Below are 72,089 nucleotides of genomic sequence, written 5' to 3' on the forward strand. Positions count from 1 at the left end.
TAAGTTATAAGGATCTGTGTGTTTCTCATTTGCTTTTTTTTAATTACCTTGAAATCAGATGGACAGGTGTTGAAACATTGGAAACTACACGGAGAAGGTTGTGTCCAGTGCGAAAGGAAATTGATGAAGAACCTAATACCCAAAGACTACAGGATTCGTAGCAGTTTGGTGGATCTCTTTATTTTCGGGTATGTGAATATTTGATTTCTTTGCTTCAATGAATACGAAATTTCTATATATGTTATTTTTGGCGTCGTTGTTTGTGCAACCAGGTTGATTTTTAAGTCATTTTTTAGGCCACCTAATTATATCCAAAAACACTAACGGATGAGGTACATGCGAACAATAGTGAAGATGATGGTCAATAACCTTTGCTGCTGCATGAAGGATGTATGAAGTCTCGATATACTCATACTGGAACACATGTAAGCTTAAGATTCAGCTATTATACAATGCCCGGACCCGTTTTCCTTCCGACCACTACAGATGAATCGGTACGTAATATTGTATTTAGCTTTGTCTATGTTGTTAGAAAATAAGCTGTTAAAATTTTGTCTGACGCAAACCTAATAAAAGGGGATCTGTTTTATACTATGAAATTTGAATTCGTTGGAATTACCAAGCGGAAATGAAATAAACGCAAAGGAGAGTAAGAATGAAGAGGTTAGCGTTTGGTTAAATGAATGTTTGGTATAGAGTTCTCAAGTTACAGGGACTAAAGTTTGAGTATTTTTGTGGTATGTACGTGTTAAGGTCAATCCTAAGTTAAAATTCGTGTGTGATCCATTAATGTGACTCAGAGGTCGATTATTCCAGTCTGTCAAATTTTCGTCACAATCACTGCCGTGTTGGAAATGATTTTCCGATTCGCGCGTTTGCGATCGTAACAAAAAATTTCTCAAACTACAATAATCGATCGCTGAGATACTAGATTGAATCACCATTGAATTGTAATTGGATTAACTTGTACTCTTAAAAACCACAAAATATCCATGCTTTAATCCTAGTAACTCATTAATTCTGTGCCAACCTTCATTTAACCAAACACTGATATCTTCTTTCATGCTCCATTTTCCTTTTATTTTATCTCCGGTTGGTAGTTCCAACGATATCAGATTTCATGGTTGTCTATGATCTGCGTTACAAAGCACGAACTAGCAACTGATTTTGTTTTACTAGTAGTTGCTTAATATTAATTAACGTAGAATGTCATTTTGGAAATTATTCTAACACATTCTCAACTACATGCATGAGGGGTGATCCATAATCGTAAATGAAGTAGGCCACCGCATACTTTAATATCATCATCCTATCTCCTCAGCCCTATCATGTTCGTGGTGGTGAGTACCTTTCGGGCGTTCAAGTGCAAATCTTCATCGTAATAACTCATTTATCTCCCCTTGGATTAACATGTTTGACTTTGTACATTATAAGGTATTAGGATCTGTGTGTTTCTCATTTGGTGTTTTTTTTTTAATCAATTTGAAATCAGATTCAAATGTATGAAACATTGGAAACACCACGGAGTAGGTTGTGTCCACTGGGAAAGGAAATTGATGAAGAACCTAAAACCCAAAGGCTAAAGGGTAAGTAGCAGTTTCGTGCATCCTTTTTTTTAGGTTTACTGAATTAATTGATTTTTTTTATTCATCTATTGTGTATAGTTATCGTGCTGAGTTTTCTTAATATTAGGTCATAATAGTCAACAATGTTACAGATGCTAGATGACTACATTTTGGAAATATTCAAGCTCTCAATCCCAGGAAGCAAAACCCTGCCTATCAAAGTAAAGTCATGTTGTAGTCAAATAGCTGATAACATAGAAAGATTCGCTATTGTTCAACTTAAAGGAAATGTCCGCAGTGTTTCAAACATTTATTGTTCTTAATGTTAAATTCTGTCAGTATGTAAGACTCTAACAACTTCAAAATGTTATTGAACCTAATGATCGAAACTATGATATGAGCGAATAAAAATGTGTTTGTGTTTATGAATTTTCTGCTTCATATATCTATATATATTTCAAACTGCTTTCATACACAGTGTGTCATTTCCCCTTAAATAAAATTTTTAATGAATATAGGAAATCCATAATAACAAAGTAGATTCACAACCTCAACGTTACAAAAGAGATTTAAAACCATCTATGAACAATTCAACCTTGGAGACTACAACCCATTCAATCTAATAATTTGGTTGGTAAATCAAATGCACTAAGAAAGGAAAAAAATCAATTAACACAGCTCTATTTTTTCAACTGTATTGCATAACCACAATGGTAGGAAGTCCTTACCCCAAATGCAACCACAATAAACTGCAACTAAAATACAGCAATGTAAGCAAAACACATGCATATTATTCAACATTATTGTCATCATAATGGACTAAGTAGGGAAAAAAATCAATTTACACAACTCTAATTGATCAACTGAATTGCATAATCACAATGGTAGCAGCTCGTTACCCAAAAGTCAACCACAATTTACTGCAACGAGAATACAGCAATGTAAGCAAATCACATACATATTATTGAACATAATTATCACCCTAATGGACATATTCATAGTTAACGTAAATAACTACAACTTAAAACTCCTCAATACCAAGCAGTGACAAATACATTGCGGTCAGTAAATCAGGATAGATCATGCTTTTAGAACCAATTATACTTGTATTGCACTAAATTCAAAAGACTAATTCCTTCAAATGGTCAAAGTGTCCTATGCATTGACGCGAACAATGCCATGTACGATCCTTGTTTGTTGCCACAAGGCAGTGACGATGGTAACGGATCTCGGACATCGATCTGCACATGTCGTGTGTCACATTTATCATCAATGACATCATTAACGCATTCATAGTTCGTGAATGAATGTCTTTTGTCCTGCTGTGACTCCTTCACCTGCTGATAACATCATAATTCCCAATCAGAAACTATAATCATGCATAAAACCATAATGGTCATTCATCGCAAAGTGGTTAAGAGGAGTTTTACGCATCACACCTGTGTTAACGAGTAGAGATTTTTATTGAAAACACCATTCGTGGACGCGATGTCAATGGATTCGCGGCTTTCATGGAGGCTCCGCTGTTTTATAAATTTTTTTTAGACAAGAAGAACGAGATCTTCATTAATTTACCCAGTTCATGACATGGAAATTAGATGTTTATATTCAAAGAAATTACCTCAACAAAAGTGTTGTCTTTACCCTTCCGGTTCCTTATACCCGTCGCCGTAAACTTCCTTGTTCCACCCTTTTTAAAAGGCTGCGCAAACAGGGGAGCATTCACATAGTTTAATGGTTTTTAAAGGGACACACACCGAACAAGATTTTCACAGCAGGAGCCTATTTAGAATAAACAAATCGTACATTGGTATTAGGTCCTGAGTGGTGTTCAGACTTAATTGAGAACGACCTCGAAGAATTAGCAAACCTTTCTGGACTAAAACCTGAGTCCTTGGCTGATGCATTGCCGTATGATCGATCGCGAGGGTTACCTTCCACACTATGCTGCATCAGATCTGGACAGTGCTTGTAGTAATGACCGTACTTGTGGCAATTAGAGCATGCTCTCTTCTTCCTCCAAGAAGACCTCTTGGAAGGGGCTCCTTTGCTTTTGACAACAAAGGGATCGTTGATGCCTTCTAAGTTAACATTAGGAGTTGACTTGCCTTGTTTGCGTGACTGCAGGCGGATAACTAAATTGACAAGTTCAGACTGGACTTCATCAAAGTCTGCAAGATCCTTGCAAGCAATATCACACAGCTTGTTGCAATTCGATGCCAATGCTCAAACTCGAAACTTTAAGACCCTTTCGATGTCATCATTCACAGGCATTTCTGTGCTAATAAATTCGTTCTTTGCATTCTTTGTCCACCTTTTGTATATCAACGAATCTGGAAACTCAAGTATGTTTTCGAACTTCATGGCACATAAGATATGACTACAGGGAATACCACATGATTCAAACAGCTTGCACGAGCACGAGAACAGATTCTTACCTCTATCGACTTCCACCCGTCGATCTTTGGCCGGGTCTCCGAGAGCAGTCACACTGAACTCTACCTTGTCCAAGGTTGTGCTTAGTATCGTTATATTCAAAGCCCCTACCCTCTGAATCTCATTACGAATTTCCTTGAAAATGTTTCGCATGAAATAACATGATGCAGATCTTTCATATACCTCCAATGAGGTAATCATCACTGGCTCTGAGCACTGAGACTTAAAGTCAGCTATTAATTCGTTGTTTCTATACTCCTTTAAGGCCCTATCCAGGTTATGCATGAAGTCAATGAGGGTGTTCTTGCGATTAACATAAAATCTGATGAGAGAATTTATACCTTTACACTGTGATGTCGTCCTTATGTAACCGAAAAAATTATCCCGGAGGAAACAATGGGACCACATCTCACGAGTTTCGTACGTCTTTTCCATCCAGGTACTACCAACAAGGTTGTGCTTATCCAAAATGGCTGCCCATCTCCGATCAAAGTCTCTCTGGTCGTTGTTGTCGTATATAAGACCCTTAAAATCGCGCAGGAAATTAGAATTCTTTATATTTTCACATGCATTTCTCTGCAGATGCCATCCACATAACCGATGGGTCGCATCAGGCAGAACATTCTTGATTGCATCTCGCATGGCAAGGTCTCCGTCAGTTATTACTGCTTTTGGACTTTTCCCACCCATCGCTTCAACAAAGGTTTCCAACAACCACTTATACGTCTCTGTGGTTTCGTCGGATAGTAGGCTGGAGCCGAAGATAACAGTCTGCCCGTGATGATTGCATCCAGAGAAAATGACCAAAGGATTGTTGTATTTATTCTTCTTGTAGGTTGAATCAAAGGCAACAATATCTCCAAAGCAGCGATAGTCGATAATTGACTGCCCATCTGCCCAAAAAATATGCTCCAGCCTTTCGTCACTAGTGAACGTATACTTTCCAAAGAACAGCGGATCGTTGTTTGACTTGCCAATCAAATAGTTCATTGCCGCATTGGCATCCCCGTTTTTAACTTTTGCCCGACGATAGCGATCGATGTGGTTGTACAAATCTTTTCGTGTGAAGCCAGCATGACGATATCCACCCTTTTGGAATGCAATATACCCCATAATATGGCAGCTCTTGACACCAAAATTATGAAGATTTTTCACTTGGACTCTATCAGTGACAGTTAGATGACGATTGGCCAGTACCAGATGCGCAAATTGGGGTGGCGTCAGATCGTGGTTGTGAGATTCCACAAAACATGATACCTTCCATCTACCGCAGCCGTAGTCAAGGTTTACCCTAAGCCGAGCTGGACACTTGGTTTGCGTTAGTGACCTTGCCTCCCTTGATCTATCATCCATATCAAGAGACCTCATATTTCTCCAGCCCTCTTTGTTGCAAACAAGTTGCCTGCTAATGATTCTACCTTGATTATCCCTAACCACGTCGTCCTTCCTCATTACAAATCCATGCCAACAAGAATAAGCGTTATAAAATTGGCAAGCCTCATCCTCCGTCCTAAACTCCAGGTTCCAAATATCCTCCACCATTAAATCCGCTATTCTTTTTACACCACAAACTTCTTCACTCTTGTTAGTGGAATCCAGCGAATCCACATCGTTGTCATCAGCATCATCTTCTACATTCGGTTGATAATCGAAATCATCACCCAAATCATTATCAGAATCATTCTTAACATCATCCTCCTTTATGGACATAATTTAACCCCTGCCATAATTTTACCCCAAAATGTCAATAAACAGAGCCAATGGCAGCAACTACGGGAAGCTAAACTAAGCTGCATGTAAAATTAAATGAACCAAAACCAATTAAACTAACCCAACTGTTTTCGACCCCAGTATTAGGTTTTAATTTGAATTCCCCAAAGCTAGCCACAGCATAAAACTGGATAATGTAACTTAATTTCCAAATTCAAGGATAGCAACCCAACATCCTAAACAGAGAACCGTTTAAAAGGCATAGACTATCATCCAAATTAAACTAATCTGGATTAAGAAAATAACTTAATCGGACATACCTTGATGACAACCAGAGGTTGAGCTTCAACAAATAAAAAATGCACTGTCGGAGTCGGAGGGAGGTGACCTTTACCTAATCCGACGCACCTAATTCGAAGGCAGCCGAAAAATGAATGTTGGTAAACCAGCTTCCAGCAGCCACAGCTTCGGATCTAGCAGAAGTTCTGCTACAAATTTCTCTACCGGAGCCACATCAGTTTAGCGTTCGCCCTCTCCTCAGTTGACGTCGACGCCAATCCGACGAAAGCAGAGTACCAGTTCCGAAACCTGTTACTCGAAGGAGATCATTCTTGCTAAATGGACGCTGGGTATAGAACGAAGGCGAAAAAATCAAACAGGGTTGGGTAGTGGGTTCTAGGATAACAAATTTCAGGGTTGGGTAGTGGGTATAGAACAAAGGCGAAAAAACCAGTGGGCAGTGGGTTCCATGCGTTTTCTAGGAAGTGAAACATGAATTAAAGGCTTGTGAGACATGCATGTTGAATTTCAGAAAGTGATGGAGGGTATTTTATAAAATGAAAAATAAGTTAGAGATTATAAATTATAATTATAAATGTTCCCCAATACACTATATAATATATATACAATAATTAATGTAGTATTTGTTATAGTATATGTTCATTAAAGGCTTTTGCTATTATCAATGAATGCATTAATGAAAGGTTGAAAATTTTCTTAATCAATGGCTGAGATGATGACACATGTGCAAGGGTAACTTACCCACAAAATTGCCATGGGTTTGGAAGAAATCACCAAATTTTAGTACTAATTTCTGAGGCAACAAACATGATATTGAGTTTCAGCCTCAGTCTCCGTTTCAGTACCTTAAAACAAATGCTACTATTAGTCTCTGACCTTATTTTTGTCACAGAATAATTAATAACTTACTGAGATGAACTAACAACTATCTCGCTAAATTCTTGACGGCTATTTGAAGTAACAATTGAAACTCTTTTTTAATCTCAATTTGCTTTCTATGAAATATTTAGGGTAAAATATTATTTTAGTCCCCAACGTTTGGGGTGAATCCTATTTTAGTATTTAACGTTTTAATCCTCTTATTCTTATATCAAAACGTTTAAAATGGCATCAATGTTATTTTACTGTCAAATTTCTCACTAACACTTAATGAAATTGATGTACTATTAATAATGTTTTTGTTAAAGTTATGTTTGCTCAACTCTCTTTTTTCACCTTCACCCTCTCAACAAGTCCAAACTTCATTCTCCTACTCTGTTTCACACTATTAATTCTCTAAGAGGAATTTGAAGAGGAGGAAGAAGGGAGTAGAAAAATGGAGTTTAGATTTGTTGAGAAGGTAAAGGTGGGAGAGGTGAGTTGAATAAACATATAGTTTTAACAAAAATATTTTTAATAGTACATCAATTTTGTTAAGTGTTAGTGAGGGATGTGAACGGAGAGATAACATTGATATCATTTTAAATGTTTTGGAATAAAAATGAAATAATTAAAATGTTAAGGATCAAAATAGAATTCACCCCAAATGTTGGAGACCAAATCAATACTTTATCCAAAAATTTAAAATCCTAATTATAATTTCTCTTGAGGTAAAATGTTTCAATTACCACATTAGATAATTATTAGAAAATCTAACGCGACAGCTGTCAATCTATCTCAACATACCATTAACGATGTTATAACGAAAACAGAATTAGAGACTAATCTGAGTAATGAATGTCAAATTGAAGAATCAAATTAAATAAATTAAAACTTTAAGTATCAAATTAAAGTACAAATATAGCTTCAAAAATCAATTTAATTATTAACTTTATCCTTAATTAATCAACTATATTTTAAATTAAAAAAATTAAACACAAAATAAGATGTGCAGTTCTTTTAATAAGGTCTTGCATTTCTATTTTATAAACCTTTTCTTGTAATCTGTAGTGTAAGATGGGATTCAGGGTTTCTGGAGGTGACATTCAGCGAAAAATTAGTTTTTGGACAGGTAAAGTTGTCGCGAATATAATTTGAAAATATGAGTTAAGGGTTTAGGCCCATGTACGAAAGAAAGTTAATGGTTTGGGCCTATGATTGGAGTCACTATTAGGTCGGTTGGTCATATTTTAAAGCCCATTAAAACCTGCTGAATTCATTGCAGACCTCGGCCTCTAAACATTTCAACAATCTCTGACCGAAAACAAAAAGAAAACTTCAAGAATCATTGCTAGAGAATGAAAATTGTCACTAATTTTGATCAAAACTTAGAAATTTCGAGATTACTGTTTTTTTTTTTTTAGCCGAATCACTCCACGTCTACAGTCTAATTTAATTATTCGAGGCTCTCAAAATAGACGACCCATAAAGAAAAAAGTTTGATAATAAAAAAGTTTCAATTATAATTAGCCAAAATTTTTCATAATTTATTTTATTTACATCATTTAATGACAGTTTTATTATTTATTTTACTCTCTTATCATTCTATTTATTATATTCTTATCAACTTCATTTATTAATCATATTAATTATAATATCATATCCCTCGTTATTAGATATTCTTGTAATCAATATTTAATATTTCTTTTTATAATTTAATTTTTATATTTAATAATAATAATAATAATAATAATAATAATAATAATAATAATAATAATAATAATATTGATGATGATGATGGACGGTAATGATAATATATATTAACTGAGTTAATTGCACTTGATTCTTTGTTTTTCTTAAGGCATTTAATATCAATCAATAGAGATACAAAAAAATAATTAATTCTTTATTTTCGTTAAGGCATTTTAATTGCACTTGATTCTTTGTAATATATACCTTCTATTAATTCAATTATGATCATTCAAAAATCATGACTCTAATACCATTGCAAGCATAATAGTGTATAAGTCAAGGAATTTTACAAGAAATTGCGTTTTTCATTGCAAATAGTATGGCATTTGAATTCGACCTTAATATGGTACTTATTGTAGAAGGTGCTGATGAAGAATTTGAACAACAGACGGACTCACCCGACGAGATTGTTGTCAGTCAACCAATTTTCGAGAATATGAAAAACACACCAGCTTTGATGAGGTATGATAATAAACTGATTTTTTTTTTGTGCTTTTATGTGCATTTATAATTATATTGTACTAACTAAATTCATACGCATAACATTCTTACGTTCATATACATAACATCCATGATTACATACAACTAACATCTAAAAATTAAATTCATGTTTATTAGATATTACATCCATATACATATCATTTTTTAGTTATTGCATAAGTAACTATAAAGTTAACACATATGTTTTTAAATTTATCATAATTGAATTAAAAAAAATATCAAATTCTTAAATTAATTTATTCAATTGATAAATTTACTCATAACATCTATAGATTCATACATATAACATCCATTATTTTATGTTAATAACATCAATAATTTGTACTCATAATATTCATAATTTCATACCTATATGATGTCTATAATTAATAAATTTTTATAATTAATATTATCAAATTTTAAACTATATGTCTTATTATATTTTTTAAATTATCTCATATGTGCAATAATAGGTCATGATTTTAATTATTTTAGTATTTTTATTTAATATTCATATGTATGTTTATTTATTGATTTTAATATAACGAGTTAATAATTATTTTTAAAAATTTATTTTTTAATTTTTATTTATATTTTATATTTTATTTTTTAATAGTCTATATGTAAAATATAAGTTGTATAGTAGAAGTTGTTAAAAATTTTTAATTTAATTTTCATAATTTTTGCAGAGAATTATTGCATTTTAATGGATAATAATGTAATTGAGAGATGTTAGGGATTTGCTTTGGAAAAAACTGAAATTGATTTTGGAAAGAACATTAATGACTCTAAATATGTAGCAAAATAATAGATGATAAGAAAATGTATATCACTTACTTATCAAGAGAATAAGAATTTTTATGTGACATTTCTATATTATAATTATTTTTTGACTACTTACCATCACCCACCAATAAAATGGAGGCTCAAGATAGAATATGTTAGGTCAAAATTATTATATGAATTGAGGAATGCTCAATAGTTAGCAGAATTTATTATTAAGAAAGTCTAATAATGGTTATTATTTTTATTAAAATTTGGTCAATATTTAATTAATAAAAAATAAATAATTTTATATTATTGGATAAAATTTTATATCATTAAAAATAATAATGATAACTAATTGATGGCTATAAATCACAAAATTTATTGACTCCTAGCACTTTTTTAAATTATTTGTAATTATTAATTTAATTTTTTAATTTAATAATTTAATAATATATTGTTAACTAAAATTTTTAAACATTAATAACTAACTGTCAGTCAAAAACAATAAATTATATTAATTCTCTAGCATTTTTTTATAATTTGTGTCCAAATATTTTTCTCATTGAATAACCCTCCAAGCCTCCAAGTGATAAAATTTCGTTTCCAAACCTAATATAAAAAGGTTATTTGCACCACTTCAATTTTTAATTGGAATTTAAAGATTTTTTTTATTATTTTTAGCTTGTTGTAGTATTTTACATTGTTAAAAAGTCTTATTTTAAAATAATTATATAATAATAAAATTATTAAAAATTGATATTCTGTATTTCTATTTAACAATACATGAATCGTTGTTTTATGATTTTGAATATGTGATTGTTGAATTTTTTTTAAAAAGAAATAGAAAAAAATAAATTAATATTAATTTGATCTGACTTATTATTTGAGATCCATTCTAAACCGGATGAAAATATATATATATATATATATATATATGATAAATTTCATTTTTAAGATTTATTTTGTGTTGAATTTAGAGGATCTTGTCAACTTTTTTTTCATTTATTTACTAAAATAGCATGGCTTTGTAAATTTTCCTTTAATTGTGCTTAAGAGTGAAAACATGTTTTTTAAGTCTTAAAATAGCTAAATTTAATTCACCTTGATTCCATTAGATGCCTTGATATGTTTATTAAGTAATTTCAGGTTTAGGAGGTAAAGATTGGATCGAGGGAATGAAAAAAAAAACATGAAGAAATGGAGAACTCATGAAGAAATGAAGGAATCGCAAAGCTGTCAATCCTAACATCGTCGCACTTAATCGATCATAACTTGAGCTACAGAGGTCCAAATGAGACGGTTTTAGTTGTGTTGGAAAGCTAACATCCGAAGCTTCAAAATGATATAAAATTTGTCATAGTTGCCTAGCGTATAGGGACGCGTACGCGTGATGTACGCATATGTGTGGGAAGCTGCACGTGACTCACTAAAGGCAACTCGTGGCCAGCGATTTCTGAAGCATTTTGGATCCAATCCAACTCATTTCTGATGCTATTTAACCCAAGAATTGAAGAGAGATAGAGCAATTAGTGACCAATTAGTTTAGTTTAGTTTAGTTTTGGAGGGAAAGTTAGTTTCTAGAGAGAGAAGCTCTCACTTCTCTCTAGAATTAGGATTAGGTTAGATCTAGATTAGAACTTCTTAGATCTAGGTTAATTTCATGCTTTGATTTACTTTTCCTTTGCAATTTCTTCTTCTTCTACCTTTCCTCTCTCTAGTTTAGCATTCAATTATTGTAATTCTTTACTTTTATGTTGATGCATTTTTGTTCTTCCATTTTCCTTTTAATGCAATTCATGTTTTGATTTCCTTTATTGTTGATTTGCTTTATTGTTGTTAATTCCTTACAATTGAGTAGTGTAGATTTACTTTCCCTTGCAATTTACTATGCTTTCCTTTTGTGCCTTCTAAGTGCTTGACAAAATGCTTGGTTGGATTTTAGAATAGATTTTTTCCCTCTTGGCCTAGGTAGAGTAATTAGTGACTCTTGAGTTATCAAACTCCTTTGTTGATTGATAATTAGAAATTGCTAATTGACTTGAATGCCACTAAAGCTAGTCTTTCATTATGATTTGGCTAGGATTTGTGAAATCAAGTTAATTCATCCACTTGACTTTCTTTCATAGTTAGAGGTTAACTAAGTGGGAGCAATGGACAATTCTCATCCCAATTGATAAGGATAGCTAGGATAGGACTTCTAGTTCTCATACCTTGCCAAGAGTTTTTGTTAGTGTTAGTTTATTTCTTTGCAATTTATATTTCTTGTCTCTTAACTCAAAAACCCCAAAACATACTTCATAGCCAATAACAAAAACACTTTATTGCAATTCCTAGGGAGAACGACTCGAAGTTTGAATACTTCGATTATTAATTTTAGGGGTTTGTTACTTGTGAAAAACAAATTTTTGTATAAAAAATTATTATTGGTTTAAAAATTATACTTGCAATGAAAATTCATTTATAAAATTCTATACCATCAATTTTTCATTCATTAATATACACCATTCCTCTTCAAAAAATATGGAATGATTTGAAGATCTTATCATTGAAATTGAAAGTTTTTGGTTGGAAGAAAAGCTGTGTTCGGTGGTACTCATTATCAAAATCTAGTGGCTCAAAGCAGTTCTCCCGTCCAAATAACCAGCTTTTTTCCAGCCAGATATTTTTTCAGACCTAGCCACTCAACGTTATTCAATTAAACAAACCCCGGATAAACAAGGTTGGACCCACTATTACACAACTCCACAAGTTCGGGTTTTTTTATTTCAATAAATATATAAAATATATTTTACCAAAATATATATAATATTAATCATATCTCATGAAAGTCCTTTAAAAATGCGTTTCTACATGCTCTTTATTTTATATGAAAACGATTAGGATTAGAAATGAGTCGAGTTGAGTCGAATTAGACCAAACTCAAGTTTGATTCACAAAAATTGAGTTTGATTCACGACTTGACTCATTAATAATTGAGTCTATTTTTTAAGTTCAAATTCAGTTCACTAAAAGCTCACGAGCTGGCTCGAGCTTACGAGCTGGTTCAAATAATAGAAACATAATCTATAATTCTATCTTAATAAATTATAACTCATATATTTTAAAAAATATTTAAAAAGATTAATTTTATATATTTTTTATCTTTAAATAAATTATAAATTCTTTATTTATGTCCTATATTAAAATTATATATAAAAATAAATATAAAATTTTAAATAATTATATATATATATAATCGAGTCAGCTCACGAGCTAATGAGTTGAGTTTATCCAAGTCCAAACTCTGTTCATTTATTTTATGAGCTCAATTCCAAGCTCAAGTTCAACTCACCAACTCACGAGTTCAGCTTATCGAACTAATAACGAATCGAGTTCGAATTACTAACGAATCGAGTTCGAATTAGTTTATAAGCTAATTTGACTCACTTTTAGCCCTAAAAACGACTACAAAATAGAATTTTGGATCATTTTTCAAAGAACGCCTTGAAATGAGCCAACTCATTTCCCATGCATGAGTCATGAATTGTCTCATTTTCATAAATATTTGAAATGAATCAGAATTTCAATTTTCAGGTTTCCATCTAAATGACAGAAATACATTTTTAAAAAACTTTTACTAGATACATATTTTAGGAATTAATATATTTTATATATTTGTATAAATAAAAAACCCCACAAGTTCACTTTAGGAAGTTAAATTACAATTAAGATAGTAAAATACTTTACAAAAAATATAAAATTATAATATAATTTAAATTGTGAAATTATTTCATTTAATAAAAAATTTTAAAATTAATATTATATAACATCAAATTTATAGCCATTTAAATATTGCATATGAACGAATAATTAAGTTATAGTGGATGAAATAATCTGAAGTTTTTTAACGAATTTATTAAATAACGAATTTGTTAAATTGAATCTCTATAAAAATTAAATGGTATAAATAATTATTTTATATCATTTTTACTAAGTTTATCATATAAATATGTAATTTATTGTTATTATAAAAAATATATTAAAACTAATTTTCAGCTGAAATATAACATTTTTTTTGTAAAAGGTAATTACTTCAAATAACTGATTATGAAATTCATTTTACTTTTTGCAATTTTTCTTTTCAAAATTTAACCTTATCACGTAGTGGTACTCTCCAAGATGCTTATTACTAATTTATTATTGGAGTATTATTTGGCAACTTAAATTCTTTATTTTTCTTTATGTAATATATGCATTGTACGAGATGTCTCTGGTACGGGTTGAGAGATGGATCGAGAACTTGCGGGTTGAGGCAGATGCCGGATCACTTGACTGGAGCAATGGGGAAAGTACCTGCAAAGACACTCCGACGCTCAAGTCAGAATGGATCTAAGAGGTATAAGGTGTGAGGAATGAATGAATACCTGGAGGAACTTGGGTCCTCTATTTATAGGTGATGGGAATCGTCTTATCTTATCTTGTTCGGTTAAGATAAGGGAGGCGTTTGAATTCGAAAGTCGGTTAGGAGCTTTAGAGGGCCGGTTTTGGGCCTTTCGGAGGAGGGAGATGGGTCGGTTCCGAGGAACCGGGTTCGGGTTTAGCCTCGGGTACGGGATCCGTGGGCCGGATACGTAACAGTTGCCCCCGCAGCAGGAGAGCGAGCAAGGTCGGTCTGTCGCTGGGAGGCGCGGTGTTTGACCGCGAAATGGGTCTTCAGTTTTTCTTGGATGTTCGTTTGGTTCTTTCGCGGTGAGGTCGGTGCCTCGGTTTCGTCTCGTGGAAGATTCGTCTGACCGTTTTGGTCTGATGTGACTCTTCCGTGTCTGCTGCGTCCGTTGCGTTCTTCGAGGCGTGATTTATTAATTGCTTTTTTCCGAGAGGGCATTTATTGCGAGGGGGCGCTTTCCTCTTTTGCCCTTACGTTTGTTTTGCTTTCCAAGGGTATTTGCGTTATTTCACTTTTTCAAAACCGTTTTGGTTTTCTTCCTTCAATTCCCTCGTTTGCTTCATTTCTCTATTGCTTTCTTCTTCTGAAAGAACATCTTCTGCTTTCCTTTCGCACTCTGTGGCTTTGGTTGGTCTTCTGCTGCAGCATTTCCTCTTTAGATTTATTTCCTTCGCGTCATCAGGTTGGTGTTCTTCTGTTTTCCTTTTGTTTCCTTTGCTTTTTCTCTCTCTGCATTTGTCTTGCCTTTGCTTTGTGTAGATTTAGGATTGTTTTATGGTATACGATGGTATTGCGTAGTGGTAGATAGTTTAGTTGGGGTGGTGGATTCCGTAAGGGGGTGAGCGCCACCGTACAATTCGTGGTGTACGGTGGTGTCTATTTTTGGTTTCATCCGCCGTTTTCTGCCGCGGTGTTTGGCTGACGGTGGTGCTCGTCACTATTTTAGGTATGGCTCGTCGAAGGACTGAGGGTGTGAGGGCTCCGGTGGCCCCGGCAGGGGGTGTTCCCGGTCTTTTCTCTTGGGTTACTAGTGATGTGTGGGGGACGCCGTCGCGGATGACGGAGGCGGACCTCCAACGGCTCCGTGATCAAGGAGCTGTTTGCGGCGGTGGTGACGCCGAGAGTCATTACGAGCTTTCTCTGCCCGGGGTTGATGAGAGGGTTTGTTACACCAATCTTGACTCCCCGACCGTACCGGATTGGATGTGGGTGTATGAGGCGATGTTTACCCGGCTTGGCGTTCGGCTTCCCTTTTCCCCTTTTGTTCAGCAGTTATTGAGCCGGTGTTCCGTGGCGCCATCCCAGCTGCATCCGAATAGCTGGGCGGCGATACGGTCTTTCGAGCTTGTTTGTGACTATTTGGAGCTTCCTGCCTCGGTAAACGTCTTTCTTTTTCTCTTCTTGTGTACCCTTATGACCAAGGAGGGGAAGCACAAGAAGGGATATGTGTCTTTTAGAGCTCAGCCGCATCGTCGAGTCTTCGGGTTGTATGAAGACTCTTTTCATGGTTTTAAGAGCGGGTATTTTAAGGTTCGTCCCGTAAGGGGACATCATCCTTTTTGGCTGACGTTGGAGGGTGAGCGTCGGTTCCCCACTTATTGGAACTTTAAGGCGGGACCGTCCGTGTTTACTCGGGTTTCGAAGGAGTTCCTGTCCTCGGAGGAGCGGGATATCGCTCTTGTTCTGTGGCAGTTGTTTGGAGAGCGTCCTCTTAATCCTCGAGATGTGATGGGTGATCCGGTTGCTTGTCGGTCGTATGTTGGTGTGTGTCTGTTCTTTCCTTGGTTTTTATGTTTGTTTTCCCGTTTTTATAACTTGGGATTTTTGTTTTCTTTCAGTTGAGATGGCTGGTGGTTTGACTTCCTTGGCACGGTTGAAGGCAGCGATGGCCCAGGAGGAGGGGTCGTCGTCTCCAGCTACTCCTGTTTCTAACCCCGCCCTGGGGTCGCAGGCTGTTTCTCAAGAGGTGGTTTCTTCGGGCGTGCGGACTGATGCTCAGGTTTCCCCTGGCCCCGCAAATTCTCCTGAAGTTGTCGTGGTGACGGCTGCCGAGGCTTCTCGGAAGAGAAAAAGGGCCGAGGAGCCGAGCAGCGAGACTTTTGAGGAAGAGGGTCTTGTGCCTAGCGTGATGGACCGACGCTTCGATGCTCCGAGGTTCAATTGATCAACACTTGATGCCTGGTACGGAGCCGTTTTTTTATGGCTGCGATGTTTCGTTCCAGGCCAAGTCGGTGTATCGTGCCCTCCTCTGGTCTGCCGTTGTCGTTCGGAAGGCTGAGCCCGTGATGGCACAGGTTGGTTTGCTGGATAAGAAGCTTCGCCATTCTCAGGCTGAGGTGGCTAAGTTGAAGGGGGAGCTTGAGGCTGCCGAGGCTGCGAAGGAGAAGGCATTGAAGTCTTCAGAGGAGGCTGGGGCGGAGATTCTCCGACTTTCCGAGGTTGAAACTTCGCTTCTTTCCCAATTGGCCGAGGAGCGGCAGCGGGCTTCAGATGTAGGTTCTCAAGCTGCCGTGCTTCTCGCTGAGTCGGAGGCTCTGAAGGCCGAGATTGCTGCCTTGAAGAGGGAGAAGACGGAGTTGTTGGGTGATGCAATGGATGCGATTGCGGCTATCGAGGAGACGATGAAGGCTCAGGCTTTGGTGCTGGCTCCGGGAGTGGATGTGTCCGTGATGGGAGCCTTCAAGACTGTTCATGACGGCCAGATTGTTGACCTTGAGTAGCTTTTTTATCTTTGTAATTTTTATTTTGAACTGTTTGTTTTTGAATATTTTGGATGGCCAAGGGCCGTGACATTGGGAACCGTTTAATGGTATTTTTGGCCGTTCGGGCCTTTGTATGTTCCGTATTATGGTGTTTTCGGCCGTTCGGGCCTTTTTTATATGTTTTGTTTTGAGCTATTCCGTTGTTTTTTCGGACCGTCGTTGGTCGGGTTTTGGATATCCGTGTGCTTGGCCTGGGGGTGATCAGTCCCCTAGTCGTGGCCGTGTCTTTGTTCCGTATTTGGGACGGTTAGAGAGGTGGAAGTAGCTGTTTAACGAAATATTTATTTAAGGTTGGGCCTCGTTAAAACCCTCCGTTTTTGGGGGGAAAGAGTACCCGGGATAGATACTTAAGCGAAATTTAAAATTCAGGATTTGTAAAATACAAAAAAAAGGGTGACCTAGTTAGGTCGGCCTAAGTGTAGTATCGCCGTAAGTTGGTGGTGTTCCAGGTCCTTGGGACTTCGTCGCCGTTAAGTCGCTCAAGTTTATATGCCCCCTTTCCGGTTACCGCCTTGATTCTGTATGGTCCTTCCCAGTTGGGGGTGAGTTTTCCTTCTCTTGGGGTCAGGGGGCCGATGTCGTTTCGTCGTAGGACGAGGTCGTCGGTCGCGAATTCTCGTCGGACGACGCCACGGTTGTATCTTAAGCTGATTCTCTGTTTTAGGGCTAGCTCTTTGATATGAGCTATGCTTCTTTCCTCATCAATGAGGTCTCGTTCTGCTTCCTCGTCGTTACCGCCGACCGTTCTTCTGGGGCTTGGGTCTCCGATTTCCACCGGAATGATTGCCTCCACGCCGTATGTTAACCGGAAGGGTGTTTCTCCCGTGGTCGTTTGCGGTGTGGTTCGGTATGACCATAGGACTGATCCGAGTTCGTCGGCCCATAGTCCTTTGGCTTCGTCGAGCCGTTTCTTGAGTCCCTTGACAATTATTTTGTTTGCGGATTCCACCTGTCCGTTTGTTTGGGGGTGTTCTACTGAGCTGAAACGGTGAGATACGCGTAGTCCTTCTAAGAATTCTCTGAACTTTTTGTCAGCAAATTGGGTTCCGTTGTCCGAGATAACGATCTCGGGGATCCCGAATCGGGTGATGATCTGTCGCCAGAGGAATTTACGGCATTGGGCTACCGTTATGGAGGCTAAGGGTTCAGCTTCGATCCATTTGGTGTGGTAGTCTATGGCGACGATGAGATACCTGAGTTGGCCAGGTGCCGTAAGGAAGGGTCCTACAAGGTCGATCCCCCAGGTGCCGAATGGCCGTTCTGCCGAGATGATGCTGAGTTTGTGAGGGGCGGCTTGGTGGATATTGGCGTGCCTTTGGCATTTGTCGCAGCTTTTGACTATTTGTATGGAATCCCGTATAACCGTGGGCCAGAAGTAGCCTGCCCGGATGACTTTTTGGGCTAATGTTTTGCCTCCGACGTGGTGGCCGCAGCAACCTTCGTGGATTTCGCGGAGTATGTACTCCGTGTTCTCGGGTTCCACGCATTTGAGCAGGGGTTGCGAGAATCCGCGTTTGTATAGCTGTCCTGCGACAATGGTATAGTTGGCGGCTTCCCTTTTTATTCGTTTTTCCTCTTTGGGGTCTGGTGGCAGTGTTCCGTCGAGGAGGTATTGTAGGATAGGGTAGGTCCAAGATCCCTGGTTCGAGAATGTCAGATGAGCATTGGTCGCTGTTGACACGGAAGGTGACTTAACGACTTCCTGGATTAGCGATTTGTTACCGTGTCCGGGTTTGGTACTGGCTAGCTTGGAGAGTAGGTCTACCCTGGCATTTCGTTCCCTAGGAACGTGTTGTATGGTAACGTGCTCGAATCCTTCTTTTAGCTTGTTTACTTTGGCAAGGTATTGTTGGAGTAGGGGATCTCGTGTCTGGTAGTCTCCGTTAATTTGGGAACTGACTACCTGTGAATCAGTATTTACTTCTAGGACCTTTGCTCCGACCTCCTGGGCTAAGGATAGGCCTGCCAAGAGGGCCTCGTATTCTGCCTGGTTGTTTGAGACCGGGAATTCGTATTGAACTGACTGTTCGATTACGACTCCGTTTTGGCTTTCGAGAATGACTCCGGCGCCTCCGGAAGTGGTATTCGAGGAGCCGTCAACGTGTAGTTTCCATGATTCGGGGATGGAGTCTCCTGGTGTCATTTCGGCGATAAAGTCGGCCATGGCTTGTGCTTTGATCGCATATCGGGGTTCGAACTTGATATCGAACTGGGATAGTTCGACGGACCATGCTAGCATTCTGTCTGCTAGGTCGGGTTTTTGCAGTACCTGTTTGACCGCTTGGTCGGTTCGGACCGTCACGGAATGAGCCTGGAAGTATTGTCGTAGGCGCCGGGAGGCTGTAAAGAGTGCGTAAGCTAGCTTTTCTATGCGTGAGTAGCGAGCTTCTGCGTCCTGTAAGACTTTGCTTATAAAGTATATGGGTTTTTGATCTTTTTCCTCGTTTTCACGGATTAGTGCCGCTGCGAGTGCCTTCTCCGTTATGGAGAGGTATAGGTAGAGTGTTTCCCCTGTTTGGGGTTTGGCGAGGATTGGTGGTTCCGCTAAGGTTCTCTTGAAATGTTGGAAGGCTTCTTCGCATTCCGTCTCCCATTTGAAAGGGGCTCCTTTTTTCATTAGTTTGAAGAAGGGGATCGCCTTTTGAGCCGATGCCCCGAGAAAGCGTGATAACGCTGTCAATCGGCCGGTGAGCTTTTGGATGTCTTTAAGATTTTTTGGGCTCGTCATTTCGAGGACGGCGCGGCATTTTTCCGGGTTTGCTTCAACTCCGCGTTGCGTGATCATGAAGCCGAGGAACTTCCCTGCCTCCATTCCGAAGGCACATTTTGCCGGGTTGAGTCTCATTTGATGCTTTCGTAGGGTGTTCATTACGACCTTGAGGTCGTCGGTTAGTTGTTCGCCGGATTTGGTTTTGATGAGCATGTCGTCTATGTAAACTTCTAGCTTGCTTCCGGAAATGTTTTGAAATATCTTGTTGACAAGTCTTTGATAGGTGGCTCCCGCGTTTTTCAGGCCGAAAGGCATTACTGTGTAGCAGTATGTCCCGTCGGGAGTGATGAACGCTATTTTTTCTTCGTCTGGTCGGTGCATCGGGATCTGGTTATAGCCGGAATATGCGTCCATGAAGCTGAGGTATCGGTGGCCGGATGCGGCATCCACTAATCCGTCGATGTTTGGTAAGGGAAAGGCGTCTTTTGGGCAGGCTTTGTTGAGGTCCGTGTAGTCGACGCACATTCGCCATTTCCCGTTAGATTTTTTCACTAGTACGACGTTGGCTAGCCATGTCGTGTAGGGGAGTTCTCTGAAGAAGTTGGCTTCGAGTAGGGCTTTAACTTGCTTTTTGACCTCGGCGGCTCGGTCTGATGACATTTTTCGTCTCCTTTGTGCCACTGGTTTAGCTTTGGGGTCCACGGCTAGCCGGTGGGACATTAGATCGGGGTTTATTCCCGGCATGTCGGCTGGTGTGAATGCGAACAAGTCTCTATTTTGTTTCAGGAGTTGGGAGACTTCTTCTTTGAGATCGTATGGGAGGTTCCTGTTAATGAAGGTGTATTCATCTTTGGTCGGCCCTATTTGTAGCTTTTCCATATCTCCTTCTGGTTCTGGCCTGGGTTGGCCGTCTTGTCGGGCATCTAGATCGGCTAGGAATATCCCGGCCGCATCTCGGGATTTTTTCCTTAGGGCTAGGCTGGTGTTGTCGCATTCGGCTGCGACTTCTCGGTCCCCGTGGATGGTACCGATGGAGCCGTCGTCGGTTCTGAATTTCATAAGGAGGTATTTGGTAAAGATGACTGCGGAGAAGTCGTTAATTGTTTTCCTTCCAAGAATCACGTTATAGGCTGTGGAATCTTTTAGGACTACGAACTCAGATAAGATTGTCTTCTTTTGGTTGCTTGTTCCTATGGTGATGGGAAGGGTGATCGAGCCATCTTGTTTGAGAAAGTTGTCTCCGAGTCCTGTGACACCGTTGCGGTGTGTTTGGAGGTTGTCGTTGTGGAGCCCGAGCTTATCGAAAGCTCCTCGGAAGAGGATGTTCGAGTCTGCCCCGGTGTCTACCAGTATCCTTCGTACTAGTCCTGTTCCGATTCTAGCCGAGATGACGAAGGGGGCATCTTCGGCCGAGGTGCCGTGCTGGCAATCCTCCGATAAGAAGGTTATCGTGTTGTCGGCCGTAATGGTTGGAGTTTGGTTTCTGACCGCCATTACTTTGAGATTTTTTTTCATTGTTAGTTTCGACTTGCTCGATATGTCCTTGCCCGTGATGACGTTTGCGATGATGGTCGGGTCGTCTTCTGGGCTTTCCCTGGGGGTTGCCTTTGGGTTCTCGGGTTACGCCCGTCTTTTTCTGGCGACCTGTCTCTTTCCGCACGTCTTGGTTCCCTGATGATTTTGGTAAATTCTGGGAGTTTGCCGTCTCGTATGGCTTGTTCGAGGGCATCTTTAAGGTCGAAACAATCTTGTGTTTTGTGACCATAACCTCGGTGGTAGTCGCAGTAGAAGGTTTTGTTGCCTCCCGTCCTTTCTTTGAGTTGTCGGGCTTTCGGAATGATGCCTCGATCTGCTATTTGGTGGTATATTTCAATAATTGGTGCTGTCAGGGGCGTGTAATTAGAGAATTTGCCAATTCTTGGTGGTCGGTTTGTATTTGTCGATCTGGGGTGGTCCCTTTGATTCTCTTTGGGTGGTGGATTTTGGCGAGAAGCCGAGTTGCCGTGTTGGGTGTTGCCGTGTTGCCGTTTGTTGGCGGCGACAACCTGGCTGACTTCTTCGTCATTGATGTAATCTTTGGCGACATTCTGGATCTCGTGCATGGTCCATACTGGTTTAGTGGTGAGGTGTTTGCGAAAATCTTGTTCATGAGTCCGTTGGTTAAACAAAGGCTCGCGACGGAATCCGTGAGTTCGTCGACCGTCAGGCATTCGTCGTTGAAGCGGTCAAGGTATTTCCTTGTGGATTCTTCTTGTTTTTGCGTGACCCCTAGCAAGCTGATGGGGTGTTTGGCTTTGGTGATTCTAGTTGTGAACTGGGCCATGAACTTTCGTGCTATATCGTGGAAACTGGCTATGGATCCGTTTGGGAGGGCGTTGAACCATTTGATTGCCGGTTCTGCAAGGGTTACCGGGAAGGCTCTGCATCGGACTGCGTCGGCCGCTCCTTCTAGGTTCATCCTGGCCTCGAAGGCCGTTAGATGTTCCTGGGGGTCTTTGGTCCCATCGTACTTCATGTCGGTAGGTTTGTCGAAACCTTTGGGGAGTTTCGCTCTTAAGATTCTCTCTGTGAAGGGTGTAGCTCCCATTATCGTGTGGTCGTTTCTTGTGCGCTTTGTATTTCGGTACCTCCGATCTTCGTCTGAGTCGTGTTGACGACTTAGATCTCGGGAAGCGCTGCGGTTGTGTTTCTTGTTGTATCGTCGTTCCGGCGATTTCTCGTGAGCGTGGTCGCGTGAGGCGTTGCAGCCGTCTCTCCTATCGTGTCGTCGGGTTGGTGACCTGCCGTGGCGAGATCTTGATCTGGAAGTTGCCTGGCTTTCGCGTTCATTGTTGTGTTTTTCTCTATTATCCAGTTTGCCTTCGAGCTCTTGGACCCGGAGGCAGAGATCTTGGATGATCTGTGCCGCTTTGTCCCTGGCTTTCTCAGGATGTTGTTGGTCCGTGACGACGTGGTCGTTCGTGTGATGGACAGTACTTGCTATTCTTGCTTGGTTGGTGACCTCCCGGTGTTCTGGGGTTGGGTTAAACGATCGGGAGTCATCCTGGCTTGAGGGGGTTTCCTCCAGGACGTCCCCCATCCGGCTCGGCTGGCGCAAGTTCCCCACAGACGGCACCAATGTACGAGATGTCTCTGGTACGGGTTGAGAGATGGATCGAGAACTTGCGGGTTGAGGCAGATGCCGGATCACTTGACTGGAGCAATGGGAGAAGTACCTGCAAAGACACTCCGACGCTCAAGTCAGAATGGATCTAAGAGGTATAAGGTGTGAGGAATGAATGAATACCTGGAGGGACTTGGGTCCTCTATTTATAGGTGATGGGAATCGTCTTATCTTATCTTGTTCGGTTAAGATAAGGGAGGCGTTTGAATTCGAAAGTCGGTTAGGAGTTTTAGAGGGTCGGTTTTGGGCCTTTCGGAGGAGGGAGATGGGTCGATTCCAAAAAACCGGGTTCGGGTTTAGCCTCGAGTATGAGATCCGTGGGCCGGATCTGTAACATGTATTATTACTTAAAAGTTAAATATCTTTCAAGATTTTAAATACTAAATATTTTAATTATTATTTAATTTTTTTTATTTCCTATTATAACTTGCAATATGCCTATGCCAATCTTCAAATCTTAATAATCACATTAGCTGTTCTGCATGTATACGATATTTGATAATCAAGGCATGGAACTGGGTTTGAGTTTGACTATTGAAGATGGCAAAAAAATTCACATTCTGCAAATACTTGTGGAGATTACTTGCAATAGAGAGGTTAATAGGAATTTGCAAAATTCTCACGGGATAAGAATCCACTCTCACGATTAAATGAAGACGGAATTGAGGTATTCGTCTCATAGAAATTCATGAAATTTCTAAAAAAAAAAAAATTTATTTAAATATCTTTATATATATATATATATATATATATATATATATATATATATATATATATATATATATATATATATATAATTTTAATTTATTTTATTTTAATTTATATATTAAAATTTTATATATATATATTATTATATTAAATTTGTGTTTAAATTAGGTTTGATTTAATATTTTTTGTTCAATTATATAAAATTTTATTATAAATATATTAATTTTTTTAAAAAATTTAAAATTGAATAATATCAATTATTTATGTATATCCGCAAATATCTGTCTCTCCGTAAAAGAAAAATAAACGGAACCTATGACAAAAATAAAACAAAAATGGAAAGTATTTTATTAAACGAAGATGAAAAATAAAAAAAGAGTGTCTCTGACTCTCTGTTTTTTAGACCATTTTCGGTAAGGAATTTATTCCAGTTTCTATTTGTGGCTCATCTGTCATAAAAAATAACTCCACATCAGTTTTTGTGTCATAAACAGTAAATAAGAACTTAAAACATCTATCTCTTCTCCATTAGGAAGAACTAACTTTAGTCACTATTGTGGTCTCACTTAATTAATTAATTAAAATACTTAAAATTAATTTTTTCAATAATATAATTTAAATTTATAAATTTAAAAATAATTCACTATTAAAAAATATTAATATTAAATAAATTCATATATAACAATAATACACAATACATAATTTGGGATTACATTAATTTATAAAATTAATTAATACAAAGAAAAACATAATTAAGCTCTATAGTTGATAAATTTTAATAGGAGCACTCTACTGTACAGATTGAAGTGGTATAAAGAGAGAATATAATTCCTTTTATAGTTATTTTTTATTATTTTATTATTATTCAAAATGTGAGTCCTACCTTTATTAATCTCTCTTTCATTTTAAAAAAATCTGTAAACTTACATCTTTACCATATAACTCACCATTTTAATAATGTAGTTAGTTTTGCAACGGCTAATTTTACAACGGCTAATTTCGCAATGGCTAATTTTAATAATGTTGTTAGTATTTTAAATTTTAAAATAAAAATTATTTAATAAATTAATTATGATTTAATTATTTAATTATATAAGTGTTAGCATTTTAATTATTTAATTTAATTAATTATTAACAAATTAATTATGATTTAATTATTTAATTAATTATTATTTAAATAATTAATATAAATTATTAATTACATAGAAAAATAATTATTTACTATAATTATTTTTAATTTTATATAATTATTTATTTTTAATAATAACTTGCCAAGTGGCAAGTTATTATTGGTTACAATGAGTCCCTCTAAGTAGGGATTCTCTTCTCTTGCGAAATTAGCCGTTGCAAAATTAGCCGTTGTAAAATTAACTACATTATTAAAATTTATCAACTATAGAGTTTAATTATGTTTTTTTTGTATTAATTAATTTTACAAATTAATGTAATTCCAAATTATGTATTGTGTATTATTGTTATATATGAATTTTTTTAATATTAATATTTTTTAATAGTGAATTATTTTTAAATTTATAAATTTAAATTATATTATTGAAAAAATTAATTTTAAGTATTTTAATTAATTAATTAAGTGATACTACAATAAAGACTAAAGTTAGTTCCTCTTAATGGAAAAGAGATATGTTTTGAGTTTTTAATTACTGTTTATGATGCAAAAACTAATGTGGAGTTACTTTTTATAACAGATAGACCACAGATAAAAATTGGAAAGAATTTTTTACTGGAGATGGTCTGATGATATACTCCAATGATAAATTCCCCAAAATATTAGAAAAAAATTGAATGGAAACCAACCGTTAGAGATGCTCTTAAAAGCCCATTGTCATCTGCCCATGAAAATCCATTGCCATTCTTATTGGCGAGACTCTCTACCACACGCACTCTTCGGTCTTTAATTATCAGCTTTCAGTTTCTAAAATCATGAATTATTCGATATGTTTTTCACGCTTTGCAGTTCCTTGTAGGGTCAATTGAGTATGACCACAGTTGGACCAGGGGATTCAGACCTTGTTAGTTGTTAGGTCATTTTGGGTCCAAAATCAGCCTATATATGCTTCTTGTATTATTGTATTTGAGTTTAATAATTAAAAAATAATTTTATCTCAATTTTTTCTTCATCACAATTTTACTAAAAATGATACTTTTACAATCATCAATATTTACAAAAATGATTACCATTAAAAATACTCTTTTCGTAAATGATAATTAATTAATTGATTTAGTTAACATGTATTTTAAACTATTAATTAAAGACATATTAAATTTATCAATTATAGTTTTAAGTTAATACTTAAAATGATCCTTGAATTTGCAGTCGAATTTGAATGTCGTCTCTGAACTTAAAATTTATCACCCAACTTAACAACGGTCATTCTCTGAATGACACCCTTTACAGTATTTTGAGAGATTTTAACTCCAACATGTTAAAACTTCTCAAAATACCCTAAACAATGTAGTTTATGTTTTATTTATGTGCAAAAAATGAAACAACGACGTTTTACCAGTTCAACACGGCTTTTAGGGGTGAACGTGGATCGAATCGGATTGGATATGGCCAAAATTTCGATTCGATCCGCACTAAAATCATCAGATCGGATCGGATCCCATATCCGCAGTTTTTAAGCTTGGATCCGATCCGATCCGCACATTTGCGAATCGGATCGGATAAGATATCGGATATATCAACAGAACACAAAAATATTTTAAAAAGCTTATTTTTATTAAAAAACATATCAATAAAATTTATTTTTCTATTTTTTAAATATGTTTACTCTTAAAATAATATTAAACATACATTTCTTAAATAATAAATTAAAATAATACAACATATATGACAATTATTAGTTGAAATAAAATATAAAAGGAATATTTATTTATTTATTTCTTTATTTTTGCGGATACGCGGATATGCGGATCGGATATACGAATATCTACATAAAATTCGCAATCCGATCCGATTAGTGTGCGGATCTGATCTGATAGCCTTACGGATTGGATCTATATCCACAATTTTCGGATCAGATTCAGATAAATACCGCGGATATGCGAATCGAATTCGATTCATGAACACCCCTAATGACTTTTAACATGGCTTCCGTCCAACCACATCATTATTTCATCATCGAAAAGTATTTTAGGGCCGACCATTGTTAAGTTAAGAGATAAATTTGGGACAATTTTAAATTTAAAAACGACATTGAGACTCAACTGCAATTTTAGAATTACTTTGAGTATTAACTCTAAAATTTTTTATAAAAAAATATACAAAGTTTAATTTCTTAATAATTTATTATATATTATTAAAATAAAATAGTTAAAACTTTTTATTAATAATAATCTTAAGACATGTTAACTAACTCTTAATTAATAAACGGGGGAGCATATTATTTCGTATCCTGAAGCAAATAAAATATGCTTACATTAATTATTAACTTACAAGTTGCAAGAGAAAATGGTGGTACAGTGGACTAAAAGAATCCAATTACACGAGGCGTCAGCCGTCAGACTCCAAATTTAGCTTTTGGTATTTCACAATCTGGATTAGAGATTAAAAAAGAGAAAGGTAATGTGAGTATGCGAAATGTGGCTTTGATTATTTTTAGTCTTATGAGACATTGGAATATTGATATATGATAATAAATTAGAATAGTTAATTATGAAACTTTAATTTATCTGTTTGAGTCTTATGAGACATTGGTTAGTGGAGGACTCATGACTCTAAAAGCAAGGAACTACTAAACCCATTCCTGGTCTTGGAAGTAACCCATTTTGATTCATCGTTCTCATTACTTTCAAGTTTCAACAATCCGGTCAAAAAGGAAAAAGAATAGAAAGCCGTTAATGAAATCTAAGGCTGTTTTTCTTAGTAATTAGTCTAACACGAGTTACAGGCTTTGATCATTACTTAAATATCTTTCTTTTCAAAATTATAAAAATCAATGTTAAAGACCTATATAAATTATGTTTTCTTAAAACTGATTTTAAAATTTATCAAATCACATTAACTAATTGTAATTAAGAATAAACGAAGATGTGTACCTTTTATAATTGTTCAAATTATAGTGATGATATATCATCTTATTATAAATAAAAATTAATTAAATATTTAGAAATATTTTAGTAACTTAAAAATTGATAAAACAACACATATAGATAATTACATCATTATCAATTATTTTCATATATTTTTCTAAAGATTATAAATAATTTATTTGTTAGAGATATATTTATTTATGTATTTGTTTATATTAATTTAAATTTTTTTAAAAAATAATATCATGTTATAGTATTAGAATTTTTATGATGAAATGATCCGTTCAATTTTTATTTTATATATATATATATATATATGGATCTGGATCCTCTAAATTTTAGAGGATAAAATGTGATCTCTCACCATTTATTTTATAGATGGGACCAAGAAAAAAAAAAAACTATTCAAGAGTGAAAAATCACATTTTACCCTCTAAAGTAAAAATTTAAAATTTAGAGACTCCAAATATATATATATATAGCATAGACAAATAAAAGCAAAAAATAAATCTATGCAAAAATTTTATACAAATCCCAAAAAACTTTTGTAGGAAAAATATATTAAAAATATGATCATAGGAATTTTGTTGCAAGTTGCCTGAATTTCTGCAAGTATTTTTTATTGTTTTTCATAATTTGAATTCAAGCGATCTAAGCTAGTTTGAATCTGATCCCAAATTGTGTCATCATAGAAATTTGGCATAGTGTTCAATAAAAGTACCATTTAATACGAACTTATATAAAAAACTAGAGAGAATTAGAGATTATCAGAGATAATAGAAGAGAAATTTCTAAAATTAGGGTCAAAAAGAGAAAATAGAATTTCTAATTACATTATGCCTCTCCTACATTATTATATTATACTCCTATTTATAATTTAATTCTCTAATTACACTAGTCCAATACTAATTGTATCACATTTATATCCATGTTTCTATCCGTTTAAGTTTTTTTAAAAAAAAAAAAATTAGTATCATGTCATTATTTCACTTCATGGCTTATAAACATGAACGATAAATTAATAGTTCATATTCCTCTGTCCTTGCATCCACCACAAATGCTTCCATACATTATATTCTATTGAAACGTTCTCACAATGTCACATGCTCATCTCCCAACATATATAATGATGACTCACTATCTGAAAGATAAATGACATCTTTTACGCATCTTACAAAATACTTGTTGTTAGCCAGAATTGTAGGATATTCTATTTTCTTCTATAGATATTTTGTAGTATGTAGGCTCTGTTGGCTTGCCAATCATATCATCATTTGTACATTTTGAAAAGAATATACACTTTTCCAATAATTATAGCATATTTGCAAAAGAAAAATCTAGAAAAATAAATCCTAAAATTCTAGTTAATTGATGGAAAATATATTTTAAGTATTATAAAACTATTATTTTAAAAAAATTTAAACTAATAAAAAGAATTATATGAATAATTACATTTCTTATTATAAATATTGTCCGGTTTTCCCTTTCTGATAGTGATGAGTTATCGTATATTTATGATGACAAATGAGGATGTGAAATTGTTTCATTAGAATGTGGGAAAGCATTTGTGAAAGCAAGAACAAGGAGAAAGGAATAATAATATGTGCTATTAATTTGAAATGTACGAAGAATATAATCTCTGATATTTGCATATCCTTTTCTCAAGGACTTAATGATTCTAGTGTTTGCAGAAATTATTCCATTTCAATTACATATATTTTGCTATGTTGAGGTTGGTCAAGGTTGCGCAGCGAGTCACATGGTTCAAACGACAAATGTGTATGTGTGGACCAAACATATATATACATATTAGTGGTGCTGAGTTCATATGTGACATTATTTTTATTCATTTATTTATTTGTGTTACTGTAGCAATAACGGGGTTTAGTATTCTACCATGAATAACGCGCGTTCACACTGCACATGTAATAAGATAGCTTTTGAAAAAGATACAAAAATTAAAAGACTGAAATTGACAGATAAAAATTAAAAAATAAAAATTGAAATAAATTTTATTATTGTATTTGATATAAAATGGGAGATAGAAATTGAAATAAGAATGAAATTTTAATTTAATTTGTACAAAAAATAAATTTAAAATAATTAATTAAAATAAAAATATTTTAGATATAAAATATTAAAATTTCAATTTTTGTCTCAAAAAATTTTAGTCTTCTATATCGCTACTTTTTAAAAATACTCAAATATCACTACAACAATATAGACTATTTTTTAGGATTATTATGTGTCAAAAAAAATTAAAATTCGTCAAAAAAATAAATTTTGACACTATTTTAACTATGAAAATATGTTAATAAAAGTTTGGTCAAAAATAGTATTTTTGACACATAAGTAATTGTAAAAAAGTTTAAATTTTATTTTGATAAATATTGGCCGTCAAAAATAATTTGTTAGAAAAATTTGAGAATATATTTTTTGTGATACTTATTAACTGTCAAAAATACTATTTATTTTGATATTTATTGACCATAAAAAATTCTCAACAAAAATTTTTAACAAAGAATGAGATGAGATTTTGAAACTGAAGAATAAACTGAGATTTTGAAGATAAAGAATGAGTAGTATGATTCCAAACTGAGAGTCGTGTGATGCTAAAATTGACGGAGCTCAACGAAAAAAAGGAATAATGGAGTAAGTTAAAAACAAATGAGCGTCAAAATTGAGGAGTAATTTTCTATAATCAAATTATTTATCAAAAAAACATAGAGAATTTGACATTTGTGATATTTGTCAAAAATATATATTAATTTTTATACTTAACTATGAATGTTAAAAAAAAATCATGTTAAAATAGCTCTCTTTTTTTTTTTTTGTAGTGTATTAAAATTTTAAAAATAAAAACTGAAATTTAAATACTAATTTTTAGGCCAACAAATATAATATTAAATTCTAATTTTCCAATCTCCATCCTAATACATCAAATAAAACAAATGTTACCAAAGAAAATTCTCACAACACAAGTTTTCTAACATTCGGAATAAGTGATTCAGATACTTAACTAAATTAAACCTATATATGCATATAAATCATTAACAAATGTGTGTCTAATACTTTGGTTTGTTGATACACAAAACTACTTATTATGATAAATTTATAAGAAAATAAGTTTTATAGCTAGAGGTTTTGATATATAGGTCGGGAGCTTTTATTTTGTTTCTCACTTTTAAGGGTTAAGTTTAATTTAATTATTTAAAAGATAAAGAGAAAATACTTAGAGTAAGAAAATAAAAGTTATTAATATTAATTTAATTATTAAAATATTTTTAATTATCATATTTTTAATATATATATATATTAGAGATATAATTATTCATATATCCTTTTTTATTAATTTTTTAACTTTTGAAAAAATTAATATCACAACAATATAATTATAATTGAAAATTCATTTTAGAAGGTGTACCTAATAATTTTTGGAACATCTTAAATTAGAGATCGTTAGCTTGTGACAAGTCTAATCAAGCCTCTTTAATGAATTATCAACACAGGACAAGCTAATATCTCAGATTTGTGGTGATGAGAATTGCGCTGACGCACATGAAAAAAGCAATACTTCTTTTTTTTTTTTTTTTTGAGTACACTGATGATACATAATAGAACTTTTTTTTAACCAAAATAATGTTATGTAGTACATGATATACTGTTACTATATTCTCTAAAACTCTTTTTTCACAATAATCAGAAAATATTATCTGTTTTTATAAAAGAATCTATATGCATATATGTATTTATATGGGTTATACCATATATGATATATGTATATATGGTTTTGTTGATCCATAAAATGAGTAAGCAAAATGGGTGGCTCTGGTTGTCCCAGTTAATAATGGAAAGAAACATGTAGACGACCAATAGACGTATGCAGTGGTTAAGGGGAGCATAGAACAGTATAATGACCATTTTATCCTCGACGTGCTTCACGTTTTGGTTGTGAACGCACTGTCATATATATATGTGGGAAATTAGGATTCTAGCTATTATGGTCACAATTGAAGCAAAAAGGAGAATGTGAGAACCTACTCTCTCTCTCTATTGTTTCTGTCTTATTCACATTAAAATACCTGCTGCTATATTCAATTAAGAAAGCAATAACAACAAGAATAATAATAGTAGTGTAGGTATGGTGAGAACCCCTTTGTGTGACAAGAGTGGAATGAGGAAGGGCACGTGGACAGCTGAGGAAGACAAGAAGTTGGTCGCTTATGTTACTAGGTATGGTTGCTGGAATTGGCGTCTTCTCCCAAAGTTTGCAGGTCTTGAAAGGTGTGGCAAGAGTTGCAGACTTAGGTGGATGAACTACCTCAGACCCAACATCAAAAGAGGCAACTACACTCAAGAAGAAGAGGATACTATCATCACACTTCACCAAAACCTTGGCAATAGGTATCATTATCTTCATCAATTACCCAAGTCAATGCTCTCACCTCCATTGGTTCTCTATATACACTACTTCCAATCAATAATGTTGCAGTGTCTGTATCTCATGAATACTGTCACGTGCGTATAGATATTTATATCATGCACGCGACACAAACTAAGACATGAAAGTAACTGATATTTGTTGATGTGGTGGTGGATGCAGATGGTCCCTAATTGCGGCGAATTTACCAGGAAGAACTGATAACGAGATAAAGAATCACTGGCACACTGTTCTGAAGAAGCGTATTCAAGACAAGTCGTCGTCCTCCTCCTCCTCGTCGTCATCAGGCACAGGCAAAGGTAGTAGAACCGGAAAAGCTAAAGCTTCTTCCAAGGTAAAGAATAATAATAATAATAATCATGACTCCCCAACAACAATAATGGAACAAGATTTCAATAGTGACTCATCATCAGAGAACAGCAATAATAACATTGGTGGTAGTTGTGATGATCGTCATAATAATAGTTCATTGTCTCCACAACCATCCTCTAGCGGTTTCTCTTGCATAACAACAGATACTGAAACCGCCGCTATAAACCATGAGGATAATAATTTAATTATTCTAGAGAATAATAATAATGATTACGGAGAGCTTGGTTTCTTTGATGCATATGATGAGCCAGTGAGTGAAGATTTCTGGACAGAACCATATCTGACTGACTTTTCCTATGTCCCACCCAGTAGTGAAGAATACTTTCTTAACCCTATTTGGGATATAGAATTCTGGGGCCAGAATAGCTTATACCTGGAATGAGGGTACGTTAATCAGAATCTGGGATATGATATCTGTAACTATGCCATGTATGTATATGTATATAGTCATGTGGGTGTGTTCATATTCCTGTATGTTTATAGTTGTACCATCATCATCAATAATAATATATGACAATATTTTATGGTCGGAATAATAACAAATCTAGAAACACATTTGCAACACCAGTTGAAATAAGAACATAAAAAATTATCTGAAAAAGACACATTTAAAGCATGGAAACATTAAAGAATATCTGATGATCCAAGAATTTCTCGGGATAATTAACTAATCTGTCATAGATAGAGACAATAATTAGGATAGTTGTGTTTATTTTCTCGTGGGAATGTGATGCAATTAATTTTCGTCCTTATGATACATGCATAACATTATTCTCTCAGGATTTGTAAGCTTGCTAGCTAGGGAAGATTTTCTTTTAATCAAAGACTGCATAATATAAGGAGCAAAGACTACATATAATTTAATTTGAACTTTGAACTATATGATGTATTCTCACATGAATATAATTCCTCTTGCTGCTGTTGATTGTTGAATAATTGTGCTAATTATCAACAAAAAGATTTAAAAAAATAAAAGAAATAATGACATACAAAGGAAGAAGAATATATATAGTCATACGAAGTTTGAACCTAACCTTATATAATGGTTAAATAATGGGGCAGTAATGAAACATGATATAACTAATTAATCTAATATTATACATTATTTTATTTCTAATACCACGAAACTATATGGCTTTGTTTTTCCATGAAATAGTTTGAGACCTTTTATATTACTGATTGGTTATATTGTGCACAGTTGAAACTTCGTTCTACCTTCATTGACGCCTTTGTCTTTGTCAATATCGTCGCAAATTGCAATTTTGAGATTTGTTGGCTTTCAAATGGAATTTCAGGTGAAAATTCAAAATCAAAAAATTATTTTCTCCTAAAAATTTAAGTTAACAAAAAAAACATACATAATTTTTCATGTGAACCTCTTTTTGGATTTTAAGTAAATTTTTTTATATAAATATTTATTGTTGAATTTCATAAGATAAAAATTTAATTATTTTATAAAATTTAACAATAATTAAACTCTAACATGTTAATATTTTGTATTCATTTATCTTATGTTTATTTTTTTTAAATTTAATAAAAATTAAATTTTAGATCTATTAGTTACAAAAATTTTGATAGAGTAAAGTATTATTTATATCCCCAACGTTTGGGGTAAGTCTCAAACCTATTCCTAACGTTTTAAACGTCCTATTTGTGTACCAAACGTTTGTAATTGTAGTCAATGTAATCCTACCGTCAAATTGCAAACATTTCGTTAACGGCGTAGCCTACGTGGACGTTATGTGACACGGTGGCAGGGCATGTGTTGTTACCGTTATTCAATTTAAAAAATAAAATAAAATAAAAAATAAATGTTAAGCAGGGGGTCCTCTCGGAAACCCTAATACCCAATTCTTTGGCTCCAGTTGCTGCTGCGCTGTCGCTGAAGACCGATTCCCCGTGCGTGAGAGAAGATGGAGCATGAAGCATGCCAATCTGAAGCGACCCAAGGCAGCAAGCAAGCCACACGAAGTAGAAACCTAGCACGTCGAAGGAGGACAACCTGTTACTGTGGGGAACGGCCTGTGCTCGCAACGTTGTCGACGGCAGAAAATCCTGGGCGGAGGTTTTGGGGTTGCGTTAACTTCGGGGTGAGCTTTAGCCATGTCCTTATTTGTTGTTGAGTTATGCGTTTTGATCATCAATGGGTGTGACTCTGCTGTATCATGTATTGTATAGGTTGGAGAAGAATGTGGCTACTTCGTATGGGCAGAATCAGAGGAAGATCCGTCACAAGTTTCTAGACTAAGATTGAAGGTCAGAAATTTGAAGGGCAAACTGGATATGGTTGATTTCAGATTCATGGTTGCAGTGGGAGTTGCTTTAGTTGGATGGACACTTGCACTGATAATGGTGTTTGAAAAAATAACAGCAACCAAATTTGGCAGACTTTCACTAGAATAATGTTGCTGGTTTTGATGAGTTATAGGAGAAAGTTGTTACATAGCTAAATTGAGATCTGTATGTTGGGTTAGAGATAATAGTCATGTTGAACTAGTTGCTATTTTGTTGAACTCAATGATATTGTAATGCATTGATGTAACTTTGTGTTTTGGTTGAAGAAAGGCTGGTTTGTGCAGATGCAATGTTGTTTCAATGAAAGAGTTGAATGAAATCAAGTTTTGGGTTTTTGCATTCTATTTAAATGAAGCAAGTCAACAGGAAACATAGGATTCTGTAACATATTACTTAATGATTAACCATAAAGCTGTCATTGGATACAAGCAGAAAATGTTGGAAGCAAAATAACAAAACAAGAGCAACACAGTTTGCTCCATAATAACAAAACAAGAGCAACACAGTTTGCTCCATACTAAGGGTCTGCAATAACATACTATTGTCTTAAAACTAGTTTCCAGACACTATAAGGATACTAAACAAAAATCCTGTACTCATAAAACAAGTAGGCTTAAAATACAAACCATCAGACATCATATTCGTCACATCATTTTTCATGCTTTGGGAGGTGTCCTAGCCATGAACTTCAGTTGGGATTGGCTGATGTTCTTCGATGGGCTTGGCAGCACCCTCAGATTTGTGGTGGATGGAGTCAGCTTAGGCTTTTTTGAAGTAGCTTGAGAGTGTTGTGAACTCACATCAGTAGCAGCAGATTTTCTCTTTGGCCTGGTGACCGTGGTCTTCTTTGCAGTAGCTTGGGATGGCTTAGAGCCCTGGCTGGAGATAGTGCTTGAGATAGTGCTAGTGCTGGTGCTAGACTTGAATCTGGAAGCTCTTCTTGTGGATCCAGCTACTTTATTTGCCTAGTAAACAGCCACAAAATCAACTAAGCAGAATTATTCAACAGCTACTCATATCATAATCTTTAAATACAATTAAAAAAAATGAAGCCCTAACTAACATGAGCAAAATAAATTAACAGTGCTTACCGATGCAGTTGCAGCTACTTTGCGCTTCTTTGGACAGGTCCGTTTGTTGTGACCTCTAGCAAAACAATAGGAGCACTTCTGATTCTGCCCTTCGCGAGACACTCCTCCCCAAGTTTGGTTCTCATCTGCAGCTTTATTACGTTTTAGTTTAGGCCTTCCAATGGGTTTCCTGTAAACTGGTGGCAAAACGTCATCAAACGGTGTCTTCTCCCACATGTTGGGTCCATTCAAGGGATATACCACATGTTGGTAGTAGTCAGTATAGGTTGATTTCTTGTAACAGTTTGCAACAAAGTTGTCAACGTTGAAGCACATCTTCCTGATGCAGGTCATTGCATGAGCACAGGGGATCCCGGAGAGTTGAAACTTCTTGCAAGAACACTCATGATTCTTCAAATCAACAACGAACTTCTCTTTGCCTCCATGGATACTTGTTACCCCATATTTATCACGACCAGCATACGTGCTCACCCACTTACCACTTGCATCAGCTTGTTTCTCAACCTTAATCCTGATATGGGGCAATACTTCTCTTGGGTATTCAATTATACGATCCCTATTATCAGCCCAACGCCTCATTATGTATACTCTGATGTCTTCAAGCATGCTGACTATTGGCTTCTCTCTGGCATCCACAATTACAGAGTTAAAGACCTCACACATATTGTTTACCAAGGTGTCACAGTTAGACCAGGTCCCAAACTTGTGGCGGCACCAATATTTGGTTGGTATCTCCATCAGGTGGTTGTAGGCTCCATTATCAATACTCTGTATTTCAGCCATTCTCCTCTCCCACTCTTGTAAATAAGTAGCCTTTGCAGCATTCCACATCATCAGTTTTAGTTGCAGCCCTGGGAATCTCTTCCTGAAATTGCTGTAAAGATGTCTAACACAGAATCTACGATCCACTCCGGGAATCAGCTCATCAAAGGTTGAAACCAATCCCTAAACCCACAAGAAATAGTTAATACAGTAATTAGAGCAGCATGATATCTGTTAGGTATAATTAAATCAGGTAATGCACAAACTCAGTAACTCATTACAACTCAGACCATATATCATATAGTACAAACACCAGCAAACACTACAAGAACTTCTCCCTACAATTCAAACACCAGCATACACTACTAAAACTAATACTAGGTTCAATGAAGTAGCTCCTTAAAACTAAGTTTAGGAATAAGTACCTTCTGTTGGTCAGACATGAAGGTGCAGCCCCTTATCTTGTCATACCCGAAGTCATCACACAGATTGGTAAGGAACCAGGTCCATGTGTCCTTCGTCTCTGCTTCAACCACTGCATAGGCTATTGGCAACATCTGGTCGTTCGGGTCCCAGCCAATAGCAGTGAGAAGCTGACCTCCATATGGTGTCTTGATGAAGCACCCGTCGAGGCAAATTATTGGACGGCAAACCATGAAGCTCTTCTTGCATGCATCAAGGCACACATAGAGTCTTTGGAACTTTGGCCTTAAATTCACACCAGGTTTTGGTCTCTCAGAAGCAAACTCTGGTGGTCTCTCCACTTGCAACTTCACTGTAGAGCCCGGGTTAGACCTGAGCAATTCGTGACAGTAGTCATAGAGCCTCCAATACTGCTCAATGTACGTTCCTTGTAACTCATCAAGAGCAAACTGCTTAACCCGGGCAGCTTTAGACTTAGTCAGCTCTACATTCCACTTGCTATATGCTTTCTTCATTAGTGTGGAGAGCTTTATCTTTGGATTCTCAGCAATTTTGTTTAGAAAGACCTTGCTCAACCATTTTGCATGCATAATCCCAATTTTCAACTCCCTAGAATAGCTATGCTTGTTGTGGCAGCTGGTGAGTTGCCATGTTTGCTCATTCTTCATCTTCCCACAGTATGCAAACCAGTTACAACCCTCTACGCAAGTGACTTTTACTCTCCGAAGGTCAACCTTATCAAACCTCAAACCCCTCCCAGTATGTACAGCATAGGCAGTAGTACAATCCTTAAACTCCTCTCTTGATACATAAAGAGTTCCAATCTCCCACTTATACTCACTCATGTCCTTTAGCTGCTTGTGCAAGGGATACCTCTTCGCAACATTGTTGGCATCCTCATCATCACCAACAATAGGCACAACAAGAAAATCTTCTAATTCATATCCCTCTTCCTCATCCCCTAAACCTGCAGGTATCTTCTCCTTACCTCTGTCATATCCACTCCTACTCTCTTTTGCTGCATCAGTTTGGGTTTCAGTTGTGCCAGGCTCGAATGTATCCCCTACCCTGATGTCCACATTAACTAACCCCTCAGCCCCTTCCTTATCATCATCACTGTCACCAAACACAACCTCAGCAGCACTATCTTCTGAGCAATAACCATTTCTGAAATCAGAACTCCATGAATCACTGCTGTCATCTACACCACCCTTGGGAGTATAGTCCTCATCCTCGCTGCCATCACTACCCTCTTCTTCCTCATCTGATTCATCTTTTCCATCTTTCTCACCCACATTTTCTTCCTCCACATTTGGGCCAGAATTTCTCTCAACTTCTCTTGCTGAATGAGCCTCAAATGCCACAATTGGGCCTGGCCCATTAGATCCACAAGCCTGCTCTTGTATGGTAGTTTCAGTACTCCCTAACATGTGTACATCCTGAACCTCTTCATGGATATCACTAGGTTTATGCACTACATACAGCTCCACCATATCCTCCCTAACCCCAATATTAGCCATATCCATCGCATCTTTGTCTGTTCGCAGCATCCTTAAGCCTTCTTCTGTACTCCCTCCCAGTGATTTGTACCACATTGCTGCAATATCTTTTTTCAAATACCCTTGTTTGCTCACTATGTCATAAACCTCAATCAGGCTCCACTCATCTTCATTACAGTAGTCTATCACAGTTGTCTCCCCACCCAAATACTTCAAAAGCCCACCTTCAAGACCAAAGCTTCCATGGTGGTAAACTTTGACACTAAAATAACTCATCCTAAAAACTGCACACCCTATTACATCAAATCAGCAAAGTGAAACTAGTAAATTCTTAAGCACAGCTTGAGTCACAAAAAACAATTCAATTCATGCCCTAACTAATGTACGAAGCGAACAGTTCTCTGGGAATACATAAATTCAAATAAACCCTAAACTGTAAACAACCTGCTATATGACATTTGTTCTTCATCCAACTACTAAATACAAACCCAACAAACAGAATTTCTTCCTCGTACATACCTTGTCGAAGAAAACCTCTCTGTCACCAGACCAAAGGTGCGATCTTTCATGTAACACAAGGAACCACAACCCGCCAACTACCTTGTAGCCCCTCCCTGCGATCACCCTCGAAGAAATGTCAGACGTATGTGGTGAGGAGAACCGGACTGAACAAAGAAGTGTTGAGGTGCTCTGTTTCTTCAACGTTTCGTTTTCCCATTCACTGAATGGAATAATAGGCGCGAAGACGCAGACGTGTCTCTCTAAACCATTTGGGCTTACAACCTCAGCGTCCACGTAGGTAACGTAGTTAGCGGAATGTTAACAATTTTGACGGTAGGACTACATTGACTACAATTACAAACGTTTGGTACACAAATAGGACGTTTAAAACGTTAGGGATAGGTTTGAGATTTACCCCAAACGTTGGGGACATAAATGATACTTTACTCATTTTATTATATTACGAGACAATTATTATTGATATATCTAATATATAGATAGTTTAGATAACCTTATTGATCAACACTTAATTGGCTTTTAAAATAGCAAAGGGCTACAAGTTAATTAAGTGAGCATTAAACCAAGCTATGACCTCCTAAAATTTATAAGACTTCTTCTAAAAGCTAAATAAATGCGTAAATTAATAACAATCATCACAGATCAATAACATTGTATTCAAGTGAACATAGGCAAGAAATCTGGTCTGAGTGTTACACGAAATAGATGGATTTGAGTTTAAACGTGAAGTCTAAATTTATTTTAGGATAGTATCTAACTTTGTTAATGTTGAAGTGTCGCCGTTCGAGTTCCTCGTAAGGAGGTGGCCCTTTTTCCGCTTCACAATTCTTCAGGGTTAGCGTTCTCATCTTTTGAACTTCTGTCTCTGTTTTTATGTTCAGGGCGATGCCGTTGATATGGCCTTTGGCGATGCTTCTTTGTCTATTTGAGAAATTCTTTGAAAAATTTTGCTTCTTTTTCTTTCTTGAATTTGAACATTTATTTGTTACTGTTATCGATGAACCTGAGTGTGGGGTTTTTATGTTATGTTGCCCCCAAATAGTGTCACTTAATTTGTTGAAGATGGTGCCATTTCTGTATCTGATAATGTGATGGTAGTTATTGTGTTTATGAGAATTTGTAAGAACTATAATCATTTGTTGGTGTTGTTGATGACGACCTGACTTCTTGTGTTTGTTACCCGACTTTCTGACTTGTTGTGACTATTTCTCTTTGTTTGTTGTATTGTAGGTATAGCTTGTATGTCTCGGTCAGTTATTCATAACATGTCCTCTAAAGTTCCATCCGACCTGCCTGAGTAGATATATCTGTTCTTACTCCTATCCCTGTTATTGATAGAGAATATGCCGAGACCATTCGTAGACACCATAGGCTGTGTAAAAATCAAGAAAATGAGCATAAATATGAGATCTTAGTTGTCGTTCCTGAGGAGAGGGTGTGTTTTTTCCGACTTAGTAACTCGAAGCGTCATTTCATATATGTGTATGAGTGTTTTTTTTACGAAATTAGGGGTTAGCCTTTCTTTTACCAACTTTGAATCCGATGTCCTTAGGATTTGTAAGGTTGTCCCTTCCCAACTCCATCCCAATTCTTGGGGTTTCCTAAAGATTTATCAACTTCTTTGCCGGGAGCTTGACGTCCTGCCTTCTCTGAAGGTGTTCTTTTATCTTTTTGTCCTCACTAAATTCTTTAGCTCTAAGAAACAGGAACGAATCTCCTTCTGAGTTGTTCAGAGGAGAAAGATTTTTTTCATTTTTGATGAGTCGTTTCATGACTTCATAAATTAACTTTTTAAGATCCGTTCCATTGAGGGTGTCCAACCTTTTCTTTCTAAATGAAAGAGATGAGCCTGTTTTTAGCTTGTACTGGGAGGAGAATCCTGTAGTTATTAAGTATGGCTTAGATAATTTGGATGAGGTCAAGGAGAGTGTAGTGCCTTATTCCAGGAGTATTGAGGCCGAGCTCCTTATTTGGATACTAAGAAATACTTAGGGAATTTGAGCCAAATCTAACCCAAGAAAGGAAGCGTTAATTCCATTTTATAGATATGATTTTGTTGATTGCTTTGTTAGCTAATGTAGTCCGATTTTGATGTCGTACAGAAAAGATGGCTCCCAAGTCGGCAGCTATGAAAATCCTTCGTACTGCTAGGAAGAATATTATTGCCAAACTATCCAATTAAAAGAAGTTGGTGAATCTGGCGACCTCTTCTCTCCTTCTAAATCGAACTAAGGTGTGTCAGCCTTAGTGAACGTTATTGCCAACCCGACTCCTCAACTGATTCCCCCTTCTAACTCGGGGAAGCAAACAACTCTCCTTTACCTTTCAATCCCGAGCCGAACCCTAAGAAGCATAAGATTACAGAATCGGTGGGTATTTATGAGTAGGCTTTGATGCAATAGTTTGGAGTGAGAAACACATCCTTTCCCATAGCTTTATTAACATGGATGATATTTCTGTAAAAAATCATCTTCAAGTACTTGCCCGGGATAGAGTTCGGACGGCCGAAATGTATGCAGCTTTGCTGAGGGAGTTAGAGAAGACTCCCCTTAGCGCCACTCAACGTACTTTGACTGATCTGCAAGCTGAGGTGACATCTTTGAGGGAGTCAAAAAAGGAGTTGGAGGGAGAAAAGAAGTCGCTTGCTTCCGACCTTGCTGAAGCTCGAGAGAGGTTGAAACAATCTGAGGCCACTTTAGCCATGACAGAGGCCTTAAAAAAGAAAGATGAGGAGAGTTACACTAGGGTCTTCGAGGAGAAGCTTGATTTGGGGGACGAGGTTGCCAATTCAAAGGAGAAATATGCGGAGCTAGAGGAGACTTTAGCTCAAGGGATGGACGAGCTAGTTGACAATCTGAAGGCCCAATTTTGAGTTGTAGCTCCCGAGGTGGATCTCTCCCTTATTAGTTCTGATAACATCGTGGCTGATGAAAAGATTATCCTTGTGCCCGAAGACGATGAAGACACTCTCATGTCCGACCTGAAGACCTTAGAAGTCTGAGTTGAAGGAACCTCTTAGCGTTTTCCAACCCGGATAAAAAATGAGCCAACTCCTTCTCAGCCTGAAACTCTCCCATCCTCCTCTGTGCAGTCCGATGACATTTCTCACATGACTTCTGGTGAACAGATCCCTCCTTTATAATTTGGATGGCCTGCTTGTGGGTCTTTATGAACAATTTATTTTGTAATAGTTTGTAGATTTTGGATAATTTTGTTCTTTTTAATTTGTTGCTAAAAAAACTTTCTCTCACTTACCTCTTCTTTATTTTGCGTATTTTAGTTCTCTGTGACTAAATTAATGAATTTTAGTCACTTGATAACTTTTGATTCTAATTTTCTAAAGACGTCGGTTAAACTGGCTCAGTCATTATGTTGGACCTTTACTGTTCCCTTGATTGTGTTCCGACTTTAAGTAGTCGGTTTTGTCAAGTTACTTTTGCGATTTGTTTTAGGTCCATCTCTTGCACTTTTAAGTTTCAAATGAGGTCGGACTACGATCAGCTAATATAACTTCTTACACTAATTTGTACCTCGTCGCTTCATCTTGCCGACCATCTAGGTCAGACAATGTTTTTTTTTTTTGCGGTTTTTCAAATTTAAATTAGCGCGTTTGAATGGGAAAATGAATGAGGAAATGAATTATCATTAATAAAAGAAAATGATTTACACGAGCTTTATTACTAAGAGTTTTTTATTAACCCTTAGCCCTTACTATGGTACCTCATTAAAATCCCCTTCAATAAAATCCTTCTCGGAAAAAAAAAACTATGAAGTTAGGAAAAAGAGTGCACCATGAAACAAGGTATAATTTCTAACTATAGCATCTTTTTAGGTTACATGGGTGCCACGACCTTAGGAGCTCGTTTCCCTTAAGTCGGACACTTTGTAGTAACCATTTTCTAAGACTTCGGTGATCTTGTATGGTTCCTTCTAGTTTGCAGCCAACTTTTTTTTGTCTGACTTCTGTCTTCTGATGTCATTTCGGATTAATATGAGGTCGTTTGTGATAGAGCTTCTTTTGATGATTTTCTTGTTGTACCTTAAGGACACTCATTGCTTTAAGGGTTCTTCCTTTATTCGAGCTTGTTCTCGGACTTCTGGGAGGAGGTCAAGTTATTCCTTTTAAGCTCGAATGTTTCCTACCTTGTCGTAGAATCTAACTCTTAGAGATTATTTATTGACTTCTATCGGTATCATGGCTTCTATATCGTAAGCAAGTCGGAAAGGAGATTTCTCCGTTGTTGAGTGGGGGTTGTTCGATATGCCCACAAGACTTGAAGAAGCTTGTCTGCCTATGCTCCCTTTGTATCTTGTAGTCGGCATTTTAACCCGGCCAACACAACTTTATTCGCAGCTTCTGCTTGTCCATTGACTTGGGATTGTTCTACCAACATGAACTGGTGCTTAATCTTGAGACTTGCCACCAAGCTTCTGAAGGTTGAGCCAGTGAACTGTGTAACACCCTACCACACAGACCTTTACGCTTAAGTCGTAAAATAGAGGTGGTCTGGTATTACGACCTCTAAAATAATATATATATATATATATATATATATATATATATATATATATATATACGTATAATACCTGAAGGAATATAATATACGAGGAGCCTTGAAAGATAGGTAAAAAAAATCACAAAATTAAAGTGCAACGCTTAGGAAATAAGGTTACTTGCGTACAAAGAAAACTAAGGTACATGAACATATATATATGTATATGTATATATATAAAGAAAGCGAGAACAGAAGGTCAAGGGTACATAATAAACGAGCTCCTAACTCAGCCTACGAAGCTAAGGCTGGCCGGAGAATATTTACATACATATTTATATAAAACCCATAACCCGAAATACATAAAAGCAACCCTAGTTCTCCATAAACCTCTATGAAGTACAAAAATAAGGCATATATACATAAGGAGAGTATATACATATAGATATAATAAAATATAAAATCCCAAAAGCCCACTTCGCCACAGAGCACTTCAGACGCCTAGCGAGGTGCCTCTCGACCTGCATCTGAAAAACACAAATATCCGTATGGAATGAGAACTGAGAGTTCTCAACATGGTAATGGTACCGCATACATAAGATATAAGGTCCCGGGAAAGCCAGAGGAAATCCTAGAACTCCGACACTCATATTATAACACTTAAAGAACTAAACAGAAACCATAAATAAGGGTGGTTTCCTAAGGATTCCTAAACTTAACCAAATACTTTAACCTAACCCTCCATCATCCACTTTCCCCTAAAACCTCCAACTCCAAGGGAACCACACAGACAAGCAACCAGATAATAACAAAGATAATTAGGATACAAGTAATGCAGATAGCAGGTAAGATAATTAAGAATATTAAAGTCACATAGGCACTCCCAATTAGAGCATAAGCAAGCAATTCCAACATATGCGTATGATGCATGCCTGTCCTATGGCTAATGAGTCTCATCTGTCGGTTATCAAGCCAACCTGATAAGTCCGGCTGCTAAACCTTGAACTGTCCCTCGACGCACATCCCCAAGAGTCTATGCGTAGCTTTTTCTCATATATAAATCTTGCTCATTGGGTGATATCCTTCCCGGGGATTTATACATGCTCGGTCACCCATACGTCGTAGGATCAACAGAGTATCGAGTCTCAACCTAGAGCACGTGGTGGCAAGTCACTGCTCTTTACCTAAGAAAACTCGTATCTCAGATAAAAATAAGTGCAAAAGCCTCATTTCATTTATATTCATTCATAATGATTCCATAATAATTCATTATAGCCGTAACATTACTTATAGATTATATATTTGAACTTTTATACATAATTAATCATAACTCAGAGCAAGTGGGGCGATCGAGACACACCCTTGCATCTACCCGGGGAGCCTCTATACTAACCAACCTGGAGCAAGTGGGGCGAAACCACAACCCTTGCGTCTACCCAGGAGATACGTTCTCATATGTCCAGGAGAAACAAAGAAGGGGATCCTAACCTCCCTCTATCTCGCTGGGAGCAATTTTACAATACAAGGAGGAACAAAGAAGGGGATCATCACATTCCACCATCTCCTGGGGTCGCACTTTTAAGAAAGAGTGCTCGGATGTAACATTTATTCCTTTCTTTAATCAGCTTTATAATACACACACACACACACACACACACATATATATATATATATATATTTATATTTATATTTATGCAACCTATCTCTTCATACCTAATTCATCACTTCTCAAGCTTTTTTCATCTCTGAGTTACCACTCTTTCTTAGCTTCATCTCCGTACTAGGCATACCACTAAGATCCAGGGGTTAAAAGAGTAAAAATAGAGGTTTTGAGGTTCAAAATTATATTTTAAAACACAAAAATTAATATTGCTGAAAATAGGGGCGTCATGTACACAAAGGTTTGTTTTACCTTGCTCGCGTCGCATGCAGGTGGTCGCGTACGCAAGTTCTGTAGAATGGGTAAAAGTGCTAAGTGCTGTAGAATTTCAGTTTTTGCACACCAAAATTTTGATAAGCATAACTTTCTCGTTTTAAAAATTTTTTTATCCGTTCTTTCAATGACATAAACTTCACGGACCCAATTTTCATATGAAAAAAGTTTGAAAGAATTTGGGAGTCTGGAAGCCGAGTTATGGCTCGCTGAAGTTTGACCAAAAATTAGATTTTCACAAAAGTTCATAAACCGCTATTTTCACCAAAATCAAACTCAATATCAACATCCTATACATACAATCAGCACCATAACATACCATTTACAGCACCACAATCCCCACATCCTACCACAATCAACCATATCTCAATTTTACATAATCTTATAAGGCATATATACATAAGGAGAGTCTATATATATATATATATATATATATATATATATATATATATATTCCTTCTTCACACCTTGTTAATCATCATTAAAACATCATATAGCATTCTATGTTCATCACCAACATCATTAATTAAACCAATGCTCAACTTATTTCAACAATTATCATCAAGGCATCAAGCAATTAACATATTCATGTATTTCCACTTATCCTATGGTCATCTAGTCTAAGTTTTCACAAGACATTATATATTAAATATGAAAAACCAAAACCATACTTTGGCCAATTTTTTTGTATAACCCAAGGCAACACAATTAGGCAAGATCTCAAGCTTCACCACCAAATTCAACAATCCAATGACCCAATGAAGTTTCCATCTCCTGAATGGTGCTCCAAACCATAATTACACACTACCTATACACATTACCACATTCATATACCAAATTTCAATGACTAACACACAATAATCCAAGAATCCACAAGGTTTAGAGAGCCCTTACCTTACCCATGCCTCAAATGAGCAAAACCCGCTAATCCATCAAGTTTAATTTGAGCCTAAACACTAAGATACCAAGTTTCAACAACCCAACTACAAAGTTTTCGAAAATTAGGAGGAAAAGGAAAGCTGAGACAAAATTGAGGTTCCTTACCGAAATTAGTCACTGGACTTTGTAGAGCTCGTCGCTGCGGACGCGTGGCCACAAACGGAGCGGCGATCGAAGCTCGAAGTAAAAAGATATGGTGATTTGAATCAAAGGCCAATGGTTTAGGAATCTTTCTTCTCTCCCCTTGTATGCTTCAGCGTGGAACAGCATGGAATGAGGAAGAATGAGCTAATCTCATTTCATTAAGCGAAGTTGGGTTGGGCTTGGGCCCAATACGGGCCCAGTTCGCCTGGTTCGACCAATTCGGTCCAATCTTGTGCCAAATTCTTTAAAATTAGTGTCAAAATTCTTATTTTAATTAGTTCTACCTCATTAAACTATAAAATTCATATTTTTTATTTCTTTTATTAAAAATTGATTTATTGATTAATTATTCGCTAATTTTATGGGATTTACAAACTGAGTTCTATTGTCCATGGTGATGGAGTGTGGAACTCCAAACCGGGTACAATGTTCTTGTAAAGAAACTTCCGACTTTTTTGAGCTGTGATAGTTGCCAAAGGTTCTGCCTCGATTCACTTAGTGAAATCATCAATACCTACTAGAGGTATTTTACTTGTTTGGGGGCCTGTGGGAATGGTCCAAGAAGGTCTAAGCCTCATTTTGCAAATGGCCAAAGCGAAGTGATGCTGATGAGCTCTTCTGAGGGTGCCACATGGAAGTTAGCATGCTTTTGGCAAGGCAGACATTTTTTAACGAAGTCGGCTAACTCTCTTTGTAAGGTCGGCCAAAAGAAGCCAGCTTGGGCCATTGTTTAACTAGTGAATGTGCTCCTAGGTGGTTTTCACATATGCCACTGTGGACTTCCTCTAAAACATCATTAGTCTTGGAGGTCGGGAGTGTGGATATTCCTCTTCTATAGAGGACATTGTGAACTAAGGTATAGTTTTGTGCTTCCCTTATGAGTCTCCTTGCTTTCCTTTATTCTTTAGGGATGATATCGAATTTGAGATATTCGATGACGGAAGCCATCCATCCTAAACTTAGATTGGATATGCCCATTGTGCCCAACTTGTCAACTTCCTTGGTTACTGATGGTGTGTGGAGGATTTCCTAGATCAAGCTTCTATTGTTGCCCCCTAGTTTGGCGCTTGCCAACTTGAAAAGGACATCAGCTCAGATATTTGATTCTCGAGGTATATGTCAAATTTCTGCCTCCGAAAATTGAATTAATTGCTCTCGTGCTTCTTCTAGGTACTTCTTCATGTTGGGATCTTTAGCCTGATACGTCCTATTAACTTGAGAGGTTATTACTTGAGAATCACTAAACACAATCAACTTTACTGCCCTGACTTCTTTGGCTAGCCTCAAGCCAGCAACTAAAGCTTCGTACTTGACTTGATTGTTGGAGGATGGAAACTCGAACTTAAATGAAAGTTTTATCCGAGTTCCTTCTTTGCTCTCCACAGTAACTCCTGCTCCACTTCCAGCTTTGTTGGATGATCCATCTACATATAAGTTTCAAGTTTGCAGGGCTTCCATGAGCTTCAGTGTATTCCGCTATAAAGTCAGCTAAATATTGAGACTTGATGGTCTTCCGACTTTCATACTTTAAGTCGAATTCGGATAGCTCTATTGCTCATTGTAGCATCCGGCCTGCGATATCCGCTTTTTGTAATATGTTCTTCATAGGCTGATTAGTTCAGACTCTTATATTATGAGCTTGAAAATAAGGCTCTGAAGTCATAACAAGGGCATATGCGAACTTCTCTATCTTTTGATAGTTTAGCTCTACCCCTGAGGAGCCTTGCTAACAAAATATATTGGTTGTTGTCCATTCTCATTTTCTTGGACTAAGGCTGAGGCAATGGCTCTATTTGCAACTGCTAAATACTACATGAGCTCTTCCCTGGGACAGATCGAGTGAGGATTGGTGGTTGACTTAGGAAATTTTTAAAGTCTTGAAAGGCTTGTTCACATTCCTGAGTCCATTCAAATCTGGTTCCTTTCTTGAGTATTGAGAACAGGGGTAGAGGCTTTAGAACTGATCTTGCCAAGAATCTGGTTAAGGCTATCAGATTTCCATTTAATTGTTAGACTTCTTTGAGATAGGTCGGGATTTTTATCTCCAATATTGTCTTACATTTGTCCGGGTTGGCCTCAATACCCCTTTGGGTGAGCATAAAATCTAAGAACTTTCTAGCTTCTATTGCGAAGGTGCATTTTGACTAGGTCCAACATGCTCATCTATGCTTCTTTATTGTGCTGAATACTTCGACTAAGTCGGACAAGAGATTGACGTCTTCTTTATTCTTGATGAGCATGTCCTGACAAGAGATAAAAACACCTTGTTCATTAGTCGTTAGTATGTGGCTCAGAATTTTTTAATCCAAAAAATATCACCACATAACAATAATTAACATTTGGAGTGATGAAAGAGGTCTTCTCTTGATTCAGATTGTACATCAAGATTTGATTGTAACCTGAATATGCTTCATAAAAAAAAGGTATTTATATCATAAAGCTGAATCTACTAAGTCATCAATGCTTGGGAGGGGATATGAGTCTTTAGGACAAGTTTTATTGAGGTTAGTATAATCAACGCACATCTGCACTTTTCGTTTTATTTTTTCACAAATACCACATTAGCCAGCTACAAAGGGTATTTTACCTCCCTTATGAACCGGCTTCTAGTAGAGCCCGAACTTGCTCTTCCACGACTTGTATTCTTTCAGGACCGAGCTTTTACCGCCTTTATTGAACAAGGCGTGAGTCTGGGTAAACAGCAAACTTATGACACATAAGATCGGGGTGTATACTAGGCATATCAGAGGCTTTTTGGGCGAAGAGGTTGGCATTTTGTTATAAGAGTTCAGCAAGGTTTGCCTTTAATCCTCCATCAAGGTTAGTCTCGATGTTTGTAGTCTTCTTTGCCTGATCTCCGATTTGAACCTCTTCTATTTTTTCATCGGGTTGTGGTTGTAGCTCTTCTCGTGCTCGGACACTACCGAGTTCAATAGTGTTGACTTTCTTACCCTTTATATTGCCTCTTAGGTTTAGGCTTTCACTATAACAATTTCTTGCTAACTTCTAATCTCCTTTGACAGTGGTGATTCCCTTTGAGGTCAGAAATTTCATGCATAGGTGAGTCGTAGAAATGACTGCAGCTAGCCAATTTAAAGTTGTCCAACCTATTAAGGCATTATAGGCTGATGCCATGTCTATCACAATGTAGTCAACGCTTAAAGTTCTTAATTTCATACTATTACCAAAAGTAGTATGTAATGAGATGAAACCAAGAGGTCGGATGGGTGCATCCCCTAATTTGAAGAGGTTATCTGGATAAGCCCTCATCTGCTTTTCGTCTAATCCAAGCTTGTCAAAGGCAAGTTTAAACAATATATCGCCCGAACTCCCTTGATATACCAGAATTCTGTGAAGATTTGCATTGGCAAGTATCATAGTCATCACAACTAGATTGTCTCCTTGGGAATCTTCCTTAGTGAACGAGATTGTAGGCAAGTTGAAAACTTCTTTTTCTCGCCGACCTGGTAGACTTCTTTTAGATGCCTTTTCTGAGAAGACTTTATTATGCCTCCTCCTGCAAACCCTCTATTAATCATGTGAATGTGTGTGTGTGTAAAGGGTTTGTGGTGGCTGATCTCGTCGATTCTCATTTTCATCGCCTCTCTTCCTTTTCCCTAGATCGTCAAACCTATCCGCAAGGTATCTATCTAACCGACCTTCTTTGTCCAGTTTCTCTATCACATTTTTTAGATCATAGCAATCATTAGTGAAATGGGATAGTTTGTGGTACTCGTAATACTTCTTCTGACTTCCAGCTTTTTTATTCTTAATAAGACGAAGAGGTGAAAGTTTTTCAGTGTGACAGATTTTTCTGTAGATGTCGACGAGAGAAACTCATAGTGGGGTGTACTTATGATATCTTCGTGGCTTTTTCGACCTGTATTATTATTTTTTCTTCTCTTCCTTATCTTTGTCCTTAACTTGGTATCTAGGAAGGGTTTTACCTTGGAATTGACTCTTTAAGTTAGAAATTATCCTCCATGTTAATGTATTTCTCCGCTCGTTCTTGTATTTCATACAAAGAGGTCGGATGCCGCTTAGATATAGATTGATAAAACGACATTTCTCTAAGACCATTAACCAATCCCATTATCACTGCTTCTAGAGGTAAGTTTTGTATTTCTAAGCAAGCTTTGTTAAATCTTTTCATATAATTTCAGAGAGTTTCTCCAACTTCTAATTTAACCCCTAGGAGACTTGGAGCATGCTTGACTTTATCTTTCTGAATTGAAAATCGGGTAAGAAACTTCCTTAGGTCGTCAAAACATGTCACCAACCTGGTTAGTAAGCTATCAAACCACTTCAGTTAATGTGGTCAGGAAAGCTTTGCAGCGAGTTGTATTGGACGAGTCAGTTAGGTACATCCGACTTTTAAAATTGCTAAGATAGTGCCTTAGGTCGGTCGTTCCGTCATAGAGATCTATGTCGGGACTTTTGAAGTTCCTAGGTTCCTTGGCTCACATGATCTCTTCAATGAACGAATCCTCTCCTCCAAGAGGGCTTTCCTCCCGTTTAGCTCGAGTACCCAGACTTGTCGGCCTCTAGTTATGAAAGCTTTTCTTCCAATTCTCTTTGTCGTCGTACCTCTTTTTGTTAATCTCTTTCTGCTTCTCTTTATCGCTCAATCTCTTGCTTGAGTTGCTCTAATCGACCGTGGTGCCCGTGTACAACCTCTATGATCTCTATAGGATGGAGGGCTCCTCATCCTCGGGTGGATGAACTCCCAAATGGATTCGCTGCGGTGGTGGATTTTCTGATGTATCCTCTCCATGGGGCCACTCGCTCTTTCATGTCGCGGAGGTATCACGAGTGCTCGGTCATTCTTATGATGTTCCGGTTCTGATTTAGACGACGTATGGCCGTCTTTAAATTGATTGTCCACCATAATTGGGTGTAGACTTCCAGGTTCCCGACAACGGCGCTAATATTTCGAGGGTTACCTAGAACGGATAGATTTTTGCCTGAACGTGAGGTCCAAACTCCTTTTAGGACTGCGTCCGACTTTGCTGATGTCGAAGTACCGCCGTCTAAGTTCCTCGTGAGGAGGTGAGGGTGGTACCTGAAAGGAACTCAGATGTTTCAATTAGCAAGGGTTTAAAGCTGGTTTTTTGTAAATTGTGTTCTGAATATACCTGAGTGGGTTAATATATTTCTAGTAAAAAAAAAAACCGTTTAGAGTAGTTTGCCATTCTTATTTTCTAGGAAGTTGTTTAGATTTCTCTTCTAGATAAATATGAGTAAGATTGAACTGCCGTCGTCGCCCCCGACCTCTATGAGATCGGATAAGAATAGATGAAACCACTTTTATTGAATAATTTCATTCTGAGCTTAATTATATTTTTGGATCAAGATATAAACAAAATCTTAGGTCTGTACAAATTAAACACCTCAATCATCAACAAGATCTGTTCTTTGTTTACTCCACCATTTGCGTACACTAACACCATATATAAAGATACCTGTCTAAGTGTCAACGTAGATCTTGGTGATACTTACTAGTCTGGGATTGTTGAGAACTAGTAGTTATACTGTATCTTAGAATCAGTAGTTTTTAATTTTATTTTATTTTATTTTATTTATAGTTTTGTTATTGCACTAATTCTTATGCTGCAGGTCATGCACAACCACAACTTAAAAATTATTGTATGTATAGAGTATCTTTAAGCAGTACTCATTTATTAATCTGATCTATTTTGATATAACTTTTAAATACAGTTGAAAACTATTTCACCAAAATAATTTATCAGATCTTCAATTATATACACATGACGATGAGTACTAACATTAATTCCAACAACCGCTTACAGGGAGGAATAGTTTTCTATATATGTATTGTCAACAATTGCAGCTTAGGGCTGTTGATTTGACCCAAAGAGTTCTAAATCACCGATAATTAAAAAATAGTGATGGATTAATTAGATTGATTGATGAAGAACACGAGTGTCACTCCTTTTATGTCTCTAAGCTCGATGCTACATGTGGGTTTACATGTGGTTTCACAAATATAAATAGAGATACTTCTCTTTTTATTTGGTTTAATTTCTTACTAACTTTAACTTCATTATCTACTTTTAGATATATAAATAAAGAAAAATACATGAAACTAATTTTTAAATTGTTAATTTAAAATTTTTATTATAAAATTACTTCTTTTTTTTAAATTAACACATATATACATTATTTTGTAAGGATTGAAGCAGCAAAACCTTATATAAAGCTCGGATCAAATTGTTATTCTAATTAACTCATCAATTTAAACTAAATATACCTCTTATTTGCTTAAAGGACAAGTTCACAAGCAAGCTAAATTCCAATTAACCTTATGCCCTTGCACCTATTTTTATAAATAATTTATGACTACGTTTAGTTTGGGTGAAAACTCACTTACAATTATTTTTATATAAAATTATTATTAATTGAGACCGTTGAATAGAAATTTAATCAAATATATTAAATTATCTAATAATTCTTAATAACTATATCTAAGTTTTTATTTTTAATTTATGCTATACATACTCTAAACTTTAGGTGACACCATGTAAAAATATAATCGTGATCTTATAGACTGTGTTTGTTTTTTAAAACATGACAAGACAAGACGCTGATGAGAACAAAACACAAAGAATAAAAACACAATTTTGTGTTTTTCAATTTTTTTTTGTAACAAACTAGAATAAATTACGAAAATTTAATTTATTCTATTTTTTCATCCAAAATATTTGAGAAGAAAAATATAATAGTAAAAAAATATAATTATAAAAAATTAACAAAAATAATGAAAGAAAAAATAAAAAATAAGTTGTATCCTTTGTTAGTGTCTATGTGTCTTTTTTGTCAGAATGGATACAAAATACACTAATTCAGTGTCTCTAGACATAATATATCTATCCATATTTCATCTGTCAAATACAATTTTATGTCTCTGTATCCTTGTTTCAGTGTCCCATCTAAAACGAAGCTAAAATTTTTTTTTAGAGAAGCTAATATAAAAAATATAAATTAAGAAAAAAAATTGAAAATTAAAAAAGACCAAACTAAAAAATTAAAACTTATACATATAAATTATTAAATTTGAAAGGACCATTGTCTCCTTCCGTCTAACGTAACTCCACCATTGGTCCGTTCCTGTAAACAAACCCGGCCATAAAACCTTTTTGAATTGCTAACTTTCTTCGAGTATGATTGGGCAATAATTGTGAGGATAGAAAATCCAATCTATAATAATCTATTAGACTATTACTCGATTTAATTTTTTGTCTTCGTTCGTCGGATGCAATTTATTTTTCCACATCAGCCAAAAATCAATATATATGTTACAGTACTAAATAAGAATTTATTAGGAGACCAACTGCTTCAGTGGTTGAGATTGCATGTTCTTCACCACCACATATATACAATGCAAGTTTGTCGTCACAACGTCGTACTTAGACATTTTATATATATCATCATTTGTTATGTCATCTATTTCACCTTTGATGATTTAAGTTGCCATAAACAAGTTCGCTTGGTAATCTTCTACTTTTCTCTATCAGGGATACGTGTTATTCAAATTACAATAAATGATGCCATATAATATGAAACCCTATGATAATGAATAATGACAGAAGATATAGGATTACAAAAACATGTGATTTTATATTTTTATATGTAAGATATATGCGAGAAATACTAATAAGAAGTGTAACACTACTTTAAAAAATGACATATTATTATAGTAAAATATTGGATTGTAGGTTTTATTTTGTATTCTTTTAAAAGAATATATATGTAGCACGTTCAAAGATTTTTTAAAAATATAATTTATTTAATTAATAGATTACACTTTTAATAAATCTTAATTATTCATATAAAATATAACAAAATAAATAGCGTAATATTTTTTATTTAACTTAATAAAAAATATAAAAATCGTACATAAAAAATAATAAAAAAATTCAAATTCTATTAAGAACAAGTAACTATAAATATTTGTTAATGTACATACATTATATATGTTTTTGTAAATATATGCTAAATCAGCAATAGAATCCAATAAAGTTGTGGAGCCTTAAAAAAATAACTATTCTAATTTTAGCAAACAGCCATGTGTAATTATTTTTATATAAAATTAATAATTAAAAATTATTAAATAATAATTTAATTTAACTTGTTAAATTATTTAACTATTTTTAAATAGAGTACTGCTACACATACAAGTCTTTTTGGCATATAAATCATACAAGTTAACTCTAACCCAACAAAATCTACTTACATAAGGCGCACGTGAAATCACGTGGTTCCTCTTTGTATCTTGCGTTCTTCTTCCTCCTCCTCCTCTTCCTTCTTCTTCTCCTTCTTTTTTGTGTTTCTCTTCTTTTTTCTTCGCGTATTTCACCTTCATCGTCTTTTTTTATTACTGTTGTTATTGCTGCAATTTTTTCTCTCCTCCTCTTTCTATTAATTTTGCAACATTATGTATTTTTTCTTTGTTTGATTTTTTCCTCTTAAGAAGAATGATGAGAATATGAAATAAGACGAAGAAGAAGAAGTAGCAGAAGATGAGGAGGAGGAAGAGGAAGAGTTTTGAATTATGCAGAACTTATCAGCACACATACACTGAAAATTCTTAAACAATACACTCAAATATCTTCGTGTTACACCCAAATTTGCTGCAAATACAAAAAAAGTATTTTCTCTAATGTTGTATTTTTCTTCTTCTTTTTTCCTTATCTCTTTCTTTTTTTTAGTTGAATGAATGTAAGCTCATCATTTTTCAAACAATTTTATAGCATTATGTGTTTCTTCTTCTTCTTTGTTTGATTTTTTTATTTTATTCTTGGTAAGAGAGTAAAACAAGAAGAAACTTGAGAAGGTAAAACAAAAAGAAAAAAGGTGAATAAGAAAAGAAGAAGAAAAAGCTGGTGATGATGATGAAAAAAGAAGAAAAAATAGCAGAAGAGGAGGAGGAGGAAGAGGAAGAATTTTGAATTATGCAGAACTTATCAGCACACATACACCAAAAATTCTTAAACAATACACTCAAATATCTTCGTGTTACACCCAAATATTTTCGTGTTACACCCAAAACTCTTTCTTTTTTACTGCACATGATGATGAAAAAGAAGAAGAAAAAGAAGCAGCAGAAGATGAGAAAGAGGGAGAAGAAGAGTTTTGAATTATGTAGAACTTATCAGCACACATACACCAAAAATTCTTAAATAATACTACACTCAAATATTTTCGTGTTACACCCAAATATCTTCGTGTTAACCCAAATTTGCTGCAAATATAGAAAAATGTTTCTTCTAATGCAGAATTTTTACATTACATTCAATACAAACCATCAACGATGAATAACAATTTTCACAAACAAAAATATTATTCACCTATAGAATCATAAACTACTAACGAAAACATTAACTAGAATCGAACCACACCTTAGCCACTTGATTGGATTTAAAACAATAATAAATTTCGTTATGGTTCAATTGGCAATCTGAACTTAAATTATTCATTATCTTCAACAAAATAACTGATGATAAAGGAAAATGAGAAGAAATTTCAATAGAAAAAAAGGAGGAAGTGGACGAGATGGTGTTGGTAACGATGATAACAAAAAAAAATAAAAAAAAAAAAGAAGAAAAACGTGCAACAAAAAAAAGAACGTGTAACAAGAAGAAGAAGAAAATACAGTAATAGCACAAAAAAAATGTATACATAAATATAAATAATTTATATAGACTTATGTTAAAAAATAATTTATACGTAAAAAATAATATTTTTAAATATTAATTTTAAATAAAAATAATTGCACACCAATCTTCCTCTTTTAATTTTGTATGTATATATGACGTGGTTGAAGTGATCCACGCGCAATAGGTTTTAATTTTCAAAGATGCCAAAATACTGATGAATAAGTCACTCTCCAATAACAAAGCTCGCAGAAGTCCCCTTTCCTTATCCAAAACTTATTTAGTTATTACCATACTTCTCAGATGGTCGATAATATATATAATTTATAATATGGTTTATTGAATAGTTTCTATAAATGATTGCACACAAGGGACATGTTTTTCATGCCCCACATTGCTTTTAATTATTGTTTCCGTTTCCTACCTAGCTTTCTTTAATTCAAATTTTGTCTCTATAGGTCAATACTACATTGGCCCACCGATGTTTTGCATTACTAGCAAGAGGACAAACATATTCATATTAATTACATTAGAACATTGGAAAATAGATTTATTTATAACCTCAAACTTTTAAATAGAATTTAATATTATGACAAATTAATTTTTAACTTATTGAATTAGAAGATATATCGTAAAAAATTAAAATTATCTGAAACTTTTAATTTATATAATCTGAGATTAGATATCTTGATAGGAATAAAAATACACAATTTTTTATTTGCAAGAATTAGAGAAGCAACAATATCCACTCACAACAAGTATTAACATCAGCACAATAATATCCAATAGCAGCAGAAAAATCACATAAACCAGAAATTAAAGATAAGCTAACACACCAAGATTTTTAACGTGGAAAACCTCCTCAATGTGAGAAGTAAAAATCACGAGTCACCAAAACCAAGAAATAACTTCACTATGATGAAAAATATGGTACAAGAGAGTCACAAATTACTACACAAAACGTGCATACAACAAGCCAAACACTCCAAGTTTCAAAGCTTATAAAACAATATCAAGAAGATGAAAATACCACAAAAATAGAGTTTCTGTGCGTGGCCAATATCTCCAGCTACAGACATCGAATCAAAGATCCGAACGGTGCAAAAAAAAGAACCAGATGTGTGGAACACACTGTCCAAATTTGGGCTCGATCCAACGGTTAACGAATCTGCAGCGACCAATTTATGGAGACAGCTTTGTATACGTGCGAAAATGACTTTCTCTCTTCTCTTTTCTCTAGTGTTTGGTATTCTTCTTGCAAATGAGACCTCTCTTACTCAACCCTAACTCACCTCAGCCACTTCAACTATTCATGGGTTTGGATACTAACATTTGGGCTTTTTATCCACATAGGAAGGGAGCCCAAAAACCCAACAAATCTCTTCCTCACGACTATGTGGAGGTAACTGCCAATCCGGCGATTAAGTAACAAACTTCAAACTTCCATCTTGGTAATGCATTGGTCATCATATCAGAACCATTCTCATCAGTATGAACCTTTTCAAGTTCCAATATCTCAACATCCAAAACATCACGTATCCAATGATACCTCACATCAATATATTTGGATCGAGAATGAAAAGTAGAGTTTTTATCAAGATGTATAGCACTTTGACTATCACAAAACAACACATACCTCTCTTGAGTAAACTCGAGTTCCTTCAAGAATTTATTCATCCAAAGCATCTCCTTGCATGCTTTGGTAATGACAATAAACTCGGCCTCGGTAGTAGACAAAGCAACTCATTTTTGCAATCTAGATTGCCAAGACACAGTTCCACTCGCAAAGTTGATCAAGAAGCCTGAAAAGGACCTTTTAGAGTCAATATCTCCTGCCATGTCTGAGTCAGTGTAACCAACTAGAACATGCTTATCACTTCCATAACACCAACTTCATGTTAGAAGTACCACGAAGATATCTCATTATCCATTTTATAGCATTCTAATGCTCTCTTCCTGGGTTTGAAACAAAATGGCTAACACAACCAACAACATGAGCTATATTCGGTCTTGTGCACACCATAGCATACATTAAACTACCCACGACTGATGCATATGGAACTTTTTCCATGTCTTTCTTCTCTTCATCACCTGATGGATTTTGCTTGCAACTCAATTTGAAGTGTGTAGCAAGAGGAGTACTAACGGCCTTTACAACTAATCCAGAATTCCTTGAAATTCATTCAAGTGATCTAATACTTGTGACCCCTCCTTGTATCTCAAATTCATCAACATATTCAACAAGTACAATTTATTATTGCCAGACTTAGAAGCATACAAGGATTCAATTTGATTCTAGAAAGTCCTAGCATTAGTCTCATTAGCAATGTGATTGTAAATATTATCATCCACCCATTGCCTAATAAAACCACAAACTTGTTGGTGTTCAAACTCCCATTCTTTATCTGTTTTAGATTCTGGTTTTTGTGTAGAAAATACGGGTAAATGTAGATTTTTGACAAACAACAAATCCTTCATTTTTTTCTTCTACAGATGGTAATTAGTGCCATTCAAATTTATCATCCTAGTAGAGTTATTTGCCTCCATCTTTCAAGCAAGTTGTAACCAAATACCCAAAACTGAGCTCTTATGCCAGTTGATAGGAATAAAAACACACAATTCCCTACTTGCAAGAATTAGAGGAGCAACAATATTCACTAACAACAAGTATTAACACCAGCACAATAATACCCAATAGCAGCGGAAAAATCACATAAACCAGAAATTAGAGACAAGCTAACACACCAAAATTTTTAACGTGGAAAACCTCCTCAATGTGAGAAGTAAAAATCACGAGTCACCAAGACCAGGAAATAGCTTCACTATGATGAAAAATAGGGTACAAGAGAGTCACAAATTACTGCACAAAACATGCATATAACAAGCCAAACACCCCAAGCTTCAAAGCTTACAAAACAAGAACAAGAATATGAAAATACCACAAAAATAGAGCTGCTGTGCGTGGCCAATATCTCCAGCTATAGAGATTGAATCAAAGATCTGAACGGTGAAAACAAAGAACTAGATGTGTGAAATACAATGTCCAAATTTGAGCTTGATCTAACGGTTAACAAGTCTTCAGCGACTAATTTACGAAGACGGCTTTGTATATATGCGAAAATGACTTTCTCTCTTCTCTTCTCTCTAGTGTTTGGTGTTCTTCTTGAAAATGAGACCTCTCTTTTTTTTTTTAAGTTTACAACGGGGCCTGAGGCCCAAGGAAATAAAACTAAGAAGAAACTAAAGATTCAGGTTGAGGACCCCTTGAAACATCACAAGACAACATACTTACAAGAGCGGCAGGGGGTGTTCCATATTTGGGTGGAGGCCTCCTGATTGATGCTGAAATTAGCCAACCAGTATGCACAACCATTGGCTTCCCTATAGACATGGGAAATTCGGATATCCCAGTCCCTATTCATATATTCATGGATGCGGGAATATAAAACAGAGCTAGAGTTGCGCCACTCCTTATGGCTCTGAATGGCAATGATAACTGCTTTGGAGTTACATTCAAACCACACTTTCTTGAACCCCAACGTCCACGCCATCTCCATGCCAATGTACAGACCCCATAACTCGGCCAAAAACACTGCACAATTACCAAGCCATCTGGTGAATCCCATGATCCAGCAACCATCACTATTTCTAAGTAATCCTCCACAGCCTGAATGACCATTAGTACTCTTGGCAATACCGTCTGTATTCACCTTGATCCAATTCCTCATGGGAGCCTGCCATTTGAGCTGACCCTCGTTCCTGGTTCTATTTTGAGTCCCTGGACTGCCTCTGTCAAAGGCTTTACGGACAGAAGCCACATAATCTTGAATGGTGAGGTGCCCCGATGGAGGTCTCTTGAAAGGGGGTTGAAAAATCTCCATATTCCGCCAGTTCCAAAGCTTCCAACATGTTATTGGGAAGACATATCTCCAATAAGTATTCATATGTATTCCCCAATTAGAGGATAGGCAGGCATTGACCCACTCTACCAAGGGGAGTTGAAGAAAGACCTGTAGTATTCCTGGTTTGATCAATTTTTTCAGATAGGCAGTGCTCCATCGCAATCCCTCAGAACATGCAAGGTATCCTCCACATTGTGTTGACACAGGTGACACCTTGAGTCCGATCCATGCCATTTACGTCTCTTCTCCTTGGTGATAATTCTATTATAGGTGGCTAGCCAAAGGAACATTTTCATGCGCTGAGGTCCTTTCAGGCCCAAATCTTATCCCAAACCAAGACGTGCTGTGGGGAAGCCTGCTGCTGGGGAGCCTTGGATATGAGTTGGTAGGCTGAACTCACAGAGAATCTTCCGTCAGGTGTCGCCTTCCAAGCAAGCGAGTCTGGAGGATCCAAACTGCTAGGAGGGGAGCAGCTTCTATACGAAATATGCAGTCATTAGGCAATAGGCACTTGAGTTTATCTAGGTTCCAATCACCGTGGTCATTGGTAAATTTTCAGACTTTAGCCTCGGTGTTTCCAACATCCGAGGTGGGGAGAGCAAGCTCTATAAGAGGTTGGTCCATGTCAAGCCAAACATCCCTCCAAAATAGCGTATTTAAACCATTGCCAATTCTGTGTATAATATTCTCCCTTATGAACGACCACATGGGAGCAAGGTTCTTCCAAAGATTAGAATAGTTCGCTGTCCAATGAGTCAGATACGGGTTTTTGTCTAGGTCATATTTTGCCCAGATTAAGGATGCCCAAAGATCGTCTGGCTTGTCGATCAACTCCCAGCAGATCTTAGCTAAGAAAGCATTGTTCATGGCCTAATCAGAGAAGAGTGGAATCTAGGCACCAAGACCCATTAAGCGATAATCCTGTCCTCTCCCTCCAGGGGCCTTTTTCTTCTCCCGTTCTAGCACCGCTGCTGTTCCTTCAGCCATGATGACATCCAATTCTGAGTCAGAGAAGGTTGGGTTTTCTGGATCAGAGGATTTTGGATTCAAAAAGGCCTCTAGAGGGGTTTCCAACACAACCGTGCCCCTTATGTCTTGGCAATCAGTTTGGGATGTAAGAAGAGAAGGTTCTGGGGTGTGTCGAAACTGGACTGTTGGATTGGGCTGGTTGAGGTGGCTTATGGAATGCTCATTTTGTGGACTTTGTGTTGGCTTAGGGGTATTCATATGGGTTCTTTTTTGGCCAGGGGTGATACGTTGGGTTGGTTGTGACTGGACATTACGGGCCTCTTGGGAATTCACTGTATTGGGTTGGGCACTTGAGGCTCTCGCCTTTCTCATTTGTCCACCTGTCAGGAATTCTCTGGGTGAAATCTCATTCTGGACCTTGCTATATCGTCTTGTCCTTTTCCCGTACTAATGTCCAGGTTGGTACGTTGTTGATCATTATCATCCAATACCTCGTACCTTGATTTCTCTACCACGCCATCTTTTTTCCCTTTGTCTCCATGATCTTGTTGGCCACTACTCACATTCCTTTTCTTGCCGTTATTCTGATTTTTTGTCCTTTTCTGCCTCTGTACGACCATCCAGGGGCCAAAGATGGTTTCATCGGAGATGACATTTTTGCCCTTATCTTTTGCCCTCTCCTCCTATCCTCTATGGGCTCCCGGACCTCTTTCTCCTCTTCTGCTATCTTTTGCCGCTTCCTTGTCTGGCTGGGGTCTCGCTGAAGACTAGGGCTTGGCAGTACAGACATCATTAACATGACCAAACTTACCACACGCAAAGCAAATCAAGTGAAGACCCTCATATTCTATAAAGTAATTATTGCCATTCACCATGTATTTAGAGTCCAGTGGCTTGTTTAAGTCAATCTCTACATAGAGACGGGCGAACTTTCCTCTTGAATGATTTGCTATATTCATGTCCACTTTAAGTGTCTTCCCAATTTGATCGCCAACTGTTCCAAGAAACCTTTTATCGTAGTATTCAATAGGGAGATCCGAGAGGCACACCCATGCAGCAATCTTATTAATAGCCGAACCAAATGGATTGAACTCAAGGGTCCACCTTCTTATCGTCAAGTAGTGGTCGAAGATTAGCCAAGGTCCTCCCTCCATAACATGCCAGTAATCATCCTCATTGAACAACCTAACAATAAAGTACTCATTCCCTAGGTCTATTAGATCCATTCCTCCACTCTTAGCCCACATGGTGTCTAGTCTTCTTGTTAGCACTCCATATGCTATCTTATGGCCCAGCAGCTTGACAATTAGGGTGTGCTTCTATGGCTTCTCCAGTCTCCTTTTCTGCTTTGTTAACATGGATACTGAACGTTTCATTAGGCAATCTCTTTGCAGAAATTAAAAGGGACTCTTTGGTTAAATGAGACCTCTCTTACTCAACCCTAACTCATCTCAGTCACTTTAATTATTCGTGGGTTTAGATACAAATATTTAGACTTTTTCTTCACGTAAAAAGGAGTTCCAAAACCCAACATACTTTATTATTTATGAATCAGTAATCATCATACGATGCACATTCTTGTCTTTTTCCTAATTAACTTTTCTGATTAATAAAAATATTGATTTTTTATGTGATTATGCTAATAATATTACCTTAATATATATTTTCACTCTTCAAATTTTCCATCCTCATCGTACTACTTTGCATGAATTGAGAATGATTTTCTATTTCTTACGGATGCTGAAATTGACCTCTTTGGTGGGGACCGCAAAGGATGTAATAAATCGTATAGCATATATCAATGTATATTACAACGTATATTTGTAATATTAGGTAATCAATTTTTTTTATTCAATTATTTTAAAATTATTTTATTTATGATAAATTGTATATTTTTAATTTTAAATTATAAATTTAAACACTAAAATTAGTTAACTAAAAATTAATTTCTTATATTTTTTTATTTAACCTAACTTTCAAGTTTAATAAAAAAATTAAAAAATATAAAAAACTAAATTTTAGTTAGTTAATAGTAGTAAGTTTTTATTTTTACTTTTTTTTACAGTATCGTCTAGTCTGATAGGTCAAAAATTAATTTGTCGTTGTTAACTAATAAATTGTTGTATGTATAAGGTAAAATTTAAATTTCTACCACTTAGTTAAGAGCATACTAGTAAATTATCCAACCCAAATTAATTTAATAATAACAAATTTTAGAGTTTATAATATAAAATTTAAACATAAGAATTTATGACTTGAGGTTTAAAAATTAAAATAAATCAAATAATTTAAAAAATATTAACTGAAAAAAATTAGTTACTTAGCATTATTTAAAATCTGTATACTTTCTAAGATTGCAACCCAAACACGAACGAAGGATGCTATATATGAAATAATTTTTGGATGTAAAACTTAAAAAGATTAATTAAATAACAGCTTTTTATAGTTGAAATTTTTATATGTATTATTTAAAGTTATAATAATAATTAATATTATACGTTTTTTATAAAAAAAAAAGTGAGTTATGTTATTGAAATTGAATTTCATATTTCTATTCAGAAGAATTTATTAGTAGTACTCATGTTTGTGAAAAACATAAACTAACGGAGTTGAAAATTTTATTTGATATCACCGAACTTGATTTTATATATAACGTTAGTTGGGTATTTGTCTATTTGAGGTATAAGCTAAATTGATCTAAAAAAAAAGTTGAGAAACCTTTTAATTATCGAATTAAAATTGAAATCGACAAATGGATTCAAATTCAAAAAAAAAATATTAATATGAATTGAATTTGATTATATTTTTAGTAATTTATTTATTTAAATAACTATATTCTAGTTTTTTTAAAAATATTAAATTATTAATTCAATTTTTTATATTTTTATTTATTGAAAACTCTCATTTAAGTTTATCTTAAATTTTAAATCTTAAATCATAAATCTTTAATTTTAAATTTTAAATTATAAATTATAAATTTAAAATTTTCTAAAAATAATAATTTTTAAAATAAATTAATTAATTTTTATATTTTTATCATTATTTTTTAAATAGAAGTGACATTTTAAAAAGTAAAGTACACATTTAGAATCAAATTTATTATGATGCACGGATACTGAAACGGACATGGAACACAACACGATACGGTATATTTAGACACACGAATTTAAAATTCTTATAAGACACAAAGACATGATATATATATATATATATATAAAATTAGATAAATAATTATAATTATATTTTAGTATTTTATTATATTGATATAAAAATATAAATTAATTTTTAATATTTTTTAATTATATAAAGTATTTAAAATATTTGTTATTTTAATAATTAATAATATATATTATTTTTAAGTTCATTTTAAAAATACATGTTAACAATAAAATTGAATACACAGACACGTAATAATATTTAAATGTATTTAAAGAAGAATTTTTTATTTTTTTATTTTTTTGAATTAAAAAGTTCAACACACTAGGTGGAGCAAACGGAAACTAAGAGCCATATAAGTACAATTGAACATAAAATTTCACTAACAACTGAAGAAGGTAAAGCAACTCCTAGTCATCTTCGGCATTGCCATCAACAACCAAAGGAAGCACCACCAATTCACTCGTCGGAGAGCATAAAGAACCTGTTGATGATTTTTACTACACCTGAACCTTTATTGTTGAACACTCGATTATTCCTTTCCAGCCAAATTGCCTAGATTACAGCAAAAATCCAATCAATCACTTCTTCCTCTCATCTTTTCTCTGTGTGGCAGTCGTCCAGCTCTCAAAGTGTTGCTTTAGTGTACCTGGTACGGTCCATTCTCTTCCAAAAACGTATAGTCAAGCACCCCACACCTGCCAAGTGATCTCACATCCAAGAAATAGATGAAAAGCAGACTCAACAGTCTTATAGCATAAAGCACACAAATTATCAAGCTGGTTAAAGACACCTAATCTGCAAATTCTTTCTTTAGTATTCACCATCTCAATCAAAACAAACCAAGAAAACAATTTGACCATTGGCGGGACGAAACCCTCCAAATAGCACTAGTGAAGTTATAGCTTGTTATTTCCTCCGAAAGGGCTGTTTTTTGCAACACCTGTACAAAGAAGTTAGTAGAAAAAATACCAGTTCTATCAAATTTAATTTCTAAACCACCATATCCTCTCTTTCAGTTGTTAGCTTAACTGAACTTAAGATCTCATGGAGTTAGTTCAAAAGTTTCAGCTCCCATTGAAATAACTCCCTCCTCCACTAGAAGCTCCATATCCACTTTAACCCATCCTAAAACCCGCAGTCTTCTATAACAGATCCTTTAAGGTTTGAGACCGAAAAAAGTCTAGAAAACAGATCTTTTAAGACACCACCAGTTAACCAGTCATCCTCCCAGAAACTGGATTGTTCTGCCGTTTCCTACATCCATTGACAAGCCTCTAATCATCTTCTCTTTGATTTGTGGCTTTCTGATTTGAAGTTGACAAATGTCCTTCCACGGATCCCCTCTTGAAGAAACAGGTTGACTACATAGCATCTCAGAAAGATTCATGTTATTACAAGAGCAAACTACTTTCTTCCATAAGGAACAGTCTTCTTTCGAGAATCGCCACCCGCATTTAAATAGAATTTTTTATTTTTTATTAAGACATATCGAATATAAAAGATATGTGTGTTGAACAAACGTTTATAAATGTGATAAGGACACGACAAATAAAAAAAAGTATCTGTGATATGATTTATAGCAAATCCGAAAAGCTGTAATTTAATTTCCCTTTAACTAAGTAATTCGTCGTTGCTATTTCCTTCCAGGTTCCAACTTCCAATCAATAATAGTGTGTCAATAATGAATCTGAATTTGAGGTGCTGGACTAATGGAGTATCGGTTGCATCACGTGTTAATTTATTTATTAAATAAAAGCAGAAAACACGCCTGATGTAACTTTCGCTAAACATAGTTACTGGATTACGTACTTGGCAGCTGAATGAGTAACGACCCTACTTTTGCACATGCTTCGTATTTTCGCTTTGCTTCATGTGTTAAAAATCGAACCCTCACAGTGGAACACTTTTGACTTTTGACTTTGAATAATCAAAGAGTAGTTATACTGTAACTACTGGGGAGATTTCGTGAGGAGTGCTAATCGAGATTCATTATTAAAATAATGATGTATCAAATTTTTTTTAAAAAAGAAACAAGTTCAACACGCTCATAGTTAAATAAATAAAAATTAGAATAAATTTTTAAGTTAAACACTTTAATTTTTAATAAATTTTTATTATTGTATAAAAGTCTTACTCTATAAAAATTGATTCTTCTATAAAAGTGATTAAATTGTTTTATAATAATGTTTTTAAAACAAAAATATGTATTATAATAAAATTTATTAAAAATTTATTTGTATATATGCATATTATAAATATTATATATTAAAAGTAACAGTAATAAAAATTTATTAAAAATCAAAATATTTGATTTAGAACATATTAAATTAATTTGAGTATTTACTTTAAAAATAGAATAGAAGGATGTCGTAATTTTAACTAGTTGACATTAATATCTTTATTTTATATTTTTTAATAACTTATTTTACAAAAATATTTGATAAAAAAATAGTTAAAATTATGCAATCTAGATATAAATAATATAAAATAAATTCCGCAATGTATTATGCAATCTAGATATAAATAATTTTCATGTAAACAAAATTAAGGCGATGAGCTTCTTCACATTGGAGCATCAGTGGTGGAAAAAGTTCAAAACTGACACGAGATAGGAAGTGTTAGCACAGATCAATAACGAACCCAAAATTAGTTACCCTGTCGTCGTTCAATTTATTTTTCTGAATAAATATAATAACTTTTATTTTATAGATATTTATTCAATTTATTAGGGCAAAGAGTATTAGATCAAAATTAAGGATTCAACATTAGATTATTACATGCTAATTTCATTAAGATTTAATTAAAGCAATAAAGTTGGACACAATGTACACGAAAAAATTGATTGTGCCAATTACATAATAAAAATTGTGCAATCTTCATTTTATGGTTTTTGCCATGAAAATACTTCTTTTCAAATGAATTAATATGGGGAGAGAGTATATATATATATATATTAATGAGAAAATATAAGAAATTACATTTTAGTTAGTCAATATTAATTAATTTGTTTAATTTTAACATTTTTCTTTTGAGATTAATAATTTATGATTTAAAATTTAATATAAATAAAATAATTTAAAAAATTTAATTTCTTAACATTATTCTATATTAATACTATTGAGACTTAGGTTAGCGTTGAAAAAACCTATCAATAACCTTTGAAGGCACACCCAGCAATCAAAACTTTCGTGCTTTATGGATGAAACTAATACATTGAAATATATAGACGTAGATAAGGAGAAAAATGTGAATAAATTATCAATTTTGTGGGATAACTAACAGAAAATTTAGCTAACAATAAATATTTTTAAATTATATTTTATATTAATTAATTATTAATAATTAATAATTATTTAAAATTTATTTTTAAAAATATAAAATTAATAAATATTAATTATAATTATTTAAAATTAACTGATTAAAAATTATTTACCTATACTCTTTCACGAATTATTAGCAAAATTGAGAGGAAGGACATTGTCGTCAATGTATTAAAGTTACATAGCCCTTCCCTTTGATTATTTATTTATTTAGGCCCGTACACGTCCTTACCATTAATTTTTCCGTACACTGATTAGAGCAAAATCTTAAATTTGTAGGTCCTTCTATTAGTACAATTTATTTATAAGTGACTATTTTAAGGAAAAAGCTATATAGTTTGATTCAAAATAAATATTTATTTTTAAAAAGTGATGAGTTTTGCAAATAAGTAAAACATCATAGAAACTTCATATTAAAAGATAATTTTTACATTATCAATATATTAAACACATTAAAAAATTTAAAATATTTTAAAATTATTATAATATATACTCACTAAAATTTTAAAAATAAATAATAAAATAGAAATAAAACATTTAAATAAAATATAAGAGAAAAATAATTTTGTATTATTTAAAATTAAATCTAGCTAGAAGTGTAAGGATTTTTTTATAAATAAATAATTTAATTATTTTATTTATTAAAATATATAATTTATAGCATGTCTACTAATTTATCTTATATTGATTTATCTTATTTATAGTATAAAATTAAAATATATGTATTATTATTAAAAAAAATTATAATTAAAATAATATCAATCTATTTTTTATATACTCTTTTGAGTACTAATTCAAATGAGTTGTTTTTTTAAATAATATTATTTTAATAGTAATTTTTTTAATAATAATATATCTATCTCGTTTATCGTAATAAACGAAATAATTATAAATGTATTTTGTTTATAGTGTAAAGGAGATTTGTATATTTTTTTCAAATTTTATATATCCCATTTAAAGTGTAAATTAAATAAATTAATATATTATAAATAGATAAATACGCTACAAATTACATATTTTTTAAAATAAAATAATTATTTATTTATTTATAAAAAAATCCAGAAGTGTCATAATTATATAACCGAAGATACAGGTATTATCGGATAAGCAAGGAAATGAAGGTATTTGTGTTTGTTTTTGCGTAAAATTAAAGTGCATGGAACACGTTTTAGTGGTGTGCGTCTTGTGTATAAATAAGTGAAGAGTAGGCTTATGGCGACTGGCGAGAGAAGAAGGAAACAAATAACAAATAATAAAGGCAATAATACTCTATTATTCTTACATGTAAAAATGGCGAGAACCCGTTGCGTTGACAAAAGTGGAATGAAGAAAGGTGCTTGGACTCCCGAAGAAGATAGCAAGCTAATTGCTTATATTACTAGGTATGGTTCCTGGAATTGGCGACAACTCCCTAGGTTTGCAGGTAAAACATTACTATTTGTTATAACTCAACTTGATTTTACAGAAATTAATTAATTAGTTATATAATTGGTGCGTTGTTGATTGATTAGGTCTGGCAAGATGTGGAAAGAGTTGCAGATTGAGATGGCTCAATTATCTGAGGCCCAACATCAAACGAGGGAACTACACTCAAGAAGAAGAAGATATTATTGTTACAATGCACAAGAAGATAGGAAACAAGTATATGTCTCTCTCACTCTCTTATACTACTTTTTCATTTCTCATCTTCACTCATGGCTACTCATCAAGTGTATCGCACTTGGATTTAATAACTAAAGTTTCCAAAAAAAAAATGTATGTAAGTTTTATTAGCCATTATCCCAAATCGAAAAAGTTAAACTTTAACCCTTGTTTTTAATTGAAGTTTGCTAAGGAATGTTCTACCGAAAATACTGGTCCAAATTTTAAAGTAAAATGTTTTTTTTTTTTAACTAAAGAAGTAAGAGTTTTACATTGTACTACAATTATGAAATCACTTTTTTTTTAATTTAAACCACACATGAATAATTATATATTTAATACTTTTTTACGATTTTTTTGAGATTCAATAAATATTAAATTCTAAATTTTTTTATTATAAAAGATCTAATATTATGTCATAAAATTACTTTTTTTAAAAAAATTAAAATAAATAAAAAAATTACATAAATATTTATATCTGGAATACTTTTATTTTTTGGGTAAAAATTCTGATGAAAGTTTGTGTGTCTTATCAACAGGTGGTCTGTGATTGCATCCAATCTACCAGGAAGAACAGATAACGATATAAAGAACCATTGGCACTCCTCCCTCAAGAGGCGCTCTCATCGGAGAAACACACGTCAAAAGGTTAAGGCCACCGCCGCTGCCACCGCCCCTGCCGCTGCCGTTGCCGCAGTGAACACCACCACCAACCCTAATATTAATAATAACGCTTCACTCCAATATTCTCCTCAGACCTCTTCTGACACTGTCTCTGTCCCTTTGTCCCCTCAATTATCCTCCGCAATAATCACAACCAATAATCATAACGAAAATAATTCGGACTACTTTGACGACATCGATTTTTTGAATTATTATACACAGCACGCAATTGAAAATCTGTGGTCAGAGACATTTCTAGCTGAACAAATAGACAACTGTAACCGTGGTTTTGGTTCATCGGACACTACTAATACGCAGATCTCGGATTCTTCGGAATTGCTGTCTCCGCAATCATCATCATTATCAAGTGCAGAGAATAATGATAACTTATTTACCTTTGCAGAAACAACAGCGACAGCTTTTGATGAAGAGTTTTGGACAGAACATTATGCTGTGGATTTGTCTTGTGTTCCAAATGAACTACTTACGACTTCTGTGGACCCGTATGTTTGTCCTGTGGCTGTGTATGATGATTTAGATCTGTGGACTCAAAGCAATTTTACATGATGAGGATGTTATTATTAACTTCTTCTGTACAATTATTATTCGAAGAATGCTAGGGCCAACAATTTTGGTGTTTTATAACTATCAATTGGCTATCAATAGTATTTTTAATAGTGTGAGATTATATCTAATAATGAAAAATCACTCACTTTTATTTTGATGGTTAAGTAATAAAGTAATGGCTGGCCCATATTCGAAGAATCAAAACTTGTATCTGCGACTGCGACCTTGATATTTTGGTATGAAAAATATATGGATTTTTGTTAAACGAATCTCTTTAAGCCACGTTATAAGGTATCTAAAAAAGAAGAATATTTTTCATTTCTTGTTAAATTTTATATAAATGATTAAAATTAAAATCCAATGTCATAGTTTCTGTTTATTAAGTATTCATGTAACATTTTTAAGTAATTATATAAAGAATATCGATGTACAAACATTCTACGTTAATGCAGAATCTAAAAAATGATCACACTAAAGAGATATAATATATGCAACTCATCTTAATAATAATAATTATTATATAAGTGATCAGTGATTATTTTCACCATTTGAATTCTTGACCTTAGGTAATTATATGATTTTAAAAAGTATTTTTTAGTGACTATAAATTATTTATACATATGATCTAGAAGCCAAAAATTGTCCCATTATCTAAACACACAAATGAAAATGGCAAATGAAATCACATATATTATTAAAATGTATTGTGAAAGAGAGAAATGTGAGAAAACGAGAATGAATTTCATTAATTGATCACACTCACTAATGGTACATATATATCAGCTGCCTTGAGTAGGAAGGAAGCAAGAGCAGTGAAACAGAAAACTGAAAATAACTAACTGCTTACATCATCATCACCTAACTAACTTCTAAAAAGTTTACACGTGGATCAGAATAAAATGCTTGAAATCCATGGAGATAGAATCAACAACATACAACAGGATCTGAACCACTACTGATGATTCCAGACTTGCAGTTTGATTCCAAAGCATGCATTTATGATTATGAAAGGTGAAAAATCGAATTTCGAAAAAGGATAAAACAAACTAGATTAAACTAAAAGCCAGATCAATGATCTAATAAGGGGAATTGACGAGAGGGAGAGGAAAAAGAGAAGTACGTCCCAATAGTTTAGTTTAGCCAAAATTGATTTGATTAACTACCCTAACTTAGCTTGATTGGTGTTTAGATCACAGGAAAATGAGTGTTGCAGAAGAGAGGAGAGAGTATAGTGTTGCATGAGACGCAGAGAAGTTATTTTGTTTTATGGGCCGGGCCCGGCCTCATGAGAGAAATGATGTTAAGATTACACAGTGTTGGGCGTCACATGCACGTGCTTGGATTCCCCATCCACCATTAACACCAATTTGCTTTTAACTAATTTGGGATAGTGGAGTGGTCAATTCATTAGTCAGCTTAAGTAATTATTGAATACTCAAATTTCGCTTTGTATATGCAATAACTGGTTGACCAACGACTAATTCTTAAATAAAGTTTAAATTTATGACAGATTAATTCTTGTCCGTCAAGTTAAAAAATACTCATGACAAAAAATAAAAAACCCCAATCCGCTTTTTGCCTTTATGACCTTC

The 72,089-nt window shown here is 35.0% G+C and overlaps 6 protein-coding genes and 1 pseudogene across 6 annotated transcripts; 2 read left to right on the forward strand and 5 right to left on the reverse strand.

The window, feature by feature from the left end:
• Positions 1-3,347: 3,347 nt before the first annotated feature.
• LOC107610444 (protein FAR1-RELATED SEQUENCE 5-like) lies at positions 3,348-5,543 on the reverse strand (annotated as a pseudogene).
• A 26,162-nt stretch (positions 5,544-31,705) lies between these two features.
• On the forward strand, positions 31,706-33,153 carry LOC107610443 (uncharacterized). The gene is made up of 2 exons (XM_021108791.2): positions 31,706-32,095; positions 32,295-33,153. Exons 1-2 carry the CDS (start codon positions 31,833-31,835, stop codon positions 32,884-32,886), a joined length of 855 nt encoding a protein of 284 aa, XP_020964450.1. The 5' UTR covers positions 31,706-31,832; the 3' UTR covers positions 32,887-33,153.
• Positions 33,154-35,455: 2,302 nt separating this feature from the next.
• LOC148547140 (uncharacterized) lies at positions 35,456-36,496 on the reverse strand. The gene is made up of 2 exons (XM_088495317.1): positions 35,891-36,496; positions 35,456-35,764 (listed from the first exon to the last, which is right to left on the reverse strand). The coding sequence occupies exons 1-2, from the start codon at positions 36,494-36,496 to the stop codon at positions 35,456-35,458; spliced, it is 915 nt and encodes a 304-aa protein (XP_088351443.1).
• A 539-nt stretch (positions 36,497-37,035) lies between these two features.
• On the reverse strand, positions 37,036-38,850 carry LOC148547141 (uncharacterized). The gene has a single exon (XM_088496903.1). It carries the CDS (start codon positions 38,848-38,850, stop codon positions 37,036-37,038), a length of 1,815 nt encoding a protein of 604 aa, XP_088353029.1.
• A 21,883-nt stretch (positions 38,851-60,733) lies between these two features.
• LOC107610442 (uncharacterized) lies at positions 60,734-61,045 on the reverse strand. Its single transcript, XM_016312492.1, has one exon. The coding sequence runs from the start codon at positions 61,043-61,045 to the stop codon at positions 60,734-60,736; it is 312 nt and encodes a 103-aa protein (XP_016167978.1).
• An 869-nt stretch (positions 61,046-61,914) lies between these two features.
• LOC107610441 (uncharacterized) lies at positions 61,915-65,693 on the reverse strand. The gene is made up of 4 exons (XM_016312491.2): positions 65,565-65,693; positions 65,164-65,246; positions 64,953-65,001; positions 61,915-62,445 (listed from the first exon to the last, which is right to left on the reverse strand). Exons 1-4 carry the CDS (start codon positions 65,691-65,693, stop codon positions 61,915-61,917), a joined length of 792 nt encoding a protein of 263 aa, XP_016167977.2.
• Positions 65,694-68,852: 3,159 nt separating this feature from the next.
• Positions 68,853-70,771, forward strand: LOC107612247 (uncharacterized). The gene is made up of 3 exons (XM_016314045.3): positions 68,853-69,049; positions 69,138-69,267; positions 69,807-70,771. Exons 1-3 carry the CDS (start codon positions 68,917-68,919, stop codon positions 70,495-70,497), a joined length of 954 nt encoding a protein of 317 aa, XP_016169531.1. The 5' UTR covers positions 68,853-68,916; the 3' UTR covers positions 70,498-70,771.
• The last annotated feature ends 1,318 nt before the right edge of the window (positions 70,772-72,089 follow it).

Source organism: Arachis ipaensis, chromosome B8 (genome assembly GCF_059453495.1).
Source record: "Arachis ipaensis isolate K30076 ecotype BB chromosome B8, ASM5945349v1, whole genome shotgun sequence".
Lineage (NCBI taxonomy): Eukaryota > Viridiplantae > Streptophyta > Magnoliopsida > Fabales > Fabaceae > Arachis > Arachis ipaensis.

Excerpts from the sequence above, each read along its gene's own strand:
- LOC107610443 (XM_021108791.2), top strand. The coding sequence starts at position 31,833 with ATGGTGAGAACCCCTTTGTGTGACAAGAGTGGAATGAGGAAGGGCACG. Across the intron at positions 32,096-32,294 it reads CACCAAAACCTTGGCAATAG|ATGGTCCCTAATTGCGGCGA; the intron begins GTATCATTATCT and ends TGGTGGATGCAG.
- LOC148547140 (XM_088495317.1), bottom strand. The coding sequence starts at position 36,496 with ATGCTTGAAGACATCAGAGTATACATAATGAGGCGTTGGGCTGATAAT. Across the intron at positions 35,765-35,890 it reads AAGTAGCTGCAACTGCATCG|GCAAATAAAGTAGCTGGATC; the intron begins GTAAGCACTGTT and ends GCTGTTTACTAG.
- LOC148547141 (XM_088496903.1), bottom strand. The coding sequence starts at position 38,850 with ATGAGTTATTTTAGTGTCAAAGTTTACCACCATGGAAGCTTTGGTCTT.
- LOC107610442 (XM_016312492.1), bottom strand. The coding sequence starts at position 61,045 with ATGAACAATGCTTTCTTAGCTAAGATCTGCTGGGAGTTGATCGACAAG.
- LOC107610441 (XM_016312491.2), bottom strand. The coding sequence starts at position 65,693 with ATGAATCTTTCTGAGATGCTATGTAGTCAACCTGTTTCTTCAAGAGGG. Across the intron at positions 65,247-65,564 it reads TTAGAGGCTTGTCAATGGAT|GTGTTGCAAAAAACAGCCCT; the intron begins GTAGGAAACGGC and ends TTCTTTGTACAG. Across the intron at positions 65,002-65,163 it reads AGGGTTTCGTCCCGCCAATG|GTGTGGGGTGCTTGACTATA; the intron begins GTCAAATTGTTT and ends ATCACTTGGCAG.
- LOC107612247 (XM_016314045.3), top strand. The coding sequence starts at position 68,917 with ATGGCGAGAACCCGTTGCGTTGACAAAAGTGGAATGAAGAAAGGTGCT. Across the intron at positions 69,050-69,137 it reads ACAACTCCCTAGGTTTGCAG|GTCTGGCAAGATGTGGAAAG; the intron begins GTAAAACATTAC and ends TTGATTGATTAG. Across the intron at positions 69,268-69,806 it reads CACAAGAAGATAGGAAACAA|GTGGTCTGTGATTGCATCCA; the intron begins GTATATGTCTCT and ends TCTTATCAACAG.